General features: G+C 43.8%; 2 protein-coding genes across 2 annotated transcripts in view; both read left to right on the top strand.

Annotated features, from left to right (window-relative positions):
- Positions 1-8,423, top strand: part of SCN2B (sodium voltage-gated channel beta subunit 2) — an 8,680-nt gene extending 257 nt beyond the window's left edge. Inside the window, exons 2-4 of the mRNA XM_044666357.1 lie at positions 7,116-7,282; positions 7,642-7,852; positions 8,224-8,423. Of these exons, the coding sequence (XP_044522292.1) occupies positions 7,116-7,282; positions 7,642-7,852; positions 8,224-8,423 (578 nt within the window). The remainder of the gene's footprint in view (positions 1-7,115; positions 7,283-7,641; positions 7,853-8,223) is intronic.
- A 20,554-nt stretch (positions 8,424-28,977) lies between these two features.
- SCN4B (sodium voltage-gated channel beta subunit 4) lies at positions 28,978-62,619 on the top strand. Its single transcript, XM_044666356.1, has 5 exons — positions 28,978-29,038; positions 53,877-54,055; positions 54,636-54,864; positions 59,034-59,163; positions 62,155-62,619. Exons 1-5 carry the CDS (start codon positions 28,978-28,980, stop codon positions 62,246-62,248), a joined length of 693 nt encoding a protein of 230 aa, XP_044522291.1. The 3' UTR covers positions 62,249-62,619.
- The last annotated feature ends 4,652 nt before the right edge of the window (positions 62,620-67,271 follow it).

Genomic DNA, 67,271 nt, shown 5'->3' with positions numbered 1-67,271 from the left:
GGTGGCGGGCGGGGAGGGGGAGGGAGAAATGTTGCTCCAGAGCAAGGGATGCTCTTACTTGCTTCTGATATAGAAATTTGGGGAGGGTGGTGGAATCTGTTTTCGTCTCTTGTGAAAATTGTGAGCCCCAAATGACGAAAGACACATTTCTGTCTTTAAGTTTTCCTGAAAAGGATGGGGGCTAGATGGGGGTGGGGAGTCAGAGCAGAGGACAGACTGAATCTGTATTCTGTCTTGCTGGGATTTTCAGCCTCGTCCCCAGGTGATGGGGGCTCGGGACTGAATCTGATGCCCTAGTTGGAGGGGTCTCTCTCCATCGGGAATTCTTATTCCTTGGTTTTGGGGTGGGTTGGGGAGTTTTGGAGAGTGTACGGAGACTAGTGGGGGCAGAGGGCTGAGGCTTGGGTCTTCTTTTTATGCCCTGGGTCACTAAGAATGAGGGTCATTATTATTTTATATGTGTGTATGGGAGTAGGAAAGGAGGAGTCAGGTTGATTTTTTTTTTTAGAAAAAGACTTCAGATATAAACAAATAAACAAACAAACTTGAAGGTCCAAGGGCAAAGGAGAAGAAGGCATAACTTAAGATGGAGGCTGAGGAGAGCCAGAAGAAAAAAGAAGGGTGTGGATTGGGAGGGCTTGTGGATTTTAAAGGCTGAACTTCAGAGATGCTTGGTCAAGTCTTACCAATTAGCCCATCTGCCCCTTTACCCAGGGTGAGATATGCCAGGTAAGAGGTTCAGATTGTCTGTGCAACTCTTTTCATTACCTGCAGACTTCCTATAGGTCAGTTTGTCCACCTGCCAAGTGGTCTGGGAAGTTAATTTATAAGCCCAACTTAAAAGTACTTTTGGATCTCCTTTGCTTCCTTAACAATGCACTGGGCAAAGGGAACCAGAGAAGCGTAGTCCCTGTCTCCTGGAGCTTAGGTGGTGAGACCGATGCCTTCATCTGGACAGAATACAGGGCATATTGACAGCTGAACAGAGAGTGAACTACTGATAGGGTAATTTAGTGGAAACAATACTGGAACTGGAGTCAGAGCACTTGGGTTCAAAGCCCCGCTCTGGTACAAACTACTCGTTTGACCCTGGGCAAGCCTACTAAGGCCTCAGTTTCCTTATCTATCACACAAGAGATTACATTGGATTAACATTAAAGTTGTTCCTAGCTTTAAATCACTGGTCCTCCAATACTCAAATATGGCAACCTGTAGTAACTCATGATGCTATGAATAATTAAAAATTGATGATAATATCAGGGGGCAAATAGTCAAATGTTTAGATAGGATGGCTTTGGGAGACTAGGCTCTATTGTCATTCAGTTGTTCTCCAGTCATGTCTGACTCTTTGGGCCCTCATTTGGGGTTTTCTTGACAGAGATACTAGAGTGGTTGCCATTTCCTTCTCTGGCTCATTTGACAGATGATCAAATTGAGGCAAAACAGGGTTAAGTGACTTATCCGAGGTCACATAGCTAGGAAATGTTTGATCCAGATTTGAACTCAGGAGATGAGCCTTCCTGACTCCAGGTCTGGCACTCTATCTACTGTACCTCTTAGCTGCCCCTGGAGAATAGGCTGTCTGACTTGTAATTAGGGGGTAAAAAAACCCAAACACTAAAGAATTGGGATTTCAGGAATTTCTTAAGAAAAGGAAGGTTTGGATTCATCATGGGGAGGGGACTCTCAGAGCTCTCAGCCCTTAGACCATCACATCATCTCTCAAGCCTACCTATAATTAGATAGGAAAAATGAGCAAACAAACAAACAAACAAAAAAAGCACTGAACTCTAAAGAATTTTTACAGAGGCAAAAAGCAAGGTACAGACGCAGAAGGGGACAGCGAAAGCAAAGGAAACGCATGCAAAGTCCAAAAGAAAGGGAAGGCTTGGTGAGTTAGGAATTGGATTAGGGCAAGGAGACTTTCTGGGTAAAAAGTGCCACTTAGTTGATGAGAGTGAAATAGATGGAAAATCTACTTGGAAGGAATCAAGTTGGTAGTAATAAGAATAGTTAGGATTTATATAATGCATTAAAATATGCAAAGCCATTTACAAAGATTATCTCAATTAATTCTCACAACAACCATGGGAGCTAGAGAGAATGGAGGCAGATAGAGGTTAAGCAACTTGTCCAGTGTCACATAGCTAGTACAGTGGATTTGAAGCAGGATTTGAACTTACAGCTTCCTGGCTCTAGGACTAGTGTGCTAGCTAGCCACTGTACCACCTAACTGCTATGGAATAGAAGGGAGGATGAGAATGAGATAATATAGGAGGGCCTGATGAAAAGCTTTGCAATCATTTTTTTGAGGAGGCCAAGGCGAGCTGGGGAGGTGGGTGAAAGGCAGGAAGGATCTTGTACTTGATGCATTTTGTGAGAAGAAGCCAAGGGGCAGCTAAGGAAGTGACTCAGCAGAGAGAGCACAAGGTCTGGAGATGGGGGTCCTGGGTTCAAATCTGAACTTGGACATGTTCTAGTTGTGTGACCCTAACTGGATCACTTAATCCCAAATGTCTAGCCATAACTGCTCTTTTGCCTTGGAATTGAGACTCAGTATTAATTTTAAGACAGAAGGGAAGGGTTTAAGGAAAAAAAAGAGAAGAAGAGAGAAGAAACCCCTAGGGGGTCTGAAAACAAGGGATATATATTGAAGAAGGTGGCTTTGGTAGTGGCAGAGGATGGAGCAATACTTTGGGTGGGGTCCCTTCAGTAGAACACAACAGCAATGCAGGGCCTGCATGGGTGGGAAATTATGGAGACAGTAGGAGGGGAATTGTCAGGTTTGAGCAACTCAGTGGCTATATGCCATGAGAAGCAATAGATGTTTCCTTTCTGGACCACATGTTTCCTTTCCATGGTTCCACTGGGATATGAAATCAGTGATAAAGGGCTTCTCAGAAACTCTGCATCTGAGTTTTCTGTTAAGTCTTACTTTATTTATTTATTTAAAAGCCTTACCTTCTGTCCTACTAATAACTAAAACAGAAGGTCAAGGGTTAGGCATTTGGGGATAAGTAACTTGCTCAGGGTCACACAGCTAGAAATGTTTGAGGCCAGATTTGAACCTAGGTCCTTCCAACTCAAGGCCTTAGTACTCTATCTACTGTGCCATCTAGCTACCTCTGAGGTTATATTTTAAGTAAGCTTGGCAAGTGATGGTGAGAGATTTGACTCCATCCCATACGTACTTGAGATAACCCATTGAACTCTGGAGAATGGAGGCTCCTTGAATTTTTGCTTCAGTTTTCTCCTTCTTCTGTTTAATGTCCATATCAATGCAGGTAAGCAGATGATGTCCAAGAAGGCTTTAGATCTTTAGATTCTTTAGCTTGAGAATAAGAGTTGCTCAGCTTTCTCTAATTTCTGCCACTCTATTCATCATCGAATTTATTCCACCCCATAGCTGAACAGGTTTCTTTTCTCTAGTGTCCATAAGAAATGGGTCATTCAGCCTCCAACTGTAAACCTCCAAGGGGGAAGCAGTCCATTCCTTGTGGAGCAGCCCATTCCATCTTTGATAACACTAATTGTTAGGGAGCTGCCTTTAACTTGACCTCTAAATCTATATCTCTGTTTCTGTGTGACTTTGGCCAAAGACATCAAAAGCTGAAGGAATAGCCCTAGGAAAAAGAAACAAAATGGACTTGAGTTGTTTTGTTTTGTTTTTGTTACCAGATAAATCTGATGAACTGAACAGCAACCTCGAGTTTAACTTAACTGTTACTTTTCCCATCTTTTTTAAGTGGCTCTGTCATTACCCACATGACCTTGAACATTTTCCCTTGCTAGACTTCAGTTTCCTCATCTGTAAACTTAAGAGGTCAAACTAGATGATCTTTAATGTCCTTTAAAGAGTTAAATATTAGGATCCTAAAGTTTTCAGAGGCTTCACTCCTCTCTCTGAGCTGGTAGGGTTAAGGTAGTAAGCTCTCCTCCCTCTAGATGGCTCACACACCCTGTTCAGGATCTACTGCAGTGGTACCCCTGCTGGAAGAAAAATGCCTGCAATGCACCTAACTCCTGCTTCAACTCTGTGAGATCATCGGATTTCAAGCCAGCAGGACCTTCTTAAGAGATTAGCATCTACCCTTCATATTTTACAAAGGAGGAAGGAGAGAGAGAGGAAACGACCTGCCTGTAGTCACCCAGTGAGCCCATGTCAGAGTTAAGATGCTCATTCTCCCAGGCTCAACCCTTAGGAAAGAAGGAATTCAAGAGGAGGGCAGGGATGGCTAAAGGGAGAGAGCAAAGGCCACCTCCATTTTGAGCTCATCCAGACCTGAGTATCTCTCCTCCCTAGTTCTCTGCCCATTCTCTTTGCTAGATGAAGCCTTGATATCTCCCGGGGAAGGGGTTGGGGACTGTGGAATGTATATTAATATGAATTCCTTGGCCTTGCAGGGGAAGTCATCAAGTCCATCCACCTGCCTTGGGAACGAGGGTCTGGTACCACTCACTTCCTAGAATGGTTCAGAACCTCTTTTACCTTTAAGGCTCAAAAGGAGCTACTGGGACTAGAGCTGTTGTCGAGTCGTTTTAGTCATGCCTGACTTTTCGTGACCCATTTGAGTTTTTCTTGGCCAAGATACTGGAGTGGCTTGCAATTGCCTTCTCCAGATTAGGACTAGAGATGTAGTTTAAACTCAAGTGACCTACTTATTTGAAATTTTTAACATTAATCTTACTTGTACTGCGATGATCCTAGTCTTTGTTTTTCTTCCAAAAGATTTGTTAAGCTGATTATATATTCATCTGAACAAAGAGCTAGGGGGCTGTCAGTACCACTGGGGGTGGGGTGGGGTGGCTACAAGCTGCCCAGAGAGGACCCAGGTTTGAAATCCCTGATCCAGAAGGTCCCTTTCAGCTCTTAATAAAACAAAAACATCTGACTCTGACCTGCACGGCCTCTCCCGATGAGCCATTTCAGTATCCCTCTCTTTCGTTCAAGTTGTCCAGAAGTGCTCTGTCCTCCTTAATGAAGTCCACTGGGCTGAGCAGATGGAAGCCCCACGAGGGAAGTGAAGCTTGTCATTTGATGCTGCAGTGCAGCTGTTTTGTGGTGGAACCATTCAGCATAAAAATGTCAGAAAGCAAGCTATTCTGGACAGAGAAGGGGACCCCTATGGCTGTGGAAGTGCCCATCAGGGAAAACTCCTGGAAACTGTACTTCCCCTTCCCTTTATTCACTATAGAATTAAGTGAGAAGAGAGTTTCTAACTAGTAATTCTGTGCTAATCCATTGTCTCCACTACTTATTAGACATATTATGCTCAATCTTCTTGAAAGAAAATGAGCCAAATGGAGAACCTTCTGTTCTTTTGTCAGGTCTGATATTTAAGGTTCAGGTGCCGTTGACTTCCTTGCCCTTGAAACTGCTACTGAGCAGAAAAGTATTCACTATATAGTGTTACAAAAGGAAACACCCAGAAGTTGAAAAATGCTAAAGCCATGGGAGGAGCATGGTAGTGGGTGGTGAGGAAGCAAAAGCAGGAGATTTGGAGAGGGGAAGGCAGTGAAGCAGCCTCTTGCAAGAGAGAAAGGGGTGGCGAAGCTTCTCCTCCTCCAGGCTTTTTGGCAAAGGAAGGGAGGGTGATGTGAATACTGAGTGAAAATGTGTGTGTAGGAGGGAGATGGAAAGGAGCAAGGGGGAGATGCCCCTGGTTCACCTTCAGTGTCTTTCCCTTACCCACAATTGCTCTCTCTGCTACCCTTCCCCTTTAGTATCCTACTGAGTTGGAATTAGAGAATCTTAAAATCATAAGATTTAGAGTTGGAAGGGGTCTTGGAATTGTTCTGGAGCAGCCTCCCCCTTTTACAGATAAGGAATCAGAGCTAATGACTTGCCCAAGGTTACCTAGCTAGTATCTGATTGTACAGTACTCTAAGGTTTGCCACGAACACATTAGCTCATTTGAACTACAAGGTAAGCTTTGAGGTAGTTGGTGTTTTTATTCCCCGTTTATAGATGAGGAATTGGAGACTTATTGAGAGTAAATGATTTGCTTATGGCTACAAGCCAGCTAGGTGATACAGTGGATAGAATGCTGGGCTGGAGTCAGGCATTATCTTCCTGAGTTCAAATCTGGCCTTAGCCACTTACTAGCTGTGTGAACCTGGGTAAATCACTTGACCCCATTTGCCTCAATTTCTTTATCTGTAAAACGGACAGGAGAAGGAAATGGCAAACCACTCCAGCATCTTTCCCAAGAAAATCTCATGTGGGGTCCCCAAGAATTGGACGTGACTGAAATAACTGATCAATTGCAGCTACTATCAGAGGCAGAATTTGAATTCAGATCTTCCTAACTTAAGGTCCAGTGCTATACTGTGCTGTTTCTCCTAAGTAGCATAAGTGAGCTCATGTCATGAGAACCCTGACTACAAATCCTTCCCATTACTAGGATGATTCTCAGGAGTTGGAAGAGAAGATCAGAGATGACCAGTGGCTTGGTGACCCCATACTAAAATTCCAGAGAGGATCCTCTGGATAATTGTAAAGACCAGTTCCTTAGCTTTTCTTCAAAAAAGGCAACATAGGCACTGTTGGGGTGTTATTGTTTGAGTTTGTGGTATAACTCAAAGGACCTGCAGATTGAGGGAAAGGAAGGAGGCAGAATATGGCAGTTCTGTTGGATCTCCCTCTCCCCTCTCTTCTGCACGCCTGTCCTGTCCTGTCTTTGTGCTCAGATACAGATAGGTGCCTCGATGCACTAGAGGTAGGCAGAAGTGTCTGGGGAAGAAGATTGGAGGAGGAGGTAGGGAAAGAGTCCCCAGATAAAGGCACCAGGATAGGTTTCGTGCTTCCCCTATTGCACAGTCCCCTTTAACTTGATTTATCCCCCTTATTCTGTCTTCACTCCTGCACATCCACCCACCTCAGAGTTCCCTTTTTTGAATCTCTAAGGCCTCTCCCTCATCTTTTAGTTGTAGGTGTAGAGTCAGTCACCTGCCTTCTCCTGCCCAAATGACAGCTGTTCATGCTTTCCCCTTGTCTCATCACCTCCTTCATTGCCTTTATTCCTTTGCACCTCTAAGGGTGGAGGGGCTGGGCTCTTCCCATCACTCCAGCTCCATTATCTCTGGTTCTCACAGGCTTCTGATTTTGTCCCTAGTGCCATCAGCGTCAAGCATGGAGGTCACCGTTCCCCTGAATCTCAATGTCCTTAATGGCACTACTGTCCGCCTAGCCTGCACCTTTAACTCTTGCTACACAGTGAACAATAAACAATTCTCCCTGAATTGGACCTACCAAGAGTGTGGGAACTGCACTGAGGAGATGGTGAGCAAGGCTGGGAGATGGGACGGGGGGCTTAAGAGCAGCTGAGCTTGTTGAGTAAGCCGTCTTCCTTTTGGAGCACATACTTACTGCTGAGTCTAAAGTCCACCTGGGCTGGGATTTCTGCCAGCCCCTGGCTTTTGCCCAGATTTGGAGACTTCTTCAAGGAAGCTACGAGGATGGAAGGGTAGAAGGACTATAATGAGAGACACGGTTCTGTCCATTATCTTGGGGGAAAGGGGAAGGGATAGCCTTTTGGTAACAAGGTTCTGGGCCTGGGAGGGAAGTGAGAGAGTAGTATATTTGTGGCAGCTTTAAAAACTCCCCATTCTATGCTCTCTTTCTTTCTTCTTCATGATCAGTTTCTCCAATTCCGGATGAAAATCATTAACCTGAAACCAAATCGTTTTGGGGATCGAGTTGAATTCACAGGGAATCCCAGCAAGTATGATGTGTCTGTGACTCTGAATAATGTACAGTTGGAAGATGAGGGCACTTACAACTGCTATGTCATGAACCCACCTGACCGTCACCGAGGTCAAGGCAAAATCTACCTACAGGTCCTAACACAAGGTAAGCACTAGGATTGGGAATCAGAGGAGAAGGAAAATGAGTCAGGGTAACTATAGTGAGCTCCTCTCCTCCCCTTCTCTCCAAAGATGAGCAAAATCAGCCCTCAGAAGAACGATTCACTAGGCAGAATAATTGGTGGCAGGTGAGTGGGAAAAGGTGGCAAAATTATTTACTTAATTTACTTTTTGAGCTGGCAAAGCATCAGGGTGAGTTTTTTCCATCGTGTTAGGAAGGGCTAAAGTGGGACATGTAGATTCTGTTCCTGGCTCTGACCTGTCTCTAAGCTCTAGGAAGGAATAAGGCTTAGGAGGTAGTTTGGGGTTAGTGACCCTGTCTAGTCACTGCCATCTGTCTTCCCTTCCTCCTACCAGTGCCCCCTGAACGTGACTCAACGGTAGCTGTGATCGTGGGTGCCTCAGTGGGTGGTTTCTTGGCTGTTGTCATCCTGGCACTGATGGTGGTCAAATGTGTGAGGAGGAAACAGGAGCAGAAGCTGAACGCAGATGACCTGAAGACAGAAGAGGAGTGTAAGACAGATGGGGAGGGCAACCCAGAAGATGGTACCAAGTAAGGGTGGATGGTCTCTTGGCCTTCCTCCTCTCAAGCCTACTTGTCTCCTCTCATCCCCCACCCTATACAGTGTGCTCCTTGCCTACCCCTCTCAGTGTGCTTCTCTTAAGCCAGGATTCCAGTCCCCTACTCTGTGCCTCCTACTCTCAGCCCTCCCTACCCTCTTGCCCTAAGAGTGACTCACCTCTTTTCCATCAGAGACACCCACCATTAAACTAACTGGGAACTGATGTTCAGATGGGGTGTAGGAAAATGAGGGGGCCTAGTAGGTACCACTGCCCATATAAATGCCCATCTTTTTCCATAAGAGGAAGGTTAAAGTGGGGTCCTAGGCTAGCCATTCCTGTATGAAAGGTAGGAAGTCATCCCAGGAGCCTAAAGATGGAAAGGTATCAAAAGAAGATGATGGTGGAGGAAGAAATAAGCCCTCTCAGCCTGTCCAGAACTTGAGTTGAGTCTCTACTGCTTCACTATCTTTGGAGAGAGCCCTGTTTAAATGGCCATCCTGGCACTGTTGGGGCTACCCTGCAGATAACCCCTTGTGCTGGTTTTTGCAGTTTTGGGGAAGTGCTCCTAACAGCGAATTCCCTCAAAGTTCACCAAATTTTGTGGGGAGAGGAGTGTCTGAAGGAGTTCCCATAGTTTTGGGGCCTTTGGTGGACTAAAATGAATTTCCTAGATATTGGAGGCTGACGAAAAAGAGAAGCAGGTGCCTGGGTCTCGGCATTCTCTTGTCTTGACCCTGTTGTCCTCCCCGGATCAGCTGCAGAGTTCTTCCATCCTAGAATTAACCTCATTATTCTATGACTAGGGGACTCTTGAGTTTTTAGGGTAAACTTACTGGAAGAAATAAGAGTCGCTTGATCTGGGCATGGGTGGATGGAGTGTGTAGTTCTAGCGAGGTAAGCAGACTGGGGGTGACTATTTTGACACTGGTTGCCTAGCAACAGGAAAGCCCCCAGTTGCAAACCAGGTTGCTGGGGGAGACACCTTTTACTAGCTAGCTGTCTGTTAACCGCCTTCTCAGACAAGATGCCCCCCAACTTATGCCTTAGGAACACAAAGTGTGTGTGTGTGTGTGTGTATGTGTGTGTTTGCGTGTATGTCTGTGTGTATGTGTGTGTAGAGGGAGGATGGGAAGAGGAAAGGGAGTCACATTCTGAGGCTAAAGGATGGAGGTTGAATGTAAACTCAGAAGAATGGAGGTAACTTCTCTCCAAGGTCCAGTTTGGACAGACCATTTCCAGTCTGCCTCTAGAGTGTCTCTGACTAGCCTATGATTTGCTGTGCAGATTAGAGACCAGAGATGAGGTGGGATGAGAAGGAGATATCTAGGATGGGGCTCCAAATCTCCTTTAGATCTAGAGTACATTTCAATTCTGCTCACTTGTGGGGAAGGAAAGGACTTAGGAAGGGGAATCAAAGGCATTAACTGAGAGGAGAGCTGATTTTCACTGCCATTTTACCAGCTGCCCCAAATCTGAGATATGAGAGTTGCTTCAACTTGGGCTTTCCCTAGCTCGTTCAGGAAGAAAAATGAAGTCTGGAGACACTCAGTCTCTATCCCCTGAGGATTCTACCACATTCTTCCCTGGTTCATCTGTGTTCAAGAAGAGTCAGGAAGGATAACTGGTTCTCCAGGAGAGAGGCCCTTTTTCCTCCCGGATGTTTAAGAGGGAATGTATGGAATGCCCTCCTTCGGCTGTAGATGAAGGGGGAATTGATTATTGCCCTGCCTTTCCTTATTGTAGCTCCTCTAAACATTTCACAAAAGGATTCTGCTGCTCTGCTCCAAGAAAAGATATATTTGAAACAAAGGGAGCCAGACTAATGGGGAAAAGAAAGACTAAAGACATTGGGAAATGCCTTTATACTACAACCAATTAGCCCCGCCTATTCTCTTTTACCCACCCCAGTACTGCGCAAAATGTCAAAGGCAGGGCATGTAGGTGAAAGAAGAGGTATGAAGGGGAGGGACTGAGACAGTTTTCCGAGAGGACAATCTGCTCTAGTCCACCTGGCCTCTCAGGTTTCTGTGGCTCAAAAAGGCCTGGGTAAGGAGTTTCAAAACTCTGGGGATGCACAAGAAGCCATAATAGATAAGTGAACTACCAGCTCAGCTCCTTGTGGGACCAAGATTATAATAATTTTTTTTCGTGCATCCAATTCCATCTCTATAGCTAAAGCCTGAGCCATTACTGCTGGGTTGGAGTTTGGGAAGAGGTGGAGTAGCAAAGAGGCTGAAAGAAAATGTGAAGGGGAGAGGGGCTTCAGGGCTGGAAAGAGCAGCAGGTAGGGATGCTCTAGGGCAGAATGAAATCTGATGTTCCAAGTTTCTCCAAGGCCCCATCTAGTTTTTAACTGCCAAATCAACACTGCCAATGGGGCTGGGGTGGCCTGAAATCCAGCCTGCTGGTTGTCTGGGGTGGGTTGGTACTGCCTGCCATGAAGCAGGGAAGAAAGAGCATGGGATTCTCACCTGCTTTTATTAATACCTAAGGAGGTTTCTGCTTATTCTTCTGAATGTACCTTCCCTCTGCCCTATTATCACCTCTAAATTCTCAGCCCATTTTGATTTTGGACACACTATTCCTCCCTGGGTTTTGAGGGTTTCTGAGAAGAAGTTGATTTTTACTTCTTCCACCCTTTCAAAGATTTTCCTCTCCAAGGACCAAAGACTGACTTCAATTCAATTAAAAAACAAACATTGATTAAGTACTTGTTATGTGTCTTTGGGATAAAAGACAAAAATGAAGCAGGCCTTGTCCTATAGGAGCTCACATTCTTCCAGGGGGAAGGAATACTATATATTCACAGTATATACAAGGTCATCTCAAGAGGGGAAAAGTAGAAGGTGGTAATACCAGACCTGTGCTTTACAGAAAGCTTGGGATTCAAGGAGCTAGAAATGAGAATGGAAAGTATTAGGGGGTGATGTGGGAAACTACCGTTGCAAATTTGGGGAAACAGGAGATGTACCAACTAGGCCAATGTGAAGGATTAGATGCAAAAGAGGGAGTAACTAGAAATGACAGAAAGGGAAGGTGAGAACCAGATTGCAGAGGGCTTAAAATGCTTATTTTATCCTAGAAGCAATAGTGGGTCACTGGAAAATTTTGAGTTGGAGAGGGACATGATTAGATCTGTGCTTTTTTTTTTTTTTTTTACTAAGCCAGACCTGCGATATCGTTAGTGTGGGGAATTTTCTCTGTCAATGCAGATTGACATCTCTGAAGCTTAGTCAACTGAGAGAGGTTAAGTGACAGATAACCAATATATCTCAGAGGCAAGATTTGAACTGAGCCTTCCTGACTATGAGGTCAGCTCTTTCTCCATTAGAACATGATGTTGAAAAATCTATACTTTAGAAATCTCAATTTGACATTTTGGTGTGTGGAATGCATTAGAGAGGAGGAGAGAAGGAAGACTAGTAAGGAGGCCAATACAGTAGTCCAGGAGAGGAGAGATGAAGACCTTACCTATGGTGAACAGAGAAAAGAATGATTGTAAGAGCTGTGGAAGTAGACCCAACAAGACTTGGTCAATAGGATCCAGAGATGAAGAGGAAGAGGGAAGAATCAAGGATGACCCATGTGACTGGTAGGATTGTGATGCTCTCAGAAGAAAAAAAAGGAAAATTAGTGAAGTTACAGGTTTTGGAAGAAATATAAAGAGTTCTTTTGGACATGTTGAATTTGACATGCTGACAAGATGGAATATCGAGGTGAAGATGTGGGACTTCAAGAGTCATAAGGGCCTAACATATAGATTGGGAAGTCATCTTCATAGGGAGAATAATCAAATCCATGGGAGTTGTTGAGATCATTAAGGGAGTCTCTGTAGAAACAGAATAGGAACTAGGATTGAGTATTAGGATATGCTCACATTTGTTGGATATGAGCAAGATGATGAGACTGAGAAATGTAGGAGGAGAACCAAAAGGAAACCAAGGGAGAAGAACTTCCAGGGTAAATGGGGGGGTCAGCAGTCAAAAGTGTCAGAGAGATAAAACAGAGTGAAAATTAAGGATAGGTCATTGGATTGACCAGTCTGGTAAACTTAGGGAAAGTAGTTTCAGTCCAATGGTAGGGTTGAGAAGAGAATGGAAGGTGAGGGTTAATGCATTAAGTGTAGATGACTCTTTCTAGGGGTTTAGCTGTGAAATGGAGAAGAGACATGGAACAAATGGTTGAGAGAAGGCAGAATCAAGTGGAAGTTTTTAAAGATTGAGCATTTTTATGAGTGACAGTGGGAAGAAGCCAGTAGAGAATGAAAGATTAGAAGGCGAATGAGAACATTTTCAGAGTGGTAAGTTCCTGGAGGGGAAGGGATGGAATCAAGAGTCAGAGTGGAAGGGTTGGCCTTGAAAAGGAAAAAGAATTCTTCCTCTTCAGTTTGGAGAAAAGGAGATAAAAATGAAGGATGAAGAAGAGGGATTTTGAGGTGTGTTTGGAGAAAAAAAAGCAGCTTGTGATGGATGTTTCTTAGTTAAAGTAAAAGAAGAGTTTGACTATGGAGGGGAAGTGGGGAAAAGGCAATATAGGTTTAAAATGAAGTTTAGAATAGCCACTGTAGAGTGTCTAGTAGACAGCTAATCAGGAAATAGTGAAAGGCTTGCCTTGTAGCACATTAGAAAAATATAAAATTATAGTGACCCTCATCCACAGGATTGTGTGATTTTGGCTTGGATCATTCAACAAGAGAGAGGTCTGGCAAGAATTGACTGGTGATAGGATAACAGAGCAAGAATTCAAGAGTAGTTGATAATGTACAGCTGATTGATCAACATAGAATCAAGGCTATGAAGTGTGAGAAAAAAGGCTAGAAAGGGGATACTGAACTGGGGTGAGGGCAGGGATAACAAAGTTGAGGCCTTAAAGAGTTTAAATAACTCGCCTAGTGCCATACAAATAGTGTTAGATCTAGGATTTGAATCCAGGTCCTCTGACCATACAGGCAGTATTCTTTCTACTGTACTACAATGAAACTTTCTCAAGAGATACCTTGGCTGGGGGTACAGATACTCAGTCCTTCTCTAGAAACAAAAACCTTCCCATATGACTGCCCCCATCCCTATCCCGTTACTACCTCTGGTACCGCTCAGGATCTGTAGAGGCCCCTCTGCCATCCTTCCTGCCTAAAGGCTGAAGCCTGAACTGAATGTGAGAACCAGTGTTAGGTTCCTGGAGGCTGATTTCAACCCAAATGGATAAGAGGCATATCCAGGAGACAGCCTTGCTCAATCATGATCTCCTTCAATTTCAGCATCCTTTAGTGATGAGATCATCTAGTTAAATAGAGATGCTACTGAGAATTCCCCTTTGTTGGAGGGGAGGTAGGGATGAGTTGGTCCTAGGGCAAGTAGTTCTTTTATCAGAACTGATCCCCTTTTGAGAACATATTTGCAAAGCCCTCTAAGTTTATTATTCCAAGAGCTCCTGAGAGGAAATAAGGATTCCTGGGACCTTTTCCCAGCTTTGAATCTGTGGTAAAACAAACAAACAAACAAACAAAAAACTTGGGGACTCAGGTCCTTAATGATATAAAAAAATGGATTAGATACCGAGCATGGCCAGGGGTGCCTCCTCTATGCATTCAGCTCTGCTAGCCCTAAGAATCTCCTTTCCTACATTCTTCCTCCCAAGCTGCTTCTTCTTCAAGAGATCTAGCCTTTTTTTGACTGGGGCAGCTGAGTAATTTTTCCCCTTTACCCTCAGGGTAGGCACTCCTGTTCATTAGCTTCATTTCTGCCTCTCTCCCCAATATTGTTCTGGGATTCTCATCTCTTCCTCTCCTGCTTTCTTCCTCAAGCCTCTTCCCAATATAAGTCACTGTGAAAGGAAATGGGCTGGCCAATTGTGGAAGCTGGGATTTATGAATAAAGCACAAACATTCAAGACTGAAATGCCTTGGGATGCCTTGGATCCTGTCTTGTAAATAACCCCTTGCCCACTCATCCTGAGTCACTATTTATATCAAAGAGAAGAAAAAAAGAAGCTAATACCATTCAGACTCTCATGTGCTGTCTAGGGAAGAATGTGCTAGTGGTTATTTACAAGGGCAGGTAAATAAGTGGATAATGAAAGATATTAGCCAGGTCCAGAGCGATAAGCCTAGGTCACAACGATGGCCTAGCCCTAGACAATTTGGAACCGGTAATGAGCAAGAGACTTTCCTTCCTATCTATGTCTTAATTGCCAGAAAACCCATGTCTTAAGTATTTCCTATCTCTTGCTGATGTCTTCCTTTAATTGCAACTTGTTGATGCCACTGTATATAGATGTACTCTATATGCTCATGTGCTCTACACGTACACATACTTCTGTGTGTATGTGTCTATTATCTATAGATTAAAAAACATCTCGTTGCACTCACCACAAGCTTGTTATATTTGGGGGTGTCGTTTTCTCATTTTTTGGGGGGGGGCTGACTTTACCAAGACCAAATCATGGAATGTTATATTGCTTTTTGTACCTTTGGAGGAAAAAAATCCCACAAGACTAAATTGACATTTAATAGTTTCTGTCTGTGTTAATTGATGGGGGGAGGGTACAGGGTGGGGATGTGAGAAAGAAATGAAAACAGTCCTCTATCACTGCCACTATGTGGAGCGGCAAATTGGGGAAGAGCAAGCTTCTCTCAAGGAGTGTCATGGTTTGGATCTGTCTGCTACAATAAACGGGATGCCTCCACCCAAACCACTTGAGATTGTGCTTCTTTGGGGATGGGGAGAGAATGCGAATGGGCTGAAACATTGTTCTATTGAGTACCTTCTTTTCCCCTACATTCTTGGTACCTTTCACCTGAGCATCTAAAAATTCCAAAATGCTAGAGCTGGAAAGAAACTCTGAAACTCACAGCAAGGATATCACTTGCCTAAAGTCATACCTGTAGGAAATGGCAAAAATGGGTCTTTTGAATTCATAGCCTCTGTCCCTCTGATTTGCCAGGCTTCCTCCCATTCCTTAAAATATTTTTATTATACTATTATTATTTTTATAACCCTTACCTTCTGTCTTAGAATCAATACTGTATATTGGTTCCAAGGCAAAAGAGTGGTAAGGGCTGGGCAATAGGGAAGTGACTTGCCCAGGGTCACACAGCTGGGAAGTGTCTGAGGCCAGATTTGAACCTAGGATCTCCCATCTCCAGGCCTGGTTCTCAATCCACTGAGTTGCTTAGCTGCCCCCTTTCCTCCCATTCCTAAAGCCACTAAAGATGAGGTACTTTCCCCCTTCTTTCTTTCCCTTCACCCCTTCCTCTCCCCTCAGTTCTCTTGTGGGCTAATGTTTTAACTCTCTGGCTACCCCTCCTCACCATGTTTTTTAAGATGCTGTTGGACCACCCACCTAGATTGGAAAGAAGGAAGGAAATGACCATTTATTTTTTAATTTTTTATTCATTAACAAACAAGCAAAAACCTTTACCTTCTGTCTTAGAACTGATATTAGGTATTAGTTCTAAGATAGAAGAGTGGTAAGGGCCAGGCAATGGAGTTAAGTGACTTGCCCAGGGTCACACAGCTAGGAAATGTCTGAGGTCACATTTGAACCCAGGACCTCCTGTCTCCAGGCCTGCCTCTATCCAACTGGCCACTTAGCTGCCTTGAAACAAGCATTTTAAAAATACCTTCTATGTATCCGACATTGTGCTAAGCCTTTTATAACTATTATCTCATTTAATCCTCAGAACAACCCAGGGAGGTCTATTCTATTATTATTCCCATTTTTTCCTTCCTTCCTTCCTTCTTTCCTTCCTTCTTTCCTTCCTTCCTTCCTTCCTTCCTTCCTTCCTTCCTCCTCTCTCTCTTTCCCTTACCTTCTGTCAGTATAAATTCTAAGACAGAAGATTGGCAAAGTCTAGATAATTGGGATTAAGGGATTTACCCAGGATCACTCAGGTAGTATCTGAATCCAGATTTGAATCCAAGTCCTTCTGACTCCAGGTCTGGTGAGCTATCCACAGTATTATCGACTGAAAATTATACATTTTTCAGCTGATGAAACTGACTGAGGTAGACAGAGGTAAAGTGATTTGCCCTGGACAAGCTTATAAGAGTTTGAGGTTGGACTTAAACTCAAGTCTTCCTGACTCTAGGCTCAGCACTCTATCTACTGCACCATCAAGACAGGGACCTACTATGCAGAATAACTGCATCTCCATCCCATGCTCCTTGTTTTGGAGTGCCTTTATCTTTTTTGGTAATGATACCTATCTCTAGAAGGAAAGATGGTGGCCATGGTGCTGACATTGCCTCCCCTACTCCTCCCTGCTGCTGGATGGCTTATTCCTCCCTTTTTTCATCTTCCAGATGCTACCTGACAATCCTCCCACTGCTGTGGGTGCAGTGATGATGGAGGATAACTAGTCAGTGACCTTTTGTAATATCCTCTTGTTGTCTTCAAAAGTTTAAACATTCACAGGAAGGGAGAGAGTATGATGATGATGAGGGAGATCTAGGCTTCATGATAATAGCTTTCATTTGTATTGTACTTTCAGATTTTCAAATCACTTTCCAGAGTTCTTACCACTAACCCACAGCCTCTTTGAATTGAGAATCTGTTTCCCTGAAACTTTTGGAGTGTGGGATATGGGGTAAGGTCCATCAGAGGTGGACCTTCCACTGTGCAGCTAGGTAAACTGAGTCATGAATTTTTGCTACAGGCAAAGATAAAAGAAAAACCAGGAGTTCTGACCCTTGAAACATTCTTCTTGGCTTAACCTACTATAGAGATAGAATCAGGAAGCAACGCATTGCAGGAAAAAACCTGGTGTTCTGCCAAGCAAGGCACCTTCCCTAACCCTAGGAAGGAGGGAGAAGAAGAAACTGGGGCTTCTTTAGGGGCCTCTCTCACCAGCACTCTTTAGGAGGAAGAATCCTTGCCTCACTTCTTCTGGGCTTGCCTTCGGCTTGGGCAGCTTCTTTAATGAGAATTTGTAGAATTGTCAGCTGTCAGGGAAAGTGCCCCCACTTTGTGGGGGAAGAATTTGTTCCACTTCTGGTGGCCAAGACAATTTTCAATGACCTATGCCAAGTTCTTGCCATGAAGGGGAAAACTGACAAAAGTTGCTCTGTGTTACTTCACTGTATCACCACCCACTTCTACTCCTACTTGCATAGGGCAAATGTCATGAAGGAGAGGGAGAAACAAAGTCATGTGGATTCTCAGGCAAACCTCAATCAGAAATATAGAGCCAGAAGAGAAGGTGGAGTACTGGTGGGGGTATGGGAGGAAATGTTTTGGTAGATCCTTTCTACAAAGAGATCCAATCTACATGAGCTTGGAAATTCACATTCTGTACCGTCTCCTAATCTCTCTGTCCCTCACAGTGACCTGGTCCTCCTCGTCCCCCTCCCTACTTCTTTGATTGCCACCTTTCTCCTCTCCATCTAACAAGGAGGACGCTGAGGAAGGAGACATGAGAGCATCTCATCATTTGATGAGAAGAGTGCCTTGAAATCTTTAAGTGAAGGAACCAAAAGGCAGTACCAGTGGGGTGGATTGGATAACGCCCTGTGGTCTGATGCCTCTTTGCCACAGGAGATAGGATAGTTGGAAGCATTTTCGGAAAGATGAAGGTCCTCTCTCACACTGGCTTTAGTTTTTCCTTCCCTTATAACCTGCCAGTCCTTTAACAGCTAGCAATGTCACCACTCAAAGGGTAGTGGACTTCAGATGGCCAAAGGGTCACCATGGCTTGGCAGCTTGCCTCTTCTTCCCTGTCCAGTCCTCTTTGCTTGAAGCTGCATCTCATCCAGGGCTCCAAAAGCACAGGGCTGCCAGCTGCTGTGAATTTTCAAGGGCACCAATTATCTGTCTTAGCTTTGGACTCCCTAAGAGCATGTGAGAGGGAACTTGGAAGGATAACAGGGAAGGAAATCCATTTAGAAACATCCTGGAATTCCAACCACAATATATTGGAAAGAGGGGTGTTAGACCAGAAATCCCACAATTCTGTAAAGGCTCACTAAAGAGTAACAAGGTTTTAGAAACTAGGCATAAGGGAACAGTAGGAATTAAAGGGAAGGAGGAGGACCCCAAAGAGAAAAGTTCATGTGAAGTACCTTCTCCACTTCTCCTAGTCAGACCTTGAAAATATGTGAGGTGCTAGATGCCCTGAGGGTAGGGTGGGAGAGAGAAGATAGTACAAGTGTATCCAAGCTGGGCTCTTTGGAGTTTAATGGGAGGGTCTTTTCTTCCTTTCCATCACAGCTGTCCCCTCCTCTCAACAAGAATTCCCTCTACTTTTTCACATGAAGGATTCACACAATAGAACAGTGATGATGAGCCTTTTAGAGATGGAGTCTAGGTTCCCCCCTAGACTGAGTGCCATGCCTGCCCCCCCACCATGTGCTGTGCCCTTACTTTACTCCACACAGGGAAGGGAGGAAGTGTTCCCATTGGGCTGCTGGGCATTGGGGTGGGTGATGAGAGGCACATGGAGAGGGGGAGAGGAGTGGCTCAAGCACTCTGCTCCCTCTAGCTCTGCCACCTGTGAGCCATTCACTTTACCTGTGCGCTCCCATTGGGCTGCTGGGTGGACGGGCAGTTGATGTGAGGAAATGTTGTCAGGCTGGTGGAGAGGGGGAGGGGAGCAGTTCTGCCCAAGTCCCACTGCCTTTTTAGCAACACACTCTGGGAGTGGGTGGGGGCGGCCAAGTGCCCACAGAAAGCACTCTGCATGCCATATTTGGCACCTGTGCCATAGGCTCACCATCACTACAATAGGGGCTGAGGGTGGGGTGCAGATTTGCCATGATCGATCTGAGAATATGAAGAGGATGAGGGGACCTAATTTTGGGAAGGAGTCTCTGCTTCCCATTTTATCTTGTTTGAGTGTTCCAATCCTGGCTTTGAAATGGAGGATAAGTGAGAGGACATGTCAGCAAATGGAAAAGAGGGGTGTTTAGGCTTGTGGTACTAATGCTAGAGGGGAGAAAGGAGAGAAATAGGGACCCTAAGGAAGAGAAAGAACCAAGACCAGAGCTGTTTGCACTAAGGTGGGGAGTCAATGTGGTGGGCATAAAAAAATACTTGGGACTTGAAGTCAGATCTGGATGAGAATCTAGGTCTACCACTTGGAATCATGCATGTATAGAATTCAGTCTAATACCTACTTACTGGCATCTTAGATTCCTTCTGGTGCCGGTAGTAAAAATGGTCATCCAGCTTGTCTTGTAATCCTTTCTTTTTCTCCTCTTCAGTTTTCCCATCTGTAAAATGGAGATGATAATATATGTGTACTAGTTTCCTCACAGGTTGATGTGAGGGTCAAATAAAATATCATATTTGAAAATGTTTTGTATTCTCAAAATTTTACAAATGTAAGTCAGAATTCTTTACTGCTGTCAAGGGAGAAGTCCTCTGGCCTGCTCTCCAAAGAACTGGGGTAGTAACGGACCATAAATTGGGGCACCCTCGAAGAGTGTTCTTCTGAAGCCAAGCCAGTCTTGGTTTGCATTGCTCAGGAGAAGGTCCAGAATGAACTCTTAATGGTTGTTGCTTTACAAAGTCACCTTTGACATCTAGAGAAGGGCATGATTCTCAACTCCACCCAGACCTGCACCCCCTAATCTCACTACTGTTAGATAGTTCATAGAGTAATAGGCTTAGAGAAGCCAGGCAGTACAGAAGATAGAAAGCCAAGCCTAGGATCAGGAAGACTCATCTTCCTGAGTCCAAATCCAGTCTCAGACCCTTCCTAATTATGTGACCCTGGGCAAGCCACTTAACCCCGTTTGCCTCAGTTTCTTCATCTGTAGAATAAATTGGAGAAGGAAATGGCAAACTACTCCAGGATCTGTGCCAAGGAAACTTCAGATGGGGTTATGAAGAAGTGGACATGAATGAAAATGACTGAGCAATGACAAAAGAATAATAGATTTAGAACTGGAAAGGATCTTAAAGGATATCTGTGCTTCTTACTGAGAAAGAGTCACAGTCCAATCCCCTCATTTTATAGAGGGATGTAGAAGAGAGAAAGACAGGTAAAAGCTTTTGCAATAGTTAGGGGGAATGCAATGGATAAATGGGCAAGGGACATGAATAGGCAATTTTCAGATAAAGAAATCAAAACTATCAATAAGCACATGAAAAAGTGTTCTAAATCTCTAATAATTAGAGAAATGCAAATCCAAAGAACTCTGAGGTACCACCTCACACCTAGGAGATTGGCTAACATGACAGCAAAGGAAAGTAATAAATGTTGGAGGAGATGTGGCAAAATAGGGACATTAATGCATTGCTGGCAGAATTGTGAATTGATCCAACCATTCTGGATGGCAATTTGGAATTATGCCCAAAGGGTGCTAAAAGACTGCCCTTTGATCCAGCCATACCACTACTGGGTTTGTATCCCAAAGAGATCATAGGGGAAAAGACTTGTGCAAAAATATTTATAGCTGAGCTCTTTGTGGTGGCAAAAAACTGGAAAACAAGGGCATACCCTTCAATTGGGGAATGGCTGAACAAATTGTGGAATCTGTTGGAGATGAAATACTATTGTGCTCAAAGGAATAATGAACTGGAGGAATTCCATGTGAACTGGAATGACCTCCAGGAACTGATGCAGAGCGAAAGGAGCAGAGCCAGAACATTGTACACAGAGACGGATACACTGTGGTACAATCGAATGTAACGGACTTCTCTGCTAGCAGCAACGCAATAATCCAGGACAATTCTGAGGGACTTATGAGAAAGAACGCTATCCACACCCAGAGGAAGAACTGTGGGAGCAGAAACACAGAAAAAAAACTTGCTTGATCACATGGGTTGATGGGGAAATGATCGGGGATATTGACTCTAAATGATCACTCTAGTGCAAATATCAACAATATGGAAATAGGTCTTGATCTGTGACACATGTAAAACTCAGTGGAATTATGGGAGGGAGGTGAGGGAGGTGGGGGGAGGTGAGGGAAAGATCATGAATCTTGTAACCATGGAAAAATGTTCTAAATTAATTAATTAATTTAAAAAAAGTTAGGAGGAGTGTTACTGTCTTTCTCTCTCTTAAAGGTGTAAACTAAGGCTCAGAGAAATTAAGTGACATAACCAATACACAGAGAAGTGGAAGAGCTAAGATTTGAATCCAAATTTTCTGTTTCCAAATTGAGCCAAGCCGCCTCAATATATATCAAGGTCAGCAGGCTAAGCAGGGCCCATTTTGCTGCCTAGAGATCAGAGAGATAATCTAAGATGCTTTATTCCCCCCACCTACTACCCCACTGTTCTCTCCAGAGAGGTCAGCCCCTCTCTGATCAGATCCTCCCTTCCACTGCCACTCCTGTCCTCCCTTCCCCTGACTTCTCTACATACTTTAACATGTTCACTCACTTAAAAATATAGGCTTCAGGGGTCAGGTAGGTAGCTCAGTGTTTAGAGAGACAGACCTGGAGACCAGAGGTCCTGGATTCAAATATGACCTCACACACATTCCAGCTGTGTGACCCTAGGCAAGTCATCTAACCCCAATTGCCTAATCCTTACCACCAATACATAGTATTGCTTCTAAGAGGGAAAGGAAAGGCTTAAAAAAACAAAACAAATTCAGACCCAGAGCTGTCTCTGGTGGTGGTAACAAGTAGTGTCCAATGATTCTCAAGTGTCTAGTTCACAAATAGTCTAACAGACATGAGATTAATGAAACAATTTCTTAATGACTCTAGGGAAGCCTCCTCCCAAAAGTTCATGCCAGGAGTTGAAGGTCTGGGGTAGGGAATGTTTGTATGGAGAATGCCTCCAAGTTCTCCCAATTCCATGCCAGGCAAAGACTCATCTTAGCACCTGCCCTACTTCAGCACAAAGAGGTTTGGTCTCTGCCGATTCTGCCTTCTTGGCTTCCTACTGCTTCTCTCATTTCTCTTCTCCAGCTTTACTACTGCAAGTTTGATTTCTCTTCTCAAATTCATCTCACCCTGAGTGTTTTCATTCCGACTTCTTGCCTCTCTTAAAGTTTTCTTAGCATAATCCATAAAGTGATCCATAAATATAAACTAGGATTGGGATTAGTTTCTTCTTCTCTTTCCTCTCTCATCCCATTCATGCTCCCTTTTCACTCTCTCCTCTTTCTTTATCTGATCTTTGCCCTCTGTTTCCTCCAATCCTACCACCCAAACATCCCATTTTCCCTCTTTGCTATACTTTGCTTTTCATTCCCCTCTCCTCTCCTCAGCCCCAAGTTTTAAGACCTTCCTGAATACTCACTTCTCCCAAACTGCTTTCTATGGACTGTTGTCCAGAGAAGGGAAGGAAGTTTGCTAATTCGGGGATCCCTGCTTAACATTCCCCAGCCTGCTCTGTCTTGTCAGGATATGTATTTCTGGTGTGATTGTTTCCATTTAGCCCCCACATTCCAAGGACAAGGTCCTAATCTAGGGATTCTGCTCAGATGGATCACTGACTAGCACTATTCCATTGATAGGACAACTGCAGGGGCAGCCAGAATACCGATGCCCTCTATCAGTCACAGCATACCCTCGCTAGATTCTGCTACTCCAGTGTCTTGCTCTCTATTCTCTACTGTCTCCAAGGGACCACCCTTGAGCTAGATGGTATGAGAGGACCAGTTTGTGGGAAGGAGAGGAAGAAAATGGATCTTGATTTGAGAAGAGATGGAGGGAAGTTCAATTAACTTGGAGTGAATGTGCCCCAGAACTCCAACTATTTAGCCTGATATACCTCAAAAAAGAAAAAAAGAAAAGAAAAAGAAAAAAGGAAGATACTTAGGACTTACCCCTTATCCTGGCTGCAGATGGATTCTCTGGCATCTGCTTCTGGAAGTAGACATATTAGCCGTCTCTCCTGGTATATGGTTCTCAGATTTGGGACTGTCCTGTAGAGAGGATCTCTGACCACAAGATTTCAGCTTTCTCCTCCCTTTCTCACTCTCATGTCTCTTCTCTCCCTCCCTCCTTCTCTCCCTCCTTTCTTCTTTCCTTCTTCAAATGAGCTCACCAACTGAAAGGATTGGAGTGGGTTTTCCCTCTTTTGCTTGAAAGGCTGAGTGGACCGAATCTTGCAGTAAGCATATAGGTGCCAAGAAATAAAGGAGGAGAGAGATGCCTGCATATCCAGTTCTCTAGCTGCATGCAGCTACATAGCCTTCATTTGAAACTGTGGACCCAGTGTCCTGCCTCTTTCTGGCTCCAGGGAACAGGGAACTAACTGCTGAAGAGCTTTTAGAAGAAGTGAAGAGGAAGCAGGTGAACCCAGCCTCCTCTCCATCCCTAGGCTTTCTTCCCAAGAGGAGGGTTGAGGGAGGCTATTTCCTTTCACAGAAACTCTCCCTTCCTTGGCTTTCCTTCTGAGCAGTTAGAGCTCGGCACTTTGTCTGGGAGGTTGGAGGGGATAAGGTAGCGAACTGGAATTAAAGGGATGTGGGGGAATCAGGGCATAAGTTGTATTGCTCTGAGTTAGCCTTCTTGCCCAGCTGTCTGACAGTGACAAGCCATTCCTGGGGCTGCAGAGCCCAGATGGTGCATGCTGTTCTATTAACCCCTTTGGTGCTTGCTGGAGTTATTGGAAGCTGAGGTTCTGGACTGGAGGTGGGATAAGGTTAGATTCCTTGAGCAGAGTGAAATGGAAGCGAAAGCCAGAGAGTCTTGGAACATTTAGAAATTGGAGAAAGAGGGGGGCAGCTGGGTAGCTCAGTGGATTGAGAGTCAGGCCTAGAGATGGGAGGTCCTAGGTTCAAATCTGACCTCAGACACTTCCCAGCTGTGTGACCCCGGCCAAGTCACTTGACCCCCATTGCCCACCCTTCACCTATGAGCCAATACACAGAAGTTAAGGGTTAAAAAAAAAAGAAATTGGAGAAAGACAATATATAGCATTGACAAAGGCAATAGATTTGAAATGAGGGGATTTGAGCACATGTCCCAGCTACTCTTACTATGTGATCCTGAACAAGTCACTTCATCTGTTTCTGGGCCCCAGTTTCCTCATCTGTAAAAGGGTTGGACTAGATGGTTTTATTTATTAAAAAATTTTTTTTCAAACCCTTAACTTCTGTGTATTGGCTCCTAAGTGGAAGAGTGGTAAGGGTGGGCAATGTGGGTCAAGTGACCTGCCCAGGGTCACACAGCTGGGAAGTGTCTGAGGTCAGATTTGAACCTAGGACCTCTCATCTCTAGGCCTGACTCTCAATCCACCGAGCTACCCAGCTGCCCCCTGGACTAGATGGTTTTAAAGGTAAGTTGCAACTCTAATATTTTGTAATTCAATATTCTCTCTCAAAGTGTTTTTAGGTCAGATCAATACACCCTAACCCAGCAAAAGAGGCATTTTCTGTACATTTTGGCATTAAACAAACATATGAATGAGTCATAAGCTAGTGTCAGAATCTGTTTTCTTGAGGTCAAAGGGGTAAGGTTCCTGTTTACAATTAGATTGCAGTGCAGGTAAGGAAAGAACAGTCACCGACCATGGTTTCAGTTAGAGGTGAGACATGAGATGGTGGAGGCTCTCAGGGGATCCTGGTGTCCTGGGGCTAGATCTTGAGGCAGAATACTCAAGAAGGCAAAACTGTTCCTGGACCTCCACGTGAGACCTCAAACTCTATTCTCTTAAGGCCCTCCACTCAGAAGCCTGTGTGCATGTATTTGGAGGTGGGGTAGGTGGAGAGAGGAGAAATATGGAGTGATAGATGAGTAAAAGGGAGACCCAAGAGGAGCCCCCTCCTTCACACATATTTATTCCCTGTGGGATTATAGGCCTCCTTGGCCTCATTTTCTTCATCTGTAAAATGTGCAGGTTTGATGGGGTGATTCCTAAAGATCTCTTATAGCTTTAAGTTCAATGATTTTATAAAAGGAGAGAAAATTGTTTCTGCTGTACTCTCATTTTACTTGTATGGAATGCCTTTCATAATAGCTCCATGGACATAAAAAATGTAAGATCTTTAACCTTTCACTCCACCTTTAAGTCTGGGGTCCTTGAAATTTTCTCCATGAGTTGTTATAGAAATGAGTCCTCCAAGTTGCTGTCTATAGGTGACATCTCCCAAAGAGGTCTAGGCCTTTTAGCCTGATGTTGGCCTGGTGCTAGGATGCTATCTCTTCAGTTTTTCCTGCCCTGCATCCATACCCCCTCCCCTATGTTTGTTTGGGGAGACTCCAATGCCAGCCAATGCTGGGAAGGATGGCCAGGCTCTTTTTCTGACTCCAAGCCCCAGGCTTGCTGCCTCTAAGCTCTAGCCCTGTTCCCAACTTTCCAGGTGGATTGAGGGAAGAGGGTTGAGGTTGAGAGAGGGGAGTCATGGTGACTGCCTAGGCTTGCTGAGGGCCATTTGTATTAACTGCCAAAGAACTCTTAACGAGTCTCCCAAGGAAAAGCTTCCCTTATCATAAATCCAGGTCTCTTCTTATCCTGCCAAAGAAGGAATGTTCTCTGACAGCTGCTTGGCTCCTGGCCCAATCCATAGAGGTCTCTCTGAAAAGTTGTTCTGCAAGGTGTTCTCTGAACTGGGCCACCCAAAAGCTTGGCTATGAGTGCACTGTATCATCTCCAGGAATCAATCCCCACTAAGCAGCACAGGTTGTGGTGGCAGAAGACACAATCCCTCCCCTCAAGGAGCTTTCAAAAGAGGTTTGATGAGAGGAGCAAATATCCCTCTCTCTTCTATTTCATGTAGCACCATCCTTGTCTGTCTCCTTAGGGATGCTGCTTTTTTAGCACCATTTTAGGTTAATGAAGATTTAACAACTCAACACAGGTTTCTTTAAAGGTGCACCTCAAAGGATAGCAAAGAAGGAACTCTGTCTAGATCTCTGTCTCTGTGTGTTTGTCTCTCCCTCTGTCTCTCTCCTGTTTTGTATTTCTTCTTTCTCTTTTTTTCCCTTTCTCTCTTTTTTCCCTCTCTCCTTATCTCCTCTTGAGGACCCTAGAGAATCAATAAGATAATGGTTGTGAAAAGACTTTGAGGGTTTTTTTTTTGAGGAAAGTGCTGTATAAACACAATAATAAGGAATCATTATTATTGATCTATCTGCATACTAGTGCCTTTCCTAAACATTCTTGCTGCCTAGCTGCCACAGCATTTCCTTTTTGGAAGAAGGTCTGGAATTTCTGAAAATGTGGGGCAAGAGGAATGCTGAGAGGGTGGAGGAGAGGGCATTCTATCCTATTTGGCTCCTGCTGTCTGTTGTCAGTATCTAAAGATATCCATGGCCTCTGTCCTCCTCCCCACCCCCTCACCTTACCTTCTGTGTATGTGTGTATATGTGTGTGTGGTCACTTTCCTTTTCTTGCCCTTGGCCCATCTCTTTTCACTTATGCTTCTTGCTCAGGGAAACATGACCCCTGTTATAAAAATAAAGGCCACAGTCTATGCTCTAGTTGCCACTCATGCCTGAGACCTTCTAGGGGTGCTTTCGGTGATTCAGGGCCCTCTATTCTCTAGAAGGAGTTTGAATTGGGGCTGTTGTATGCATGTTGGGTACCCTTAAATGGAATAACCATTTCTACATGTTGGGCTAGTCCAACTTAACATTGCTGGGGCCAGAGGTCTGAATCTCTCAGGAGTATTGGAAGGGGGAAAGTTCAGAAGGGCAAGTGGACAATTGGGACAATACAATTAGCAGCTATTATTTTTGAGTTTAGGGTCTTTAGAAATAGGGTATGCTTATTTGACCTTTTTAATCTGGTGCTCTCCTAGTTGAGATCCTTAAAAAAGAATGACTCTTTGATAGCCAGAAAGGTCCATCCTGGTAGGGGGATATCAATTTCGGACCAGGGAAGACCACCTTTGAAAGAGGAAAGCTATTTTCAGTAGAGACCGATGACTGGGAGGGAGTCCCAGGGGGAGGCAAAGAGGTGAGTTTCCTCTAATGAATGGGGAAGGAAACAAAGTGGGAAGGGGAAGGGTACATTAGAAAAGGAGAGAAAGGAAATTGGAGTGGAGAGACAGTTAGAAAAACAGAAACACAGACACAAAGACAGAGACAGACAGGATCAAAGAGACAGAGCTAGGGTGATCCAGCTGCATGAGGACTAAATGTTGAGGATAGGGGATTTCTAACCTGATTCCCAATCAGAGAACTTCTGGGCAACCTTTAAGAAGGGAATGATGGCCCGGGTCAGTATCAGGGGGAAAGAGTTCTGCTTTATCATAAGGGATTCTAAGGTGCTATGGTGAAGGAATTTCAAGTTTTAGATTCATAGTCTGTAGAGACAGAAGAGATTTTAGAAATCCTCTGTCCCAATCCTCTCATGTGACATGTGTGGAAACCGAGGCACAGAGAGAACAAGGATGTTGCTTAAGGTGACACAGCTACTAAGGAGAAGATCCAGAAAATGAACCCAGTTCGTTTGACTCAAAACGTCAGGTCTTAGGCAGCGTCCTGGAGACCTGAATTAAAATCCTGTCCCTGCTGCTGACTAGCAGTGTGACCTTGGGGTTCTTGGCTTTTTAGGATCTCAGTTTCTCATTTCTGTAAAATGGGGGAGGGGAGGTGCATTAGAAGATCTCTTTCTTGTGTTTCTTCCTCCGTTTCTGAATGCTAAGAACATTCCAGTGTTTGGCAGCTGACCAGGGTTCTGGCTCTCCATCTATTGGTGCAGCTTGTGAGGTGGGAGGGGGTAGAAATAAGGCAGTGGTGCAGAAGCTGCAGCCCAGACACGAGAGACTGGGAGCCCTAACAATTGCTTCGGTCTAGAAGTCCCTGTTGCAGTTTGCAGCTGGTTCAGCGGCAACTCGGCGCCCCTACTAGGCTGCAGGAGCCCGAGGCTTCAGGAACGTGCAAAGTGGGAGAGCGTATCCCTTTGCCCCAGTGAGAGGTTGGGGAAGAGAAGTCTGCGACTCCCTCACTGCACAATTCCCCCGGGTCACCCCCTCCAAAAAAAACCTGTCCGCCCCTTATATAACCCACAGCACAGGCCGGGATAGCCGCAGCCAGTGGCCCGGGAACGGAGGGCTGGGCTGCCCACGTGCTGGCTGGCACTGCAGTGCAGGGCTGGAGCGTGTTCCCAGTTGGCCCCTCACCACTGGTACACAGCCCCTTGTCTTCTTCATAGGAAATGGGACGAGGGGGTCCCTTTCTCTTCCTCTGCCCCTTCTAGGACGGCAAGCCATTGGTGCCAGGGTCGAGGAGGGTATCTAGAGAGAGGCTTCCAGGACATTTGAATTTGTGTCCTGGAGTCGTCAGCTTTGGGCTGGCAGATTCTTTCCCTCTTTCTTTTTCTCTTCTTTTCTCTTCCTCCTCCTCCTCCTCCTCCTCCTCTTCCTCTTCCAGCGGCATCTCCCGCGGCAGGCTCCAGGGGGCAGAAGGAAGCTCCCTTTTCTTTTCCTACCTACTCGCTCCCCGCCCCCTCCTTTCCCCTCCCCACTTCTCTCTTCCCCTCCCTTTCTCTCCGCTCTCCTCTTCTCCGCGCTAACTTTGCCGTGCCGGGCCGGTGCAGAGCTCTGGTGGCGGACTGCAGACCGAAGGCTGAGCAGGAGGCTCTGTCCCCCCCCCCATTCCAGATTTTTTCAACCCCCCGGCCCTAACCCCAGTCCCCGTCCCGGCTCCGCACCGCAGCCCTTGCTTTACAGCACTCCTCGGAGAAGACAGGACGATGCCCGAGGCTGGGTACCAAGTCCCAGCCGCGGCGAGATGGTTGGGCAGCGGGCTTTTGGGTAAGGTCGCTGGCGTTCCACATCAGGAGAGGGAGATAGCACGGCGGGACCAGGTGGCTCGGCGTGGGGTGGGTTTGGGGAGGGCGGCGGTCCAGTTATCCCCAAAGCAGGAGCTCAGGATGGTAGCAGTTTCTCTGACCACCTTGCTCCGACGCCTGCCTTCTCTGCGGTCCGTACCAAGGCAGGACCCGCAAACCTCTTCCCCTTCCCCCCCGCCCCCCCCTCAGGCTTTCCACTTCCCACCTCATTCCATTGCTGCTCGCACACATCTATATCCTAGAGGCTGGACTCTGAACCTAGGAGGTGATGGGAAGGGGGCTTTGGAGTGAGCACCGCTGGACGCCAGATTTCGACTGTCTTTGCGCATTGGGAGGGCAGAGGAGGGAAGGGTGTGTGTGTGTGTGTGTGTGTGTGTGTGTGTGTGTGTGTGTGTGTGTGTGTGTGTGTGTGTGTGTGTTGGAATTCTTATCACATCGCTAGGGCTGCTAGTAACTTTGTTTCAGTTTGGTCTGGTGGGCTCCTCTCTGCACCAGCAAGGGGCTCCTCAAATCACCCCCTCCCCCCATTCTTTACTCTGGAACCTACAGTCTCTGCTTTCTAGCGGCATCAGTGCCCACCCTCGGCTTGTTCTTGTCTACTCTTGGCACTTAAGGTGGGATGGGGAAATAGGGCTGGAGGGTGGAGGTTGGGTAGTGAAGTGTTTCCCAGAGCACACTGGAAGAGCTTGTCTTCTCCAAAGAGAGTCCGTTTAAGATTCTTCTACTTTTTTGGGGGGTGGGGGTGATGTGAGATTCTAATATTGAGAAATGAGCAGTCTGGGAGGAATAAGAGTGAACATTTATTAATATCTCATTATACACACAGGTGTGGCATTTTTTATAGGGGGTGTCAAACTTTGAGTGATTATGGAATGTTTATTTGGATGGAATTTAATATCCTCATAAATCAAAGCTGGGCTTCAGAGTAAGCTGAGGCCTTTGCCACCTGACAAGGCTCTTCCTGTTGAGCCAATTCCAATTCTATTGGGGTAGGTGTTGCTTCTAAAAACATTGGAGGTTGAAGCCTCAAAGGAAAGCAACCAGGGTCTCTGCAGACATCTCCTGTAGGTAGACTTGAGACTGGCCCTGGGCCTGGAGCTTCTGCTGAGAGAGTGGGGCTGATGGACTGCTGCCTCAGTTTGGCCCCACTGCTTTGGTTCCATTATGTTTTCCTAGGCTAAATGGAAGAAATCTGGGTTTCTTCCTATGCTTTTCCCTCTTTTCTTAGGTACTTTGTTTCACAAACGAATATATCAGGGTGGGCCCTGGGTCCCCCACCTTCCATTGCAGGGAGCCAGAGCTCTGTTTTTGAGAGGGCCAGTCTAGGTGTAGAGTGTGCATCCTTTATCATCATCATTACTGTCTTTTTCCTACATCAGCCTCAACATGTTGTGGTGGATCAAATACTGGATTTGGCATCAGGAAGATGGGTTTGAATCCTGGCTCTGATATTTAATAGCTGCAAGGCCACTTACCCTCTTGAGCCTCTTTTCCCTAATCTGTAAAATGGAGAAATAATGCCTACTTCTAAGTGTTTTTGTGAGGTTCAAATGATATTACATATAGAAACTTCTTTTAAATTGCCACATAAGTGTCATTTCTTATCGTTCTAGTGAAAAGAAAGAAACTCTCCAAAGTATGGCTGGACTGGGGAGTTTCTGGGGGAAAGCAATGGTTGAGGCAACTATATAATTCATAACCCAAGTTCTAAAGGCAGTTCTGCTGCTGACAAGCTACGTCATGTCATGTCGAGCAAGTCACTTAGATTCTCTTTTTCCTCGTCTCTAAAATCAGGGCATCAGATACAGATGATCTCGTAGGGCCTGTCCAATTCTTAGATTTTTGTGCTTCTCGGCAAAATGTATTCATTAAGTACCAGCTATTCTACTCCATTTCTGAGGCAGTAGAATAAAAGTTCCTTGAGGGGAGGGACTGTTTTTGATTTTGTATTTTCAGCACCTAGCCTAGTGTCTGGCACAAAGTAGGTGCATAGTAATTGCTTTTAAAATAGAATTGAATGGAAGGAGAATCATATCACCTTCGTTCCAGTAGTCTCCCAGATGTGGTAACTTCTCCCTGACGTGTCTTGATAATGAAGAGTCTAGCCTTGTCCATTTTTCCTCCAGCATTTATTTCCATCTGAGAGTGTGTATGTGGGAGGGAAGGGACAGGGTCTTACAGAGATAGGTAGCTTTCTGTGTGAATGCATTTATCCATAACTCCTTACCTTGCTGTTTCTCTCTGAGGGTACTAGAGCTCCTCTAAGACTTGTTTTGGGAGCTTTAGGGTCACTGTGTTTAGTGAATTAAACATTTACTGAATACCATTTCTCTCCACCCCACCCCTAGATCAGCTATAATCCTTCATCTCTTAGAGGTTCATAGCATTTGATTTGAATTTCTCTTATTGCCTAATCACCATTTCTGTATGTGACTAGATTAGGAACTCAATGGTGGCAGAGGCTGGGTCTTGGTCTTATCTCAACTTATTATCTCCCCCATTGCTCAATGTAAGATTTTACAGATAGTAGAATTTTAAATAAATGTTTGTGTGTACATCCATGAAGAAAAACCCCATAAAGAAGGGGTCAGCCATTCTTAAGGTCTCAGGGTTCTCATTGACCTGAGTTTTCACTACTCTCTTGGTCCCTCCAGCACCACAGCTCTGTTCGGGAAGCTCCTACCTCCACCATATATATTCCTTACCTCTTAGGGATATTCTTTTCCCACTTCCTATTCTGACTTAAGCTAAAATCCTAAATCCTTTCCTTCATAGTTTGCCAAGACAAGAGCAGAATTTTTAAAAAGGAGAAAAGCATCAGAGATATAGATAATTTACAAAGCACAAATCATTCTCTTAACAAATCTAGCCACTGATTGACTTGGCTTGTATAGTTTCAAGTTTCTTCTCCTTCCCTCAATCCTAATGGGAAATCCTATTCAAGCAATTCTCTTTTCAGGCCTTGGCTATTTTTCCTTCACTTCCCCAAACGACATGAAAGGGTCCTAGTCAGGGATTCCTGACCTAGCTAGGAGGACACTATGTAGTTGGTGGGATAATAACCTTCTCTAGAACAGTGACCTTTAAAATGGGTTCCTTGACCTCTTAGTGGCCCTTGACATGATCTTAACAAGAAAGCCATCCACAATGAGAATATGAGTTGCCTCCCACCCTCTCCATGATAGTCAGTCATGGGATCTGTCTCCAACCCTTCTTTGTCCTGTGACATAAAATATAATTTCATCTTTACCTCATTTTAAAAAAAATCCATTTTGTATACATTTTATAAAGTGCATAATTAGCAGTATAATAGTACATCTATATATAATCTATACCAGCAGCTAATGTATTGTTTTAAAGTACTTTATGTATGTTATCTCATTTAATTCCCATAAAACTAAAAAAGGTAGGTATTATTTTATCTCCATTTTACAGTTGAGGAAATTGAGGCTAAGAAAGGTAAAGTGATTTACCCAGGGTCACACAGCTAGTAAATGTCCGAGGTAGGTCTTTCTTACTCTAAATGCAGTGCCCCATCCACTAAGCTAAGCTGCCTTTCTTATAAACAAATTATCTTTCTATCTATCTATCTAGTACATATTTATATATTTTTTACTGATAAGGATGCTCTGTTAAAACAGTTTGAAAATCACTGCAGTAAAGATGAAAAGAGGACTAAACTTTTCTAGGAATAGACCTTAGAATTCATTTAGTCCAAACTTTTCATTTTACAGAGATGGAAACTGAGATTCATTTTTTTTTAAACCCCTACTTTCTGTCTTAGTATCAGTTCTAAGACCGAAGAGTGCCAAGGACTAGACAAATAGGGATAAATGAGTTACCTGGGATTGCACAGCTAAGAAGTATCTGAAATCAGATTTGAACCCAGGTTCTCCCAGCTCCAGGCCTGGCACTCTCTCCAGTATGCCACCTAACTGCCCCCAGTAATCATTTATTAAATACCTCTACTGCTAGGCACTGTGCTAAGCAATGAGGATACAAGGAAAGGCAAAAAGCAGTCCCTGTTGTCAAAGAGCTCACAGTCTAATTGGGGAGACAACATGCAAGCAAACATGTACAAACAAGATATATATATATATATATATATATATATACATGATAAATTAGAGGTAATCCACAGAGGGTAAGCCCTAAGATGAAGGAGGCCAGGGAAAGGCTTCTTACAGTAGCAGCTGAGATTTGAAGGAAGTCAGGGAAGCCAAAAGGTGGAGAGGAAGAGATAAAGCATTCCAGGCATGGGGGATAGTCTGAGAAAATGTCTGGAAGTCAGAAGATGGGACGTTGTGTGAGAAGAACAGCAAGGAGGCCAGAGTCACTGTTTTCAGCCTCATCCATTTAAGCAGATGGAAGAGGCTCAACCACAGCAGAGTGTGGAAATTCATGATAAAAGTAATTTTGAATTTACTTCAAAAAACATTTATTAAGCACTAAGTGCAGTTCCCCGGGCTGGGGGAGAGAGAGAAACATTATGAATTCCCTTCCTTCGGGGTTATTAATCTATTTAGAGGAATTTCACTCTCACACAGTCAACTCTAACATAAAATAACACATCATAAGTGCATTCGAGATGTCTAAAGTAAAATCTTTTCTGAGGACTAAGGGAGAAAGCTCCTGACGAGGGAATTTGGGTTACTCATGAAAGGTACATTTTCTTCTCGGTTTTAGAGAATCTAGAGGGAATTTTAAAGGGCAAGAAAAGACCTACCAGATTCTGGCTGATCATGGGGGTGTGGAGGCGAGAAGGGACCCTTTTTAAAAATGTTTACTTAAAAAAATCACGTTGATTTCTGAATTCTGTCCTCCTGTCCCAGGGGACCACTTTTGATCCTCCCCACTTTTTAACAGCCTGAGGAGAAGCTGCTTATAAGGAGATTGGACCCCTTTCTAAAATATGGTGCTAGTAGTCATCTGCCCTGCCCAATCCTCCTCAAGATTCTCTGGCTCTTTTTCCCTGATATGTTTAATTGCTATGATCTGTGTTTAATTATCACTTGCAAGGGTGTTATGTTGAATAAACCCCTTTCCCTTGGTATGTACTTATAAAGGATGAGCTTAATGAGGAGCCAATTAGGGAGAAAGTGAGTACTTCAAGGAAGGAAAGAGAGAGGGCTGCATCAGGAAAATGGGAAGAAGGTCCCCCAGCTTGAAATTGGAATTGTTGATAGTTTATTTTTATTTATAGGAGATTTGGGACTGGGAGGACAGAGGCAACATCCATTTGACGGTCACAGTTTTCACAACCAGGCATCCACCTATTCGCTAGAGGTGGTGAAGAAAGCTAATGATGGTTAGAGAATGTCAACCTTACCCATCCTGTAGCCAGGGGGAGGGAGATCCAGTTGTTTGCCAAGCTTTGTTACAAGGTGAGGGTGTCTCAGGGCTTGTTTATATCTAGGAAAAGCCCTTGGGGGCAGGCAGGAAGCAGGCAGGTTGCCTAGGGAGAGGCAGCAGAAGCCTTTCCGTTGTCTCTGGGTCCATTGGGGCCTTCCTTGGCCTAGCCCTGTTTCCCAGTGCCCCAAAGGTCCCTTCCTCGGGAGGAGTCCTGTCCCATTGTCCTCAAGCCCATTTTCTGGCTTCCAGAGACAGATTCTGATCCTGCTAGGGCCAAAGTTTATTAACCTTCCTATTAAAATCAAATATTTCTGAAATGTTATGAGGGTTTATTTCTAAACTTGGAATGGGCAGGGATGAACCCTTTCTTCCTCTGTACACTCAATGCCCATATCCTCACCCTAGGGTGATTCTTCCGTGTCTCTGGAACTAACAGCTGGCATTTCGCTTGGTTCCCTTGATGGGGAAAGAAGAATGGGCTGAACTTAAGACTCGAAGCTTACCAGAGCTTCATGTGGAATATTCCTTGCCTGATTTAGAAAAGATGGTGGTAGTGGTAACATCAATATAAACATTAATATTAAGTAATGATAGATTGCAATTATGTGATGCTTTCTTTTCCCACAGAGCAGAGCTAAATGGAAAACACTTACCTACCCTCAAGCCAAATCATGGTGTGTCCCTACAGGAATGATATACAGTTCTAATCTTTGAGAATAGAATGAGACAAGAGAAGGTGGAAACTCCAAACTGATAGCCTTAGACATGGATTCCCAGACGTACATTTTTACCCTGGGAGCAATATTTTGCTTGTGAGGCCCAAACCCATTTCTTTTTCTTTGCTTCTTTTGTTTAAATCCTCACTTTCTGTTATAGAATTGATATTAAGTATCCATTCCAAGGCAGAAAGGCAGGATAAGGGCCAGGCAACTGGACTTAAGTGACTTGCCCAGGGTCACACAGGCAGGAAGAGTCTGAGGACAAATTTGAACCCAGAACCTCCCATCTCCAAGCCTGGTGCTCTATCCATGGAGCCACCTAGTTGTACCTTCCCCTCCCCCTCCCACGACCTTCTTGCCACCTAGCTGCTCCACCCCAAACCCTTTCTTGCCAGGGTTCCACAACCTCCTGAACAAACAACTACCAGCTTTTCCCAGAATTTTTTAAGTGTCTAGGAGAAACATTCATCTTTCCTCTACTTGAGACTAGACCTGGTTCCATTAGGGACAGAAAAAGCTGCTATATACCATGCATGTGCCATGTCATACTATACTGCATCTGCCATGTCTTTGTAGACTGAAAGGATCATAGATTGAAAATTAGAAGGGACCTCAGAGGTTATCTAATTCAGATCCCTTACTTTACAACTGGAGAAGCTGAGGCCAGAGAGATTAGGTGACTTATCCAAAGTCTCGTGACTAGTAAGTGAAAGAACCAGAATTTGAATCCAGATCTACTGACTTAAAATCCGGTTCTCTTTCCTGTCACAGCATTTTACTATACTAAAGGTGAGGCAAAAGTATAACTGGACAAAAGAAAAATATGACAAAGCAAAGTAAGCTTAGATTCTCTATAGACATTCTCTCTTACTTGAGAAATCAATGAAATCTGGTCCATATTAAAATCATTCCCTCCTGCCCTTTTTTGGGTGCTTCTGCTCATTAATCATCAAATAGCTGGGGATTCTCACCTTCTCTTACTTACCTTCTGGAGTTCAACACTGTCATCCTTTTGCTGGGCTGGGTTATATTTTAGACTTGGGGCATTTAGTCTTTAGTTTTTGGTTTCTCTATTCCCTTGGAAATTCTGGAGTGCAAATCACTGCTGAGTCTACTAGAATAATCCCGGGTCTGGTACCTAGTCATGTTTCATAATCTGTGAAAGCATTTTCTTCACTGGAGGCACAGAGAAAAGGCAATAAAAATAATCAAGGTACGGGGGCTATTCAATGATAACAGACTAGATAATGGTCCAAAAAAATTGAGACAAACATATTGAGGGCTACTAAGTTCTGGACATGGAGGATGGAAAGACAAAAGTGAAGTGCTCTCTCTTCAAAGAACTTATATTCATTCTATTGGGGGGAAGGAGAATACAACATGCATTACAAGAAAATACATGCAAGGTAATTACAAAAATAATTTTACTTTATTTTAAATGAATTAAACATTTTTTGAGTTCCTAATAATTTCTCTCCCTTTAACCCCTTCCCCACCCATTGAGAAAAGAATCAATATGATATTAATTATGCATGTGAGGTCATGCAAAATATATTTCCATATTAGCCACGTTGCAAGAAAAATAAAATGGAAAAAAGTGTGCTTCAATCTCCATTTGGAATTCATCGGTTCTCTTTCTAGAGGGGATGGCATTTTTTCATTACAAGTCATTTGGAATCATCTTGGATCATTGTTTTATTCAGGGTAGTCAAGTCTTTCACACTTGATCATTGATACAAGGTAATTTTGAGAGGGAAATAGTGATAAATAATGGGGAAGGGGGGGAATCAGGAAAGGCACCCTGGAGGAGATTTGTACTTAAGTTGTACTTTGCAAAAAAGCTAGGAAAGAGGTGGGATTGAGAAGGGAGTGCATTCTAGACCTGGGCAAAAACTTGTGCAAAGGTATGGCGATGAGGGATGAAATAATCCTCTATAGGGATAGAAAGTATGGCTAAGATGAACCATTAATTATCCACCATATCCTAGAAAACATGAACCATAAAAACTGAGAGTTGGAAGGGACTTCAGAGGTTATTTGGTCCAACCCATTCCTCTAGGATACACCCGAGCAGCCATCCAATCTTTGCTTAAAGACTTTCAATGCTAAGGAGCTTACTCACTACCCCTGGGAGCAGCATCCTAGTCTACTTTTGGACTACTCTGGTTGTTAGGATGTTTTTCTTTACCTCATACCTGAACCTGTCTTGGAGGTAGAGAGGTGGCTTAGTGGATAGACCCTGGGCCAGTCACTTAACTGTTTTCCTTAATTCGCTGGAGAAGAAAATGGCAAAACACATCAGTATCTTTGCCAAGAAAACTCCTTGAACAGTATGGTCTGTGGAGTCATGAAGAGTCAAGATGTGACTCAACAACAACAGCAACAAACCCACCTGTTCCTTACTTTCATCCAATGTTTTTACTTCTCTCTGTGGCTAAGCAGAACAAGTCTAATCCCTCTTTTAAATGACAGCCCTTCAAATCCTTGAATACAGGTATTACATTCTGCTGCCTCCCAATCTCCCCTCCAAAAGTCTTCATATTGGTTAAGAGGGTTTCCTCATTGGGAACTAAGGAAACCTCCCTAACCAACAGGATTCAACAAACATATGCCCTGCAATATAGAGTTTTAGAAGGTTGCCGGAGGCCCTGAAAACTTAACTAAGTTGTTCAGGGTCACAGCTGTTGCTCATTTAGATAGCCCAACTCCTTTCTCATTACTTCATCCTGAAAAGAGGTGGGTCTTAAGGAGGCCAATATGCCTTTTCCTCCGCATCCAGGTCATGGTGCCAATCAGTGATGGTGAACCTTTTAGAGGTGATGTGCCCAAACTGCATCCTCAAGCTGCTTGTGAGCCTCCCTGCTATTATCCCAGACAGGGGAGAGAGGAAGTGCTCACATCACACTGTTGAGCAGAGAGGTAGGGCATGTGAAAAATGACCTCAGGTGCTGTGGAGAGGTGGAACAGAGCAGCAGGGAGGCATTTATGCCATGGGTTTGCCAACACAGGTGCCAGTGTACAACTGAGTCAGGACTTGAATTCAGGTCTTTCTGACTCCTAGGACAGCTGTCTATCCACTATTTCATATGTCCTGACAAGTCGTTTTTTTGTCCAGGAAAAATACTTTCGCTTCCTTTAGTTTCTTTCATTTGATTGCAAGAAATAATTTTTTAAAAATTAATTTAACATTATTCTAAATCGCTGACAGTCTCCTTATGCCCTCATACATATCTCCCACACAAGACATTTGAAATAGCATTTAAAGGAATCTTGAACAAGGAAAAATGACACACTTCAGGGTTCACATTCTACTTTATCATTCTTAGACAACAATACCTGCTTAAACATTGTTCAGAATACCCCTGTGAGTCCCTAAAATCACTGAGTCCCTTTTTGACTACTATACTCAAGGGCTCATCTCCCCTAGCTAGTGATAGGTGACCAGAAATAATCAAAAAGGCTGCTTCCCTCAGTTCAATGGGGGAAAAAGAGTATTGGTTTTAGATGGGTCATAACTCTAATCCCTTTGGGGGATGGGGAAAGGCCAAATGACCTTAAGTAGATAGGAGTTATTTCTAGTTCTAAATTTGGTTACCAACCTTAATCCAATATCAGGAGCCTTAGCTTTGTTCTTGACCTTTTACACACTTTCCTGTGAGATACACGGGGATAGACTCAGGAAGGGAGGAACGAAGGAGGGAAGAAAGAAAAGAAAAAAGGAGATGAGAAGAGGAGGGAAGAATGAAGGGAATGAGGGAGAGAAAGAAGGAAAGAAAAGTTGAAAGGAAAGAGAAAGGAAGGAAGGAATGGGGAAAGAAAGATGAAAGGAAGGAAGAAGAAAAAAGAGAGAAGAAAGGAAGGCAAGAAGATAGGATGAAAGTAAATAGGGAAGGGAGGAGAAAAGAAAGAAAGAAGAGAGAAGGAAGGAGGGAAAGAAGGAAGAAAAAAGGAGAGGAGAAAGGAAATAATAAAGAAAGGGGGGAGAAATAACATAGGAAAGGAAGGGAGGGGAGGAAGAATGGAAGGAGGAAGGGAAAGAAGGAAGGAGGGAAGGAAGAAAAGGGAGGAAGGGAAGAAAGAAAGGAAGGTGAGGGGGAAGGAAGGAAAGATGCAAGCATTTATTAAAAGGTTATTATGTATCAGATATTGTGCTAAATTCTGGGAATAGGAATGCAAACCAAAAAAATAGCACCTGCTTTCAAGGAACTCTTCACTGGTCGAAGTCAGATTTAAGTGGGTGGGAGGGTTATGGTTTTGAAGTTTATAATCCAGAAACAGGACTTAAGACCCTCCAAAAAATAGAGGTTTTAGGAAGAAGTCACCAGTGGGAGAAGGGCATGAGTTTTATAGCAGGATATTCCAGATTGAGAAAGTTACAAGGTGTGGTTAGATGTCCTAGGGTAGGACATTCTTTCTTTAGAAATTTGATTAGATACTGATGAAGTTTCCTGCCTTTAAATTAGTCCAAAAGTTTTAGGTTAATCTTAAAATACCTTCTTAATATTCCTAAGCGAAGGATCAGAGGGCTTTGTCTGGTTCCAAGTCAGAGGCAGATTTTGAACCTAGGTCTTCCTGACTCTAAGACAATATTGTTTCTGCATAATCAATACTTTCCCTAAAATGTAGATCCCAGAACAGAAAACAATACTCCATGTGTGGTTTGACCAGGACAGAGGAGAGTGGGACTCTCATCTCTCTAGTGGTAGGTACTATGGGTTTTTATTTCATCACATTAGTTTTTTTGCCTACAGTATGCTATTGACTCATGGAGCTTGCAGTCCACTAAAATCTCAGATCTTTTCAGGCAAATTACTGTCTAGCCACACTTCTCCTCTCTTATACTTGTAGATTAAAAAATATATAATCCAAAATTTAGTCAAATTTAAAAAAATCTAATACAAAATTTAGTCGAATTTTCAAATTCCTTGTTTAAAGGAATAATCTACAATTATTCCTTTAAATTCCCCCCTTACTGGATGGGGCCCAATGTTCTAGACTGTCAAGAACTTTTTGTATTCTTACTCCACCAAATAATATGTTAATGATCCCGCTCACCTTTGGATCAGTGGAAAATTTGATAAACCTGCCATCTATGCCTTTATCCAAGACTTTGATAAAATTGCTAACCCAGGGTTAGGGACAGATCCTTATTTCCAGGTCTATGCTGCAGCATTCATGACTGCCATTTGTGTCTAGCCTTTTATCCAGTTCTGAAATCACTTAACTATAATATTGAAAAGCCACCATAGCTCCATTTTGTTCACATGAATACCATGACTTTGTCAAAGGCTTTGTTAAAATCTAAGTAAATTCTCGATGACAACATTCTCTTGACCTACCAGTCTAGTAGTACTACCAAAAAAGGAACAGAGGTTATTGTGGAAGCCATGCTCATTGTGATGATGATTTCCTTTTCTAGATATTTACCAGACATTCCTTTAATAATACATTTTAGAATTCTGCTAATTTTGGAGTTATATCCTTAATCCTTTGAGGTCTGTGGCAACAAGGCTACCTCAGTCAATTAATTAGCCTTTATTAAGTGCATACTATGTACCAAGCACTATTGCAGGAGCTGCAAAAACTGAACAGTCCTTGTCCTTAAGGAGCTTACATTCTTTTTTTTTTAAACCCTTACTTTCTGACTTAGAATCAATACTGTATATTGGTTCCAAAGCAGAAGTGCATTATGGGCTAGGCAATGGGGGTTAAGTGACTTGCCCATGGTAACAGAGCTAGGAAGTGTCTGGGGTCATATTTGAACCCAGGACCTCTCTTCTCTAGCCTCTCTCTCTCTATGCACTGAGTTACCTAGTTGCCTCCAATTTGCTCACATTCGATCTGAGGAGACAATATGTACACATATAAACCTATACCATATACACACATATACATATACACACATACCTGTATATATTTGTCAATATATCCATCTATCATCTATCTATCTATCCATCCATCTATCCATCCATCCATCTATCCATCTATCTATCTATCATCTATCTATCTATCTATCTATCTATCTATCTATCTATCTATCTATCTATCTATCTATCCATCCATATATCTATCTATCTGTCTGTCTGCCCGTCTGTTCATCCATCCGTCTATCGTCAGAAAAGGTACCATACAGGAGACTGAGGTATGGGAGCTGGGCTTTGAATAAGTGTCTGAGAGTCAAAGATGATGAAGAAGTGCATTCTAGGTACGGAGGACATCATATACAACAACAAGGAGCTAAAATGTCAGCTTAGCTGAAATGTTTCTTTTTTCCAGTGTTAAAGAGTATCTGTCTAGTCTTTAGTTGGATGGACTTTAAGCTGGATGCAGTGTGCTTTCATTTTCATAGAGATAGAGATTTAGAGTTATTTAGTCTTATAACTTCATTTTACAGATGAGGAAACAGAGGCAGAGAGAAGTTAAATGATTTGCCCAAGGATATCCAGATAGTCAGTTGCAGATCTTTTTTCTTATTTTTTTGCCTCAGGGTATGCCTATGAGTTAAAAGAGGGAGTTGTTATTACATCCATTTTTGTTGATGAGGAAACCAGACCAGGACACTTGATGCTAAGTTCAACCAGGTAGATAGATGGTGGCAGGATGAGAAGTAAACCCCAGGTGTCTCCATGGAAAACTCAATTGGTCTTTTGCACAAGGCCAAGGTTCATTCTGCTAATCACAACTCCTTAAGACCTACACTTTGTGAAACTTTAAATCACATTTACTAGTCTATCTGGTTAGCTGGACTTAAGATGTTGAGAAATAATGGTTGGGGAGGCAGAACCCTAAAGATTTTATCTCCTCAGATTTTACATATTGTTTACCTAGACCCCTCCTCTATACTTAATCTCACTTTTTCCTTGTGTAAGAAAGAAAAATTTAGGTATTATAGATATATATATTAAAATATGTGGCCACCAGGAATCAACAATTCAGGTTGATTCCGTAATTAAATCAGACCCAAGTCAGCATCGGGTTGAGGAGTTTATTTACAATCTGGTAGGTAAAAAGTAGGAATAAAGAGAAAGGGAGAAGCTAGTCCAGGCCAAAGGCCTGGACTGAGAGAGAAGGTTAAAAGGCGAAATAAATGAAGCTATAAGCCACAAGGCCCAGCAGCCAGATAGGCAGAGTTTAGAAATGGCCCAGCTAGGCCAAGGAAGTCAGCCTAACTTACCCACGTGACAATACAGAGTGTAAGCGTTCTGTGGTCTCAGGAGATGCTTCTGCTCCCAGTTCGAGAAGGCAACTGCCCCCACAGGAAGTTCACTAACTTACTTAAAGAGATCGTGTCTTTCATCACTTCCTGTGGTCCACCTCTAATTCAAATGGACAAATGGCAGTTTCTACATTGATTTGGACTGCCCAAAGGGCAGTCCCTTATTCTTGATTTGTTACTTATTGTCACGTGTGGGTAACTCGTCTCGCCTTCCCACTAAGGGAGGTTAGGGTGACATCATTAGCACGCCTAGGTTGAGTGGATTTTTGACTATTAATGGGCTCGAGTTAATTCTATTTACACACTTGCTTGTATTAATTATGTGAATACTTCTCATTTCATAATATAGTAATCCAATAAACATTTATTTTTTATTTTTATTTTTATTTTTGATTTATTTAAAAAAACACTTTACCTTCTGTCTTAGAATCAATACTGTGTATTGGTGCCAAGGAAGAAGAGTAGTCAGGGTTAGGCAATGGGGGTTAATTGACTTGCCCTGGGTTATACAGCTAAGAAGTGTCTGAGGCCAGATTTGAATCTAGGACCTCCTTCTCTAGGTCTGGCTCTCAATCCATTGGGTCATCCAGCTGCCCCCTCAATAAACATTGATTAAGTATCTACTATATTTCCAGGCTGAGGATATAAAAAGAGTCAAAAAATAGTCCTTGATCTTCAGGGAGCTTACAATCTAACAGATCAGAGTTTTAGAGCTGGAAGGGACCATAGAAGTCATCTGATTTTAAAGATGAGGAAACCCAGCTTTAGAGAGATGAAATGATTTTCTCCAAGCTAAGTCCTCTGATTCTTAAATCCAGAAAATCTGTCCACTACATCACGCTTAGTTCCCAGAATTGGATGACTCGAGCATCTGGACAGCAGTATCTATTTCACATCTACCTCTGTATCCCCAATATCTCAACACAGTGTATGACCCAGAGTAGGCCCATAATTAAGGTTGAATTTATTGAAGAAGTTCATCTACTGGGCCTCAGAGATAATGCCTGAAGGGATATGGGAAGGGCAGTCTAGCTTCCTGCTTTTGTCCCCCCCCCCCCCCCAGTTGTTACTTGGCCTTTCATTTCAGAGGAATTCTGTCATTTAGAAACATCTCTCAGCCTGTCGCTTTCCTCCTCCAGGCTATGGTGGAAACAGAAATGATTGGCTCTGGAAACCCCGAATGTATTACAGATAAGTCATCCACCTAAATGCACAGAAGTCAGACAGCAATATGCATTCTTCTGCATTGAGACTCAAAGAAATTGCTTCCTCATCTTTAAAGAGATAGTGCAGAATGTTGGCAATCGATCACTTCCAATCCCATTTTTTTTCCCCAATCTCATCCCCCCCCCCCCAGGTGGCTTCATTTGACTATGAGGCTGCCTTCTGTGGGAAAGAAAATCTGGCCTCAGAGCTGAGCACCCTTTCTTTTCCAAGGGGGTCCTCACAGCTCTTGGATGTTCACCTGGACCAGCTAGAACAGGTCTTCTCTCTAGGGATGCTGCCATTATCGATTTTTCAGCATCTTGACTCCTCTAACTTTGGGTCACGTGAATGGTGGGAGAGAATGAAAGCCCCTGGTGGGAAGAGCTGCCTTTAGAAAGTCATTTGTTAGTGGCAACTTTGGGCTTTCCAGAAACAGAAGCTAGAGAAGGGAGTACCATGAGTCTTTGCCAAAACTGCGTCTGCCTTCTTCTCTCATCTCAGATCTGTTCTCAGATCTCTTTGGGAGCAGAGGTAAAAGGAAGCTCCAGGCAGAATCTGTTGGATTTTAAAACTGCAATAAGTTTAGCTAATAAAAAAGGATACTAGACCAAAAGTGGTACCCTGGAAAGAACGCTGATCAGGAACCTGGATCTGCTATTAATAAGCTGTGAGGTATTGGGCATTTCACCTCTCTGGAGGGGGGCACAGTGTTCTGTTGTGGGAGACTGGATGCTGTCTAGGATGACTCATACACCGACCAACATTCTGTAAATGAACACAAACCCATCAAGACACAAAGCAGATTTCTGCTGGGCAGTGGTTATCTCTCTCACCTGCGCTGGTTCATATGGTTACTCAAAAAGTGTTTAAGAGCATTGATCTAAAACTAGAAGACACCTTAGGACACAGCTTAGGGTCACCTAGACTAGAGTAGTGATTTGCCCAAGGGCACAGAGGCATAATGGTCAAGCAAGCAGGGATGGTAAAGCAGAAATAAGAAGTCATTGGCTTTGGAGACCCAGCCCCTGGGTGTTTATATGCTGCCTCTGTCTTTTATTGTCTTTGTGACTTTGGCAAATCAGCAAGTCTTTTGGGGACCTTAGTTTCCTCATCTGAAAAGTGAGGGGGCTAGAGGAGATTGCTTTTAAGGTGAGTTCCAGCTTTAAATCCATGCTTCCCCAGAAGCCAGTTCTGATGGTTCCAAATCTTGTTATGGCTCCCTCAGTTAGCTACTCACTTTTACTGAACATCTAAGTGACCTTGGGTAAATCACTTAACCACCTAGGGCCCCACTTTCCTCATTTGTAAAACGAGGGTGGCTAGATAACATGGCTTTCATTTCCCTCTGACCTTCTAGATGTTCAACATCACATTCTTTTTCTTCACCTCCTTTCTCTTCTCTCCTCTTCTGTTTTTCTTCTTTGGACTGGGAAAGAGGAAACAGCAAGATAGATTCAGGATAGCTATGAGCACGAATAGGAAAATGTGGATTGTTCGGTTTTGTGATCGTCTTGTTTAGGGACTTAAAACACGGAGCAAAACAATGAGGGCCTCCAAAATGGCAGGGTGAGGAGGGGAAAAATCGAAAGTTGGGCGACTGGGAAAATCTCTGGTGGAGGATGTCAGTGGCTCAAGATTTGCAATCAATTCCTAGCTATGGGAGCTCTTTCAGGGGGAAGGTCGGGGTGTTCCTGGAGCAGAAGCATTTGTTGGGGGGATTTCTGTAGATTGCTCTAGGACCTTGCCTCTTTGACTCCCTAGAGAGGAACTGTTTGTTCACAGCCGTGCTGCTGCTCCAAGCCTCTGGGAAATAGTAAAGTAGGCGTAAAGACTCTCGGAACTTCTCCACCCCCAGAACGTGATCTCTGTGGCCTTCCACGAGCTGCATACAGAAGCACATGGGATTGGGTCTGATTGAAGAATCCAAGTCCCCGGACCCCTCTGGGCAGGCCCAGGGCTTCAGCATCAAATGGTCTTTGCCAGGATTAAAGTGGGTGGGAAGCTAGGCACTCGGATCTCAGGGAGTCCCAGCCGGCTGCCGCGGATCCAGGGGCATAAAAGGGTAGAAAAACGACTTGGTTCAATAGACAGAGGGCCAGGATTTGAAGTCACAAACTAGGTTTAAATCTTGGCCCTGCTTCCCTTCTTGCTGCGGGCCTTTGGACGAACGACTCCCCTCTTTGCCGGGAGAGGGGGGAGTCAGCTCGTTCATTTGCAAAATGAGGGAGTTGGACCAGATGGCTTTGGAGAATCCTTCCAGCTTGAAGTCCTGGGATCCGTTAAAAAGGGGCGGGGGCAGCTAATCGGAGGGAGGGTTGGTCCCGCCTCGAAAAGGGAATTCCAGGGGAAGGGCGAGTTAAATGTCACCGCGAGGGCCTGCGGCCCGGGCCGGAGAGGGAGGGCGGCGCCTGCCCGCCAGCCAGCTGAGCGTCTCTGCTGCAGGAGTCAGGCGAGGACAGCCGCCTCCACCTCCCCAACCCCATGCAGGGTTTCACTGAATCAGCGCAGCCAGCGCGGGAGGGATTGCGCTGACTTGATCAATCCCCTCCCGAGGCTGGCAGGCGGCCAGCATCTCCCTGAGCTCGTTTCGGCACTCAAGTAACCGCCCGGGATTCCGGGGCAAACCCTGGGAGGGAAAGGGTAGCCCCAGGTGCTGGGGGGCTGCTGGCCCGCCCTCAGGGGATCGGAGCCGGGACCACTTTGGGTCTCCGCTCCAAAGGCCTGGGGGAGGGGGAGAGAATCTGAGGCGCCGGCAGCCTCTCGAGGTTGGGGTGAGTCTGGGAAGCCAAGCCGACATAAAGGTTAGGAGAAGTTGCGTCCCGGATTTGCCATCCATCCTCTCATGATGCACCCCCACCCCCACCCCCAGCCCACTCCTCAGTCCCTCCTATTCCCCTCTGTTTTACTCCTTTTGTCTTCCCCTGTTTCTTTCTTTCTTGCTGCTTTCCTTTTCTTTCTCTTCCTCCAAGAAACTCTCCAAAATCTCTCCTCCCCCTTTTCTGCTTTCTCATGCTCCTGGCTTCCTCCTTTTGTAGTGGAAAGAAATTGAAACCACAGGACCCGAGTTCAAAGGATGAAAAGCTCCTATAACTTGCTACCTGTGTGACCTTGGGCGAGTCACCTACTTTCCCCGGGTTTTCGTTTTCTCATCTGTAAAAGGAGGGGGTGCCGGACTAAAAGTGCACTCCTAAAGCAATCTTGTAGACCCAGAGACATTTTTTTGAAAACGAAATGTTAAAGATTGCTTTTACATGTGATTGGAAAAAAAAACCAAAATAGTAACAACAAAAAGAACTAGAAAGAGGCACCTACGACCAGGGTTGGAGCCTCAGTTCTTTACTTACCTTTGTGATCTTGGGGAGGACACTTTGGGACCTCAGTTTTCCCATCTATAAAATGGAGTTAATAATACATACATTACCCAACTAGAACAAATGAGAAAATATGTGTTAAGTCTTGTTTTAATACAAGCTATTATTACCTACTCTCCTTAGCTATTTTCCTAGTGATGTGGGTGAAAGAGTTTTGGACCAGGGTTAGAAAGACCTGAGGTTCAAATACTGCCTCAGATACTTACTAGCAGTGTGAGCCTTGGCAGATCGCTTAACTTGTGTCACTTTGGAGACTCAGTTTCTCCAATTATAAAATGGGGATATCAATAGCATTTACTGCAGGGAAGATCAAATGAGGTAGTATTTGTAAAGCACTTGTCAACCTTGAACGTACTGCATAGACATTTGCTATTACCTCTTTGCTTCCTTGGAACAAAGATAAAAGTAATCACTATTATTTATAGAACACTTTACAAAGCACTTTCTTCTCAACAATCCTGTAAGAAAAGTAAAACATGTATTGTTCTCATTTTGCAGATGAGGAAATGGAAGGCCAAAGAGATTATTTGATGTCCAGGGTTACTTACATGGGCCAAACTGGGACTCTCTTGGGTTTCTTGATTCTTAGTTAAGTGATAATAATAATAGTAATAATAATAACTAACATTTAGGTTTACAAAGCACTTTACAAACATCTTAGCTCCTTTGGTTCTTAGTAAAGTGATAATAATAACAATTAACATTTGGGTTTACAAAGTGCTTTATAATTGTTATCTTAGCTCCCTTGATTCTTCATGGATGATAATAATAATAGTAATAACAATAACTAACATTTAGATTTACAAAGTGCTTTTACAACTGTTATCTTAAGCCCCTTGTTTCTCAGTTTAGTGATAATAATAATAATAATAACAGTAGCTAGCATTTAGGTTTACAAAGCACTTCACAAACTTTTACTGTTACAACATCCTTGGGAGACAGATGCTATTGTTATCATCATTTTATAGATGAGGAAAGTGAGACAGACAGAGGTTACAGTGATTTGCCCAGGGTCATTTGGATAAGTGTTTGAGGCTGGATTTGAACCCTGGGAGATGAATCTTCCTGAGTTCTAAGTCCAGTGCTCTATCTACTATGCCACCAACCTGCCTTGGGGCATTCCACTCTTCTGTCTCTAAAAGTAGAAGGAGAGCTCATTCCCATAATGCCAAGCCCCTGGGGTTCAGCATCCACACTGTGGAGCAGTAAAAGCGACTGAACTTGGAATCAAGAGATTGGGTGCCAATCTTGCCTCCAGGATGCTTGGGAGATGCATGACTAAGAATAAGTCATTTAGCTTCTCTGAGTCTCAGTTTCTTCATATGTAAAGTGGGGAGAATAAGTGCAGTTACCTATTTCAAAGAGATTGTTAAAGATCAAACAAGATAATATTTTGAACTAGTTTTGAAACCCTTTGAGCCATTATTATTGACAGTAGCTTTCCCCTGGTGCCTCTTCCTTTCATTCTTCTAGGAATATAACTAGAATAGATTCTTCCATAACTCTTATAGGCAGATGCTCATTTTAATTCATAGCATTTATGCTTTAAGTTTTGCAAAGTGCTTTAAGGTTTGCAAGCATTTTACAAATATTATCTCGTTTTGTCTTCACAACAGCTTTGGGAGATAGGCTGTTATTATCCTCATTTTACAGATGGGCAAACTGAAGTTAAATGACTTGTTTAGTGTCTGAGATTGGATTCAAACTCAAGTTTCCCTAACTCCGGGTCTAATGCTCATTCCTTGTGCCTCCAACCTGTCACTATAAAATACTTACTATGTGCAGGGCCTTGTGCTAAGGGCTGGGGTAGAGATGGATACAAAGGTGAAAAATAGCAGTCCCTCTGACTTTACGAATCTGGTAATCCTTTGAGGAGGAGAAATTGTTGTTTAGTTGTTTTTCAGTCATGTCTGATTCTTTATGACCCCATTTTTCATTTCCTTCTCTGGCTCATTTTACAAGTGAGGAAACTGAGGCAGAGTTAAGTGACTTTCCCAGGATCATACCACTAGGAAGTATTTGAGGCCAGATTTGAATTCAGGAAGATGAGTCTCTCTGACTCTAGGCTCTGGGCTCTATCCACTGTATCACCTAGCTGCTCCAAGAAGAAGATACATGCACAAATAAATATGATAAGGGCACTGGAGCAACCCCGAGTGCTATGAGAAATTTGAGAACACCAAGATTACTTTTAGCTGAGGGGATTAGACATGGCTTTAAGGAGAAGGTAGTATATGAGCTGAAAGAAGGAAGAGAAGTATCATACAACTTCCTTAATATAGAAGGAGCTGGGAAAGATCCAGACTCTGGGCTTTGTGGCTCTCTCCATTAGCCCCCTGTCCTTCCTTGGAGATCTTGGCTTTTGGCTTCAGAGAATAGTTTTTGCTATTTTCTAGTGACTTCCATGCATATGGGCTCTCAGTTAGAGACCCGAATCCTCTTGGGTCATAGGCTTAAGGACCTGAAAGGACCTTAGAGATCATCTAGACTTGGAGTCCTTAACCTTTTTTGTGTCACAGATTTCTTTGACAGCCTGGTGAAGCCTAAAACTCCTTCTCAAAATAATGATTTTAAATGCACAAAATAAAACATAGGATGACAAAGGAAACCAAATGTTAATGAAAACAAAGATGTCATTTCCCCCCCATCCAAGTTCACTATTCCCTTGAACATAGAAGTCCCTGGCTCTCAGGTAAAACTCCAGATCTAGTCAACTTCAACATTTTATAGATGAGGGGAAGTGACTTGCCCAAGGTCACTCAGATAAGTTAATAGGATCAGGATTTGAACCTAGGTCCTCTGGCTCCAAATCCAGTGTACTTTTCATAACACATTACTTCTCATTAGGTAGAACAGTTACAGTATTATGAGGAAGGGGAGATAAGGACCCAAACTAGAGTGGTAGCTTTTGAGTGTAAAAGAAATATATAGATATTTAAATTCCTACACCATCTGGGGCAAGGGTTCTTAATAATTTTTTTTAATGTTATAAGCCCCTTTAGTAGTCTGGTGAAATCTATGAACTCCCTTGAGAAAAAAAAAATAAGTCCAAATGTATAAAATAAAACCCACAGAATTACAAAGGAAAAGGTTAGTGAAAATAATGGTGTAATTTTTTCCCCATCCAAATTCACAGATTGAAAACCCATCCATGGACCCTTTGGGGTCTTTAGACCCCAGTTTAAGAACCTTTGACTTACTACTTACAGATCAAAGCATACCATCTTCCACTTTATATCCTTCATGAATTTGTTTTTACTGCATGTGTGATATGTTTCTTTTACCATGGCACGAGCAATATGGAAATATGTATTGCATGAAACTACTGGCATAACCTATATTAGACTATCCACTATCTTGATGAGTAGGGTGGGGAGGGAGAGGGAGAATCAGAATCATAAAATGTCAGAAAACTATTGTCAAAAAATGTTTCTACATGTAATCAGGGAAAAAAGGTAAAAAAAAACGAAACAACAAAAAAAAACCTGTAAGGACCATCCCTACAGCATTACTTCAGGTTTGAGATGGGATGGGAGAGAAGAACGGGTTTGGGATGGGGGGGGCAGCATGAGGCACCAATGGTGCATTATGGGGAAGTTTATTTCATCACAGCTAGTATTTTATAGGGCAATGTTACATAAGCCAAAAGATTAGGTAATCTTTTTGCATAGATGATGGTTAGTAATGATTTACAATCTTAGTACAATGACTTAGTTTACTTCATCGAATCTAGACAGAGTTTTCTACAGGCTGATAAATCAATAAGTCAGGAGGTAACCATCTAACCCAGATTCTCATAGAATCTCTATCAGTAGTTTCTTGGAAGGACATGCCGTGTATACAAAGTACAGCAGGGAGGGGTTAGTAGCCACAGGTGGGTGAGATCATGGGACTATGTGAGGGATTCTAGCTAGGCTATGCCTTTGATTTTACTGGGGTCCACTCTCACTACTGGGGACTACTTTGACCTAAGGCAAAATTCCTGAAAAAGATTCATGGGACTCAGCATATCGTTAGATATAGGGAGGTGGGAGAAAGGAGTTGAGAGAGAAGTGGGAGAGAAGTGATTTTATTTTTCGATAATTTTGCTATGTGCCAAGCAATGTACCAAGTGCTTTACAAATATCAACTTATTTAATCACTCTGTGGCTATTATTGTTCCCATTTTACAGGTGAGGAAATTGAGGTAGTCGGCATTTAAGTGACTTACCCAGGGTCACTCATTGTCTGTGGCAGGATTTAAGCTAAGATCTTCCAAATAATTATGATGATAGCATTAATAAAGTGCTTACCAAGTGCCAATGTACTAAGTACTTTATAATTATTATCTCATTTGATTCCTATAACAATCCTGGTGGGGGGGGGGAATAGGTGCTATTATTGGCCCCATTTTATAGAGGAGAAAACTAAGGCAAAGAAGTTAAGTGACTTGTCCAGGGTCACACCTAGTAAGTGCCTGAGATGATCTGAACTCAGGTCTTCCTGACTTCATACCCAGCACTCTACTTTTTTTTGTACCCTGCTGATTGGGAACGTGGTAATGCCTCTAACAGAAATATACTGGAAAGAAGGGAAAGAAAGCTGGAAGATGAGATGTTCAGTTTTGGATATGCTGAGTTTGAGGTGCCTCTGGGATAGCTTAGAAAAATGCCTCCTAGGTGGTTGGAGGCGTGGGACTGTAGTGAAAGGGAGACATTGAAGCTGAATATAGATTTGGGTGTCATCTCTATTGGGGTGATGATTGAAGCTATGGAAGTGGATGATATCACTCTTGGAAAGGGTGTAGAGATAGACATGAAAATGGGCAACAGCTCCCACATTTGGGGAATAGGAGGAGGAAGATGAATCAGGCAATGTGAAGAGATAAAGGAACAATCATGTGATGGAGGAAGGAGAAGATTCATTTGCCTTCACCTTTTTTCTCTTTCCCTGCTTTTAGATTAGGGACATGAGGGCAGGCAGCATTTTGTTTATTTATTTATTTTTTAAGATGTTTATTTTATTTTATTTTTAAATCCTTACCTTCCGTCTTGGAGTCAATACTCTGTATTGGTTCCAAGATAGAAGAGTGGTAAGGGCTAGGCAATGGGGGTCAAGTGACTTGCCCAGGGTCACACAGCTGGGAAGTGTCTGAGGCCAGATTTGAACCTAGGACCCCCGTCTCTAGGCCTGGCTCTCAAGCCACTGAGTTACCCAGCTGCCCCCTAAATGTTTATTTTAAAATATTTTTCCATGTTTACAGGATTCCTTTTCTTTCCCTCCCCCCTCCTGGATCCAGTCAGCACTTCCACTGGGTTATACAAACATTATCACTTATACCTCTTTCCATATTATTCATTTTTGCAATGGAGAGATCTTTTAAAAACCAAACTCCCAATCATAGATCCATATAAACAAATGAAAAGTCATTTGAGAGGGCAGCACTTTGGAGAGCAGCCACCCCTTGGCTCCCAGCAGCTCCAGGCTCTGGGAAGCCCTATCCCAACAATCTCTCTGATGCCTCACTGAAGGCTTCGTTTATTCGGGTTGGGGCGACCTCTGGTGGCCACTCAGAAGTTCAGGGGTTTCTGCCTCTACAGCTCAATCCAGTCCACTGTGCCTAAAATCCAAATGGAGAATAAGACTTAGTTGCCAAGATAATTTTTTCTTAAACCTTTAACTTTCTGACTCAGTAACAACTCTAAGACTGAAGGGCAAGGGTGAGGCAAACAGAGTTAAATGACTTGCCCAGAGTTACACAGCTAGGGAATATCTGAGGACACATTTGAACCCAGGTCCTCCCAACTCCAGGCCTGGAGCTCTAGCCACTGTCACCTAGTTGCCCTAGACAAGTCCTTATTGGAAGACAAGTCTTTTGGACTATTTTCTTGTTCTTTTTTTTTAAACCTTTATCTTCCATCTTAGAATCAATGCTGTGTATTGGTTCCAAGGCAGAGAAGAGCGGTAAGGGCGAGGCAATGGGGGTTAAGTGACTTGCCCAGAGTCACACAGTTAGGAAGTGTCTGAGGCTAGATTTGAACCCAGGACCTCTTATCTCTGGGTCTGGCTCTCAATCCACCGAGCCACCCCGCTGCCCCTGGAAAGGATCTTAGCAGCCACAGAGGGCAACATCCTGAATGACTCCTCTACAAGAGCCTCAGGTCTCTGTTTTAACAACTATAGGGACACAAAATTAACCGTCTCATGAGAAGAAGCCAGTTCATTCTGAATTATTAGAAAGTCATGCATCAGAGGCATTGTGAGGTGGCCTTGGGGTCAAAAGACAAAGGTTCAAACCCTGGCTCTGTCCCCCCACTAACTGTGACCTTGGACAAACCATTTAAGCACCTGTGGGTATTAGTCTCCTCATCTAACAAAGTCTGTTTCAGTGATTTCTGGATTTCTTTTCAGCTTTAACATCTCAGTGGTTTACAGATTCCCTTTCAGCTTTAATATCCTATGCAGGTTATTTCTTACATGGAGCTAAAACCTCCCTCCGTCATTTTTTACCCATTGGTTCTGGTCTTTTCTGTGGAGCATAGTACCTTATACATAAGAGATGCCTAATAAATGCTTGTAGACTTGACAAAGTCAGGGTATTGCCTGGATCTGATAATGCCAGGGATTATTGTCTTTCCTGAACCTTTCCTGAAAATCCTTCTGCCTAACAAATATTAATTAGCTAATGTGTGTAGGGCTCTGACTTTTGGAAAGTCAGTCTGTTCATATTCTTTAAGGTGAGGCCAGTGGGCAAAGTTTCCAGCATCTCAGGCTAATGGTATGTTCTAACACATGCAGACTCACACACACCCACATTTGTACCCATATCCACACAAACAGAGGAAAAGTGCCCAAAAGGGCAGCCTCCCCACCTCCCAGGACTAGCAGGTAAACCTTTGATGGTCCTTTGGTGGAGGTTAACCTCTGTTCTGATCCTTTTCCTGCTACTTTCTTTAGGGATAGCTTTGCTCTTGTTCCCTTGGTCCCTGGCACTGGAAGTCTCCGTGGGGAAGGCTGCCATCATCACAGCTGTAAATGGATCTGATGTCCTGCTGCCTTGTACCTTCTCCACCTGTATGGGCTTTGAGAACCTCCATTTCTGGTGGACATTCAATAACACAGATGAATACAAGAATGTGAGTCTCCTTGGGGCTAGAGAGGAGAGGTGTGGTGGTGGTAGCCAGATGTAGAGATTGGGAAAGAGAGGGCAGGAGTATCAAGCTCTTTGCTGTTCTGGCCTTTTCCTCTGTTTCCCATGGAACCCTTGTCTTAGAGCCTTTCTAGGCTTGAGCATGGGACATGCTAGATTATTTTTTCTTATCAGTCCTTTGGTTATTTTGTTTTCTTGAATAAGATAAGGGGTTTGGGTTTGGATTCAAGCATCTTTAAGGTGTTTGTCACCTTGATTGTTTAAAAAATGAGGTGCACTTGCCAGTGCCTGGGAGGAGGAGATGGAAAGAATCCCAGATTCTTGACTTTTGCGGGAATCTTAGAGTTCTTTTGGTTCAATTCCAGTTTGAATCCTAGACAAAATGTAAACAGGTTAGGCTTTGAGTTAGGTAAATGGAAATTTTTTTATAGCCAGGCAAGACTGTATAGTCTCTGTCTACTGGTTTAGATGATGTTCTGTTCTGAAATGGAGGGTTGGTCACTAAGACTTTTCTGATTCTCCCTTGGCTTCTGAGGCTTTCTCTCTTCTCCTCTGTCTCCACACAGCTGCTGGATGGAACAGTGAAGAATGAAAAATCAGACCCAAAGATTAGGTCAAACATTGACCCACGCATTGAACTGGTTGGCTCTGTCAAGGAGAAAAAGAACAACATCTCCATCCTGATCCATTTCCTAGAGTTCTCCGATAAGGGGAAGTATACTTGCCGGGTGAAGAATCCCAAGGAGAAGAATGCCCAGCATGAAGCTACTATTTCTCTCGTTGTTGTTGAAAAATGTAGGTGGTTCCAATGGGAGAGGTGAGGCATTTGGGACTGATGGTGGCAGGGAAGAGGAGTTGGCAGGGAAAGACAACAACTCACATTTATAGGGCTTAAAAAAACACCCTTACCTTCTGTCTTAGAATTGATACTAAACATTGATTCCAAGGCAGAAGAGAGATAAGGGCTAGGCAATTGGGGTCAAGTGACTTGCCCAGAGTCACACAGCGAGGAATTGTCTGAGGGAAGAAAGACTTGAACCCAGGACCTTCTCTTTTCAAACCTGGCTCTCTATCTACTGAACCACCTAACCTCCCCTAGCTTGTTGGAAAGTCAGCCTATTCACATTCTTTAATTTTAGGCCAGTGGGAAAAGTTTCCAGCATCTTAGGCTAATTGCACTGTCCAACCTTGAAGGCACTTAAGCCCCAACTCCTCTGGGAGACATCTTTCATCTATCCCAGCCCACAATGATGTCTCCCTGCTCTAACTTCCACAAGCTAAGAACTAGATACGCACAGTCAGCATTTTATCATATAAAGTGTGGTTCTCTGTGCTTAAGCAGAAACTAGATGACTATTTGTTGGGGACTTGGCATAAGGCAAGGAGTTAGTTGCACTAGAGGGCTCTAAAGTTCCTTCCAATTCTGGGATTAAACATTGGACACAGATTACATGGGATCAGGTGAGATCAGGTCAGTTCCTGTTGGAACAGCTATAAATTCAGACCCATTTCCTCATCTGTGAAATAAGGGGATTGAAATAATAAGTGGCACAGTGGATAGAGGGTCAGGCCTAGAGTCAAGAAGACTCATTTTCATGAATTCAAATCCAGCCTCAGACACTAGCTATGTGACCCTAGACAAGTCACTTAGCCCTATTTGCCTCAGTTTCCTCATCTGCAAAATGAGCTGGAGAAGGAAATGGTCAGACACTCCAGTATCTTTACCAAGAAAACTCCAAATGGAATCACAAAGAGTGGGACATGACTCAAATGACTGAGCAACAACAAATGAGTTAGATGAGCCCTGAGCTCCCTTTCTGATCTAACATGTTGTATTGCATAGATAATCCATATCCGTATCACCAAGTTCTTTATCTATTAAAGAGGGGAAAAGACCAGATAAATCTCTAAGATCCCTTATGGTCCAAAAGATCATAGTGCTTTAGAATGGAGGCCCATAGGGACCAAGAGGCTTGCCCAGGTTGATGCAGCTGTTTAGTTACTGAGCTAGGAAGAGGATCCAGGCTTCTAAGCTCTTATAATTTATAAAGTCTCAGCCTTATAGCAGTTTAGAGCAGGGAGAGATCATGTGGGCTGGAATAGATGAAAGATATTTCTTGGAGGAGCTGGGACTTTTGTTTGCCTTCAAGAGGGCATGGCTGAGTTAGAGGCAGTAGCTATCAATAGCTAACCAGATCTGGAGACAGGAGGTCCTGAGTTGAAATATTTCCTCCCTTATACACGTCCTAGCTGTGTGACCCTGGGCAAGTCAAAACCCCAATTGTGTAGCCTTTATTGCTCTTCTGCCTTGGAACCAATACTTAGTATCAATTCTAAGGCAGAAGGTAAGATTTTTTAAAAAAAGAGGCTTTGGATAAAGGGGTAGGACATAATTCAGGTAATTGACACTAAATTGAAAAAACACACCAAAAAAAGTATCCACAAAGAAAAAGAGACTTAAAAAATTGTGCAATCCATGGCAAGGCCATATGTGTTATTTTTAGATGATATTCTGTAAAGGCATATTCGTGCCACAGATTCCACTCATTAGCATGGATAACTGACAATTAATTCTACTCAGTTTTTATCTCTATAAGGCTCTGAACTGAGTTATACAGACATAGCCCCTGTTCTTTTGCAAGTCTCTAGAATAATTTAAGGCAGAGGTTAGAGAGATTGAATAAGCATCAGTCAAAGACATTAATGAGATGCAAATAAATAATTCTGTTGTGTACAGAGAGGTCAGTGAGTGTGTATTGTGGAGTGATTGGAGGAGGGAGATTTAGGAGAGTTGAATGTCTAAGCAGGAAGGGACTGGAGGGGATTGGAATCCCCTTCCATATAGCTGTTTAAAAAAAATCCTTTTCTTCCATCTTAGAAGCAATACAAAGTGTTAGTTCCAAGGCAGAAGAGCACTAAGGCTACGCAATGGGGTAAAGTGGCTTGCCCAGGCTCACACAGCAGGGAATTATCTGGGGTCAAATCGGACCTCCATTTCTAAGCCTGGTGCTCTATCCATTGAGCCACCTAGTTGCCCCCTTCCATATAGTTTTATAGAAATCTTCCTAGAAGAATTGGAGTATCTATTAATCAATCAGTTGACTAGTATGCTGAACATAGAATACTGAAATAGTATGAGAGATGGATTTGTCCTTAAGGAACTTATGATTTAACAAGGGAACCAACAAAGGAAACAATAGAAAATAGAATGATGATATATAAAATTATGCACTGAATTGTGCCATCAGAATATGGAAAAATAGAACAATGAGCAATGAAATGGAATCCCCTGGGCAAAGGCATGAGAGTGGGAAGGAATGGCCCAAAGAGTTTATGGAGCAAGAGGAGACTGTAAGGCAGAATAGTGTAATGGGAAGAGCATTCTACTTGGCATTCAGTGACTTGAGTTCTGGCCCCAGCTCCATCACTCCTTTGTACTTTTGCTGGGGAGCTCCTTAAACTTGGAATTCTCTGGCACACCCGCCCCCCCCTTACCCCCCTGCCTTTTTGAATACCTGAAATCTTAGAAAGCTTAGCTCAGGTGATATTGGCTATGTGAAGCCTGTCCCTGATCTCTTCCACTTTTCCCAGTTGCTGATGTCTCCCTTCCCCTCCCCATTACCCTGTATTTATTTTGCATATATATGAATGAATGAAAAAAATTTTATAAAAAAGCACTATGTGCCAAACCCTGTGCTGAGTGCTGGGGATACAAAGGGATAACATGGAAAAGTGAGATAAGTACCATTCTCAGTGAGCTCAGTTCATTTTGTTCTTGTTTAAACCTTTGCCAATACTGTGTATTGGTTCTAAGGTAGAAGAGTGGTAAAGGCTAGGCAATGGGAGTTAAGTGACTTGCCCAGGGTCACACAGCTAGGAAGTGTCTAAGGCCAGATTTGAACCTGGGACCTCCTAAGAAGTGAGAACCTTTAGGCCTGGTTTTCAGTCCATATTCTCATTCTCACTGAGCCACCCAGCCACCCCCTCAGTTTTTAATTACAAGAGGCAACATATAGAACAGAGCTTAACTGCAGATATCATGGAAAAGGTCCAGGAATCCTTAGGATGCATTGGTGGGTCAGCTGGTAATACTTGGGGGCCAAAGAGAGTAGGAACATGGCAATTGGTAAAGCCTGGTGGTCCTTCACCATAGTGGATGATTCCTAGCTGGTGTAAGTGGCATCTGGCAAGGAGTGGTGGTAGAGGAGCCTGGTCCATCACTTTTGGGAGGAGGGAGCAAATCTAATGGTTGGTTTATAGTGGGGACTCTGGGTTCCTTCCTAAAGCTGTAGGGGCAGGGACTTAAGGTTTTTTGTAGCCAGGAAAGGAAAAGAAAACATTATCAAGAAGGGGTGTGTGTGTGTGTGTGTGTGTGTGTGTGTGTGTGTGTGTGTGTGTGTGTGTGTGTTGCAGCTAGGTGGCTCACCAGTCTTGGAGAGGGAAGGTCTGAAATGTTGAAATCTGACCTCAGATAACTTCCTATCTGTGTCACCCTGGGCAAGTTGCTTGACCCCAATTGTCTAACCTTTACCACTTTTCTGTCTTGGAACCAATACTTAGTATTTATTCCAAGACAGAAGATAAAGATTAAAAAAAAAGATAGTTGTGGGAGAAGGGCTACTCTTGGCCCCTACTCCTGCTTTGTAAGTGTCTTCTATGGAAAGTAAACTGCTTGACGGTACAGTTTATTTAATTTTTGTCTTTGTATCTCCAGCATATAGTAGGTTCTCAATAAGTGCTTGTTAACTGATTAATTGATTATGGTCATAGCATATAAAGCTGTACCACTTTACCCCTCTATCCCTTTTTATAGATGAAGAAACTGAAGCCCATAGAGTTGAATTCCAGTATTCTCATTCTAAAGCCTCTTCTTTTCATTCCTCCTCAGTGCTACTAGCTGGCTATGTGATCTGGGGCTCTCTTACCTCTTAACTCTTTCTTCCTCTCCTGGTCTGTCCTCACAGTGGTGGAAGTAGACAATACTGTGACAATCATCATCGTCTCAGTTGTGGGTGGTCTCATCGGATTTCTTATTGTCTTCATGTTGATTAAGAAGTTCATTACTTTCATCATTAAGAAGACCCAAGAAAAGAAGTGAGTTATCAGCATCGTTGTCCTCTATCCTACTGTCTTCTGTTCCACTATTCCCTCCATCCCATCATAGTTACCACAACTCTTTGTCTTCTGTCTCCATCCCTTCTTCCCCTGTTCCATCTTCTGTCCTGTCTAGTAATAATTAGCATTTATATGTAACATTTTAAAGTCTGAAAATAGGTTTTGAATGCACGGTTTTATTTGAGCTTCACAACAGCTCTATGAGGTAGGTAGTACAGGTATTATTTTTCTCATTTTTACAGATGAGGAAACTAAGGCTAATAAGTTAAGTGATTTGCCTGTGGTCAGGCTATCTTTCCCTTTTTTCTATCTGATCATTCTTTCCCTGTCTTCTTCTTATGTCATATCCTTTTAATCCCAGCATCCTTCCCATCCTTCCTATCCTACTTCTCTTCCCATTGTGTGAAGGGAACCCCTTCCCAGGATCACCTTTGGGACCCTGCCTCCACTCCTGCACTCCAGTGTGGCTCATGGGGCAGTGACCTAGGCACCTGAGCCGGAAATGATTGGGAAATTCATCTAGGGATAAAAGGGAAGGAATAAAAGAAGGGGTTCCAGGAAGCAGGCTGGTTCTATTCTCTTGGGTGGGTGGTGAAAGGAAGGTGGCTGACAGAGCCATGTGGAGAGCATCTACATGGTTAGTTAGAATAGGTTTCTTTTTTCTCTGTCTGCCGTCTCCTGTTCATGTAAATATTAATAAACTCTATGGAAATTAAGGACCAGAGTTTAATTTTGTTATTATACCTTCTATTTTTTTCTCCAATGGAACATTCCTTCTAACTCACTTTTCTCTTACTTATCTAACTATTCTCCTTCATCTTTGACTATTCACCTCTATTTTTATATTTCTCCTTATTCCAGTTATATTCTCTGTATTATTGTAATTCTCCATCCTCCCATATCCCCCATGTACCATCATCCTTCCTATTCCTTCATTTCCTCCATCCCTCTGTCCTTCCTATCCATATTGCTTTTCTTGCCTGATTATTCTTCTCCCTGATCCATTAGCTTTCTTTCAACCTCCCTTCATTACATAATATTCCTTCATATCCTTTTTTTAAACTCTTACCTTCTGTCTTAGAATAGATACTATGTATTGCAATGATGGCGAACCTATGGTACAGGGGACAAAGATGGCATGCAGAGCGCTTTCTGTGGGCATGAGGCTAGAAAGGCAGAGGGACTCAGGCAGAGCTGCCCCCTTCCCCCTCTCCATCGTGACTGATGACATTTTTTCATATCCTCTGCTCTTCTGCCCAGCAGCCAATGGGAGCACACAGTGGGGTAAGGTGGGTGGCTCACAGAGGGCAGAGCTGGAGAGGAGCAGAGAGCTTGGCCCACTCCCCTCCCCCTCTCTATACTCACCGAGGACATTCCTCACTTCACTTGCCCCTCCACCCAGCAGCCCATTGGGAGTGCTTTCTTCTTCCCCTGTGTGAGGTAAGGGTGAGGGGAGCAGGGCACGCTTAACACTTGGTGGGGGTGGGGTGGGGCATGGCACTCCTCTAAAAGGTTCACCATCACTGATGTATTGATTCTAAGACAAAAGACTAGTAAGGGTGAGGCAATTAGGGTTAAATGATTTGCCCAGGGTCACATAGCTTGGTTCCTCCATATCTTACTAGCCTTCCTCCTAGGGCAGTCTTCCCAGGTTCTCTGTCATTCTTTTCATCCTTTACTTCTTTTCTTTATTGCTATCCTTATCCCCATCCCATTCTTCTTCTTAATCATTGATCTCTTCCATTCTACCACTCTTGTTCTTATATCTTCATTCTCTCTATTCCACTGTCCTTTCACGTGTTACTAACCTGAGCCTTGTCCACTATTCTAGTCCTTCTGTTGTCATGCACATTTTAGCCATTCTACTATCTTCACACAGCTCAGGTACCTCATCTTTCCTATCATGTGGTTATCGCCTATGTAGGTGTTCTCTCCAGTAACGTTGTCTTTCTTATTCCAAACATTTCTCTGTCATCACTACTCATCTTCCTCTCCATATCTGCATCTATGTCCCCCTCTCCTCATACTGCTTTCCCTCTCCCTTCTTCCCTTCTCCTGAAACTAAGGAGACAGGCTATGATAGACCTCATTGTCATTAATATTCTCTTGTTTTTGTTTTTTTTTTCCTCCCTGCAGTGTGGGGTGGGGCAGGAGAAGAGGGGATGGTGGCATGGTCTTGGTGTGCTTTCTTCCTTTGTTCCTTCATTTGTTCAATTGTTTGTTTGTTCATTCCTTCCTCCCTTCCTCTTTCCCTTCCTCCTTCTCTTCCTTCCCTTATATCTTGGAATCAGTACTAAGAATTGGTTCCAAGGTAGAAGAGTGGTAAGGGTTAGTCAATGGGGGATAAGTGACTTGCCCAGGGTCACAGAGCTAGAAAGTGTTTGAGGCCAGATTTGAACCCAGGACCTCCTGTCACCATGCATGGCTCTCAATCCATTGAACTACCCAGCTGCACCCCTCCCTTCTTCTGCCTTTTCTACTATGTTAGTGATTAGAGCACTTTCTTTGAAGTCTTTCTCCAACACTCAGTAGCTGTATATCCTCAGCAAATTAATTAGCCTCTCTGGGTCTTAGTTTCCTGATCTGTAAAATGGGGATAATGATAAAACTGCCTTCCACCCCTTACTTTGCAGGTTTATTGTGGGTAAAATGCCTTAGAGGTGTTTCATTGTTATTATTGCTTTTATATAGTCAAAACTAAAACTAACGGGTGGGAGTTATATCAAAGACTTTTGTAAAACAATTATATTTGTCCAATGGCAGAAGAATTTCCTTGGGAAATGATGAGCCTCCATCACTAGTATTCCATAAAGAGAAATGGCAAACCAGAGAGAGGGGCACAGAACCAAGCAGAAGGCAGAGAGCAGTGGGAAATAAGGAACCAGGGTCATAGAAGTGGATGGAAGGTTGGCTTTGATGACCTCTAAGGCCTCTTACAATGCTGAGATCTATGATTCTTTGCTTTTCCAGGAAAGAATGTCTCGTGAATTCATCAGGGAATGACAATACCGAGAATGGGATGGCTGGCTCCAAAGCAGAACAGAAAGCAACACCAAAGTTGTAAAACCTCCTGGCTCGAGGCCTAGGGGGATCCTGCAGTCAACTCCACAACTACAGAGTCTCTATTTTTGTTAACAAAACTGATGCTTGGGCCGTGTCTATAGAACCCATGTGCCTGTGATGCCCGCTGCTTAGCTCAGACTGGAATCTCCTAGGGGTGGGGAGCAATGGGGCCTACTTAGACTGGCTTCCTTAGCTATAGCCTCTCACCCCTTTCCTCTCTTTCCTTCTCCTTCCAGAGATGCAGATGTCAGGCAAGAAGGAGAGAGGAGTCCAGGGGAAGTCCTGTAATTGGGGAGGTGGAGGAGGCCAGGGAGAAGGAGCATAGGAGCACTGTGTGGAACTTAGAGTTGGGATGGCATTAGAGAATGTAGAGTTGGGTGTGTGCATGTGAGGGTCTTCTCTTCCGGTCATCCCTCTCTGCCCTGATCTTTCTTCCCTAATATCTGAGAACTCTACACTGGGAATGGGCAATACCAGTGTTCTGGTCCCATCACATCCCTTGCCTGTCCCAGGGATCTTCTGTCTCCCGGTCAAGGCAGGACCATGGCCAGCTCATTGGGAGCTCCAGTTCTGGGTCCCCTTCCCACTCCGATACCTTCCTTTTCCTTCCATAGCAAGAGATGTCATCTTGCTTGGGGTTCTGAGTGCCTGTCTTCTTTTGTCTCCTTTCTCCCTCTCATAAGACTTCTACTCTGTTCTGATCCCCTTCAGTGGCTTCTTCTTTCCCCTCATTCTAGTCACCTCTACATCCAAAGGCCTATTCAGTCTTTCTCTTCTCCCCACTCCCCTTCCAAGTAAAGGACTCATTCTCTGGATATCCTAAGATCTTTTCTATAGAGCTGGGGGTTGGGGAAATGGAGGAGTTCTTGTAGTGGCATGGGGCATTGGCAGCCCTGAGCACTGAACTCTGGGAATGGAGAAGGTCATCTAGGCAGGATTCATCTTTGTTGTATATGGGGTTTGAGGGAGAAATCATTTTTGGTGTTACTGCTTCAAGGGACTTTTAGGGATATAATCTTCAATTCTGCAGGGTAACTGGCTTATTCTTACTCCAGCCTGCTGCTCCATAGCCAGAGTTGGGAGGAGAGGTACATGGGGCATCCTCTCATTGCCTCAGGTCTAGTTCTCTCTCAGAAATGGGGAAGTTTCACTTCAGAGGCCTGAGTAAGGAATTCGGAGCTGGGCCACTCTATCTTGAGCCATTGGGAAGTAGGGAAAAGGGAGGATTCTGGCTCCTTTGCTTGGAGTAATGGTCAGGCATTAAATCCTTCCTCCTTTCTCTAAATCTGTAGCTCAGGGGTCCAAGTTCCTGTATTACTGAGAGAGAACTAGCTCAGACAGAGATAGAGACTTTCTTTGAGTCCCAGCTCCCTAGGGGACTGGAAGCTCTCACCTAGCCTTAGTTCCCTGGTGCCTAAGTTCCCCAATTGGGAAAGGCCATGGCCTGCACCCCAGGCCCATTCTACCCCATGTATCTCTGGAAGCCCATGTCTCTTGGTCATTGCAGGACTGTGACTAACTCATTGGGAACCTACATCCTGTCCCCCACCCAGCCACCCCAATCTCCTGGATCCCCTTCTCTTCCTTTTTGGAGCAAGTCTGCTATGTTGCTGGTGACTCTGGGTATCCTCTTCTCTTCTCTTACTTTCACTCTTTCTCCTCCTCTTCCTAGTCACCTCTCTCCCCCGTAAGTCTTCATCACTCTCCATGCATATACCCCATGCATGATCCCCAAATAAAGGGCCAGAAACTCTCTCTAGATACATGCTCCATTTATGGAGACAGACTTTAGAGTCCTCCCTACTTGCATTGCGAGAGGCCTTAGGTTTGCTGGTTCCCACTCCCTGCTTTAGCTTTAGGTGCTCAACCTCAACTTGCATTACCCTCTCTCCGGGATTGGGATGGATCTAGAGGAACAGGTACCCACAGTTTTTTTTTTGTTCTAAGAAACTGGTATGCACATCCCTATGAGTGGGGATGTCTGTGCCTTAGACCTTGGTATTTTAGCTTATGCCCCATCTCTCCTCTCAGACCTGTGTTTGCTGGGAGATAAAAAGTTGCACCTGACATGGGAGGCAGGGAAGAGTCTTCTAAGCCCATCCTGGGCTCACTTGGAGGGCTAATGGCCTGAGAAAGAGGGGAGTGAGTAGGGCCTGGGAGCTAGTAACCAGGATGTTTCAGTTTGGTCCCTTGCCAAGCAACTTGGGTCTCAGTGACATTGGCATGGTGCTTCTGATGTAAGAGAGGTTTTGGGGATGTGGGATGGGAATGATTGAGGCAATAGGGGGAGGCGGTGGTGGTTGAGCTCTGAGAATCCATATGACTGTGTCTCAAAGGAGGAGGGTGGTAGGGATGGTGATGGCAATGTTATTGGTACCAGAAAGTATCAATACAAACAAGCTAACACTGTCCTCTCCTTGACTATGAGACCGCACATGGTTGACTCATTTAGATTAGGCTCATTTTCTGTGGTTTTCTTGGGAAGAACCAGAGTTTCTCATTTCTTTTTTTTGCCAAGAAAGTACACATAGTAGTTGCTTCTGGGGAGTTCCTGGCACAGAATTTCCTATTCCAGAGAAGATAAAGGAAATAAAATCAGAGTTTGGAAGTAACGCCCAGCAGCAGGTTCTCCTTAGGTCTACTTTTTTTAAGGGGCCTGTAGCTTGGCTTCACTCACTATAACCCTGGCTCCTTGTTGCCTCACGTGCGGTGCTGTGCACCCCATTGGGCTGGCCACTTCCCCCTTTCTGCTCCTACAGTTGCTCCCATTCTCTCTTGCTTTGATTATGCCAGATTTTATCCACAAGTTCAGACTTTCATGGGTGAGAAGCCCCTTAGGAGTGGACAGATCAGGGCTTCCAACCATCTAGCAAATACCTCTTGTAGCTGCCTTCATGGAAAACTACTTTCTTTTTCCTTTCTAACCTGCACATTAAGCACAAGTAGAAAAAATAAAAGAACTTGGGGTCTAGTAGTTTGAGAGGAAGGGAAAAGACAACTGAAATATTTTCATTCCCAGCTCTCCCACTTACTGACTGGGTGACCCTGGGCAAGCCACTTACCTTTTCTGGGCCTCAGTTTTCCCCATCTCTAAAATGGGCATAATAATACTTACCTACCTCACTGAGGTGTTGTGAGGCTTGACCAGTTCTTGACTGTAAAAAAAAAAAAAAGTTTAGACTCAGGAGTACTCCAGGAGGCAGAGTATTATTATCAGAGAGATCATTCAGAGGGTTCCTCTTCTTCATCTTTGTCTTCCCTGCCACTGCACATGCATCCTTGGAATTCTTTTCACTTCTAGGATGTTTGGAACATTACCTGTACGTTTTTTACCATGGCCTTGGCTATGTAACAGGAAGTAAATGTAGAGCAGCCCCTTCAGTGTTAGAGAAATTCCATGGAAGGGAAGGAGTAGGATAAATGGTGAGGCTAGAAGGGAGCCTACTTTGCCAAGTTGTACTTTAAATTTTTAGAACTTAAATTCACACAGCACTAATAGGATCTCTTGGGGTTCAGTATCTCCCTCAGGAAAAGAAAGTAACTGAACTAGATTGGTGGACTGCATCTGTAGGCTGTGGTCCCATGGGGTTATTGTTTGGAGATACTCTAGGGAGTAGCCACAGATGCTAAAAGTACCATAGAATGATAATGCTATTGGGTAGGATTCCTGCAGAGGTTTTAGTGTTCAAAAGGGGTCCTCATCCTTAAAGTGATTAGAAATCCCTGGACTAGATAATTTTCAGGTTCCTTTCAGCTCTACTATTTTATCTGAGTCTATAAGATTGTTTGAGTGGATAAGACCAAAGAAATCCAAGGGGGACTAGCTCTCCCTTTTGTACTCCTCATCCTTTTATCTCAAAAAGAAGGATCTGAGCACTTGGCTTTGGTTTTCATTCCAACTGTCACCCTGCGGCCATGAATTCTTGCTGTCCGACAAGTCTAGAAGTGGAGATTGAAAGGGCTCGTATGGATCATGTTCCATGTGGGATACCTTTGGCCAGATGGATGTTTGTGAGTGGAGAGAGGAGAGGAGTGTGTGTCCGAGCCTGTGGATAATCTATGTGTACCCCCTGCTTATGGCAAGTGTTTGTGTGTATGTTCCAAATGTGCGTGTGTGTGTGTGTGTGTGTGTGTGTGTGTGGATGGGGGTCTATAAGATTACAGGACCTGCTTGTACTTGGAATGCAGTCATCTGGTCAACAAGAATTTATTAAATACTATGCGTGTGCCAGGCACTGTGCTAAGTACAAAGGATACAAGGGAGGCAAAAACATGAGGAAGCCAGGATACTAACAACTGTGGACATGCAAGATCTAGACAGAGTAGCTGACAGCTAATCTCAGAGGGAAGGCAAAGTGAGGAGAGAGAACTGGTTGACAGCTTGTGTGCCTCGTTGATGGCTACACGATGTCAAGTGAACTAGAAGAAGATGGCTCAGTGCTTTGTGGCCTTTGGAAACTCAGGTTAGCCTCCAGGCCAAGATAAAGCATTGGAGAGGGAATGGGGTTTGGATTTTATTGGTAGAGGAAACTCCCAAGTGAGGGCAGCTAGGTGCCACAGTGGATAGAGTATGAGGGCTGGAGTTAGGAAAACCTGAGTTCCAATCCAGCCTCAAACACTCAACTAGCCATATGGCCCTGGGCAAGTCACTTAACCTTGTCTGCCTCAGTTTCCTCATCTTCAAAATGAGCTGGAGAAGGAAACCTCTCCAATATCTTTGCCAAGAAAACCCCAAATGGGGTTATGAAGTCAGACATGACTGAAATGACTGAACAGCAAGTGAGGACACTATCAGTGCAGTAGCCTAGAGCACTGACAAGTATTGGAGTAGTCGCTGAATAAATATTTGTTGAATTTAAATGTGGGGAGGTTTAAATGTGCACGGAGGATATGCCGAGGAGACTGGGAATGCATGTGTGTGCGTGTGTGCGTGTGTGCATGTGTGTGTGTGCGTGTGTGTGTGTGTGTGTGTGTGTGTGTGTGTGTGAGAGAGAGAGAGAGAGAGAGAGAGAGAGAGAGAGAGA

The sequence above is a fragment of the Gracilinanus agilis genome, chromosome 3 (genome assembly GCF_016433145.1).
Source record: "Gracilinanus agilis isolate LMUSP501 chromosome 3, AgileGrace, whole genome shotgun sequence".
NCBI lineage: Eukaryota > Metazoa > Chordata > Mammalia > Didelphimorphia > Didelphidae > Gracilinanus > Gracilinanus agilis.
Note: the sequence above shows the minus strand (reverse complement) of the source record. Positions and strands in the feature narration are given on the sequence as shown.

Excerpts from the sequence above, each read along its gene's own strand:
- SCN4B (XM_044666356.1), top strand. The coding sequence starts at position 28,978 with ATGCCCGAGGCTGGGTACCAAGTCCCAGCCGCGGCGAGATGGTTGGGC. Across the intron at positions 29,039-53,876 it reads GTTGGGCAGCGGGCTTTTGG|GGATAGCTTTGCTCTTGTTC; the intron begins GTAAGGTCGCTG and ends TACTTTCTTTAG. Across the intron at positions 54,056-54,635 it reads ACACAGATGAATACAAGAAT|CTGCTGGATGGAACAGTGAA; the intron begins GTGAGTCTCCTT and ends GTCTCCACACAG.